General features: G+C 42.6%; 2 protein-coding genes across 2 annotated transcripts in view; one reads left to right on the forward strand and one right to left on the reverse strand.

Annotated features, from left to right (window-relative positions):
• Positions 1-2,750, reverse strand: part of Gcm2 (glial cells missing transcription factor 2) — a 6,784-nt gene extending 4,034 nt beyond the window's left edge. The window contains exon 1 of the mRNA XM_057788159.1: positions 2,661-2,750. Coding sequence (XP_057644142.1) covers positions 2,661-2,750 — 90 coding nt within the window. The remainder of the gene's footprint in view (positions 1-2,660) is intronic.
• A 3,638-nt stretch (positions 2,751-6,388) lies between these two features.
• Sycp2l (synaptonemal complex protein 2 like) lies at positions 6,389-58,689 on the forward strand. The gene is made up of 30 exons (XM_057787072.1): positions 6,389-6,397; positions 7,786-7,854; positions 9,094-9,231; positions 9,319-9,438; positions 11,404-11,508; positions 11,942-11,966; positions 13,722-13,807; positions 13,923-14,011; positions 20,256-20,290; positions 21,274-21,416; positions 23,825-23,877; positions 24,799-24,844; positions 26,351-26,443; positions 26,540-26,600; positions 27,943-28,093; positions 29,622-29,710; positions 30,138-30,262; positions 31,923-31,977; positions 32,063-32,144; positions 35,977-36,025; positions 38,964-39,108; positions 39,635-39,684; positions 41,526-41,652; positions 50,977-51,051; positions 52,224-52,327; positions 53,479-53,570; positions 55,780-55,879; positions 55,978-56,036; positions 57,515-57,577; positions 58,642-58,689. The coding sequence occupies exons 1-29, from the start codon at positions 6,389-6,391 to the stop codon at positions 57,537-57,539; spliced, it is 2,400 nt and encodes a 799-aa protein (XP_057643055.1). The 3' UTR covers positions 57,540-57,577; positions 58,642-58,689.
• The last annotated feature ends 7,348 nt before the right edge of the window (positions 58,690-66,037 follow it).

Genomic DNA, 66,037 nt, shown 5'->3' on the forward strand with positions numbered 1-66,037 from the left:
GGGCACCAGACCCCATTACAGATGGTTGTGAGCCACCATGTGGTTGCTGGGAATTGAACTCAGGACCTTTGGAAGAGCAGGCAGTGCTCTTAACCTCTGAGCCATCTCTCCAGCCCTACTTGCCAAAACTTGAGCAACATGGAATTGCCATCCTCCTCAACAAAGAACCACAGTTTGGGGTAATGTGTCATATCTAAGGATGTAGTTTATCAATTTAGCAACTGTGTCTGATGGCCTTTGCCTCATGCTTTATTTAAAATATGATAAATGTCTTTTTTTTTTTTTGAGGCAAGCTATCATATAGCCCAGGCTGGCCTCACTATATAGCTGAAGATAACCTTGAACTCTTGATCCTCCTGCTTTCAAGTCTTGAGTGTGTTAGGCTTATGGGTGTGGCTGTGTGCCACCACCCCCTTGACTTTCTTTATGCACTGGAAGATAAAAGTACATTTTAACTACTAAATTTCACATCTCAGCAAATGTCAAAATATAAGATAAATATTCTGTTTATTGAAAAGCTATTCTTTGGATCTACAGACAGCTCATTTTTTCCTGGACAGCAGTTAATATTTAAACTCTTGACCCAAACCTCCAAGACAGAGGAAATGCTTCAAGTTCATCTCTTCTAGGAGAAATGAACACAGAGCACAGTGTAAAGAAAACCAAAAGACAAGGCAGGAATGACTGGCTGCACATATTTTCTCCTCATGCATTGAACTGAATGCAACTTGGGGACATTTTTCTCCTTGCACAATCTCAGGTGATATAGAGCAAGGCAAAATTAAAATATTTACAACTCCTGGCTGTTCTAAAGCTTTCAACTCTTTGCCTCCGTTCTGTATTTGAAAGATTGATTTTATGCTTGTTTCTAACTGTGTGTGTGTGTCTGTGTGCATGTGCGTGTGTACCTGGAATTAGGTTTCATTTCCTCTAATATGTCGACAGCAGTTTTTCTCTCTCTCTTACACACACACACACACACACACACTATACAGGATGACCTGAAGGAAATCTGAGGTTGTTATCTAATTTCATTGCTTGAGGACAGAACAGCAGCCTGAGACTTAAGAAAAATTCAAGGTCTCTCTCAAGGTCACAAAACCAGTTTTGCTCACTCACCCAGTTAGTCAGAAGGGCTAGAATGATAAGTTTCTCGTGTGTGTGTGTGTGTGTGTGTGTGTGTAAGAGGGGGGTTGTTTTGTTATTACCGTTTATGCCCCAGTTTGCCTGTCCATCCTCACATGTTCCATATACCCCTAATGAAGAACCAGATTCTCTGGACCCATGCGATGACATAGCAGGTAAAGGACTTGCCTTGCAAACATGAGCGTCCCAATTAAAATTTGAATCTTATGAAAGAAAGTGCTTACTCATGAAAGTCATCCTCTGACCTCCACACACACATGCATCATGGCGTGAACATGCTTACGTGTGCACGTACATGATGTGCACAATAAAATTCCCCGCAAAATAAAAATAATTCCTCTTCACCAGGACATCTACACATCTTTGAGGTCATGTCCTTATTGCATCATTTGGATCTGATTCATTTTCAAAATGCAAGATTACATTGTTTCCTACGGAGATTTACGGTGACGCAAGACAACAGCAATGGGACACGCGTACTGCGGTCTGTTTTCAGAGCAGTTGGCCTGTGAAACGCTAAAGAGCGCAAGTTGAACACAATTAAGTCAAACTCTTCACACATATGCACATAGAAATAATGCTGAATTCTACCAGAGGCTCCACAGCTTGCCCACACACCTCTCTTTTCTGGGTATCACAGCATAGAGGTCAAATAAACACCAAGTCTCAAACCCTGAACTTGGACTATAATGGAATCCACCTTCACAAATGCTAGGAAACCAAATCCTCTCTGGCCCCTAAATGCGCCTGTACACCCATGAACACCACACACACACACAATTGCAGGACTGACTTGAAAGTCATTAGTTTTAACCAAACACAAGTTGCCGAGTTCATTTTCTGAACTTGGCTCTGATAATAAAAACAAATTTACCCTGAGGGAATGATCACTTAACAAAGTGAGTGTGGGACCGAGGTGGCTTCACGGGGGGGGGGGGGGCGAGTACTTTCAGTAAATTATTCCAGTCTTGTTTCTGATTACAGTCACCTCCCAGTGTTTAAATTGGTCATGTGAGAATCAGCGGTACTTAACATTTGCTGAGATTTCTCCAGAACTCTCTCTCTTGAACTTTGAATAAGCAAATAGGAGTGGATTTTTGTTGTTTTGTTTTGAAATGAGGTTTGTTAAGTAGCCCAGGTTGGCCTTGAATTTGCAGCAATCTTCCTGCTTCAGCCTCCAAGAAAAAGAGACTCCATTTCTGCCTTGGCTCAGAGAATGGAGGTAGTTTGGAGAGTCTGGCCTGACCACTTAGGAACATAGATCTGTATTTCTGCTGCTTTTGTTTAGAGTTTCAGAGAGGCGTGAGTAAATTGCTCTAAGTAGAAACATTTCTAAACTGAATTCTGCTTTCTGTAGAGTCCAGCTTCCCTGCATATCTGAAGACCTTGTGTATGTGTGTGATCTGAAGACTCTCAGAAGTCTGTGTGTGGTCTCATCATGAATTAACTTGCAGTTTTCCTTCTGGCTGGATAGTGTCTGTCACATTTTACCCAAAGCACAGTGTCTCCCTCACCTGTGGCATCTGTGGATCGTTGATGTCCCACGTGAGTTTCATCCCGTAGGAAAGCAAAGAGTCTGCGTCCTGAGTGGTGTCTGCTGGCATCTGCAGGGACCTCCAGGGCTCTCCAGCCAGGATCCTGAAAGAGAAATAAAAGCCAGGAGTACGCAGGGTGACTCCTTCCCCAAAATGAGAAGTAGGTTGGGGGGGGGGGGGGATGAGAGGAGGAGGAGGAGGAATAGAAGGAGGAGGGAGGAGAAAGGTAGGAGGGGGGGGCAGAGAAAGACAGATGGGGGGGAGAAACAGAGAGACGAGAGAGAGAGAGAGAGAGAGAGAGAGAGAGAGAGAGAGAGAGAGAGAGAGAGAGAGAGAGAGAGCGCCGAACCCTCGTGGTGCCCTGTCCTTGGTTATGGTGCTGAAATGTCTTCCTCTGAAGGCTAGCATCTTTAAACAGGTTTATATCCGACCCACCCGGTCGCTCTGCCTCTACCGGACAACCTCTCCAGCACCTGAAGCCCCAGCAGCCAGCAGCAAGTTTCTCCGTCTAGCCAGAGCTAAGAATTCCCGAGCGAAGGGAAACTGGAGCTAAGGAGGTGGCCGAGTGGAGCAAGTAGGACGGTTTCATTTTTGCTGCAAACCATCAGCAACTGCTTGTTAACCACTCTGCTACTTCTGGAGCGGGCTTGGATTGAGGTTCTGAAAGCAAAGGATTCCAACAAAGTCTCCCCAGAGCTCTGAGCAGTGGGAAAAGTAAGGGAGCCTGGAGAGGGAGCAGCGGCACCTGCAGCCTAGGGGTCAGCCTCCTTGGAGCTCTGGGTTCTTGCAAAAGTTGCTGTTCCCAAGTCTGCGTTGAGGCTTGGTTAGAGAGTAAGTTTAGCATTCCAGTGAGTTCTCAAGTCTAGGCACACGTCAGGCTGGGACAGTCCCGATGGCCAGTAAAAGTACTGGGAAGTGAATCTGGAGGCTGGGGTCACGTGAATGTAGGATAGATGGGGAGGGCGGGAAGAGAGTCAACTCTGCAGCTGGAGCTCTGAGCCCCTCTCCTCTCTCCCGGTCAGCATTCATAGTTAAAGAGAGAGACCAGGGGTGTGGGAGCTCTCAATTGTCACCCATAAGAACACCCATGTTAAACAGACTGTATTGTCACTGTCATTACTGTCCCCAGGAAATCATCTTTATCCTCCGTGACTTTGGAGAACCAGAACACCGTTGTCTAGAAAGCTGAAGGCTCCCCCAACTGAGGCGACTTTTCTCTTTCATTTGTCTCTTTTTGATAGATCTGGCACCCGGGACACTCAACATAAAAAAACAAAAACAAAAACACAAGCCAGTCTCTCTCTCTCTCTCTCTCTCTCTCTCTCTCTCTCTCTCTCTCTCTCTCTCTCTCTCTCTTTCTCTCTCTCTCTCCTTTCTCCTTCCCTCTCTTCCTCTCTTTGGCCACTGCTGCTGTGCGGGATCCCGACCAGGAGCAAAGGTGGACTTCCAGGATCATCTCTCCTCCCCCGGCTTGCTTTGCAGCCCGCACGCTTCCGTTGTCGTGCGCACCAAAACAAATGAAAACGTAAGTAAGTAAATAAGTAGATAAGTAGATAAGTAAATAAATAAATAAATAATAAAATTGAGAGACCAGATCCCACAGGTCGTTGTTAGAGGAGGTATTCCTACCTCAGGTGCTCACTGGCATCTCAGACCCAGCAGCGCGGCGTGAGTCCCACTTCGCTTGGGCAGTGCCAGGCAAGCGCCTCCTGCGGGAGCAATCCCAGATTCTGTGCAAACACCAAAAGGGCTGGTGCGTTTTACCGCCGACGTTTCTGCGCAATAACCTCAGGAAATAGGGATCTCCAGGGCCTCTACCTCCCAGTCAAGAGCTTATTCAGTAGAAAGTCAGGCTTCACCACAGCCTACCCATGGGTCAGGACCAGGAGTGAGAGAAGCGGGGAAGCTGCCCGCTGGGAGCATTTCCCGAGCTTTCTTCCTCCAGCTCGAAGCTGGAATCTTATTTTAAATACAAAAGGCCCTATCAGACGTGATTTGTCAATCTTCAGAACGTCTCACCGAAGTTCTTTTCTAAAAGTCACCCTTTTTCTAAAAGTCTAAAAGGGACCTTACTGAAGTGTAGCTGGGGACAGCAATGTGTCCTCACTTTTCACTGGGACCTCATGTTACAGACGGTGGAGGTCCAAGCTACTTCTGCCATTCAGTTGCTTTATTTGTTGGCTTGTCTTTCAAAATTAAGTTTAAACTATTGATTGTTTTAAAACAATTTTAAACCTTAAAATTAAATGTGACAGCTTAAGACAGTTTATGTTTTTGAATATATTAAAAATAACTTCAAAAGCGGCCATTTAACACGACCGCTGAAAACGTATAAATATAAATTTCTGGCCACGTGGTTAGAATGTTCCTTCTCTCTATGCTTTTGGAAGATTCCTAGAGCCGATCCTTTAAAAACATAAATGATGGGCCCACGAGTCAGCTTAATGGGTAAAAGTACTCGCTGAACAAGCCTAAAGGTCTGAGTTGGACCCTGCAGAAGAGGAGGGAACAGACTCCTGGAGGTTGGTGCTCTGTCCTCCACTGCACAAATAAAACATGTAAACTTATATGTTAAAGGCAAACTAATTTGTTTGGGGGGGGGAGGGAGGAAACAACCCTCCTCCAACGTCCAGCCCAGGGTGATGGTGCAATCCTGTAATGCCAGTAGCTGAGAGAAAGATGCAAGAGGATCAAAGGTTCGAGGCCATAACAGGTTTCTGAGACCTGGTCTCAGAAAACAAAAGGAAACAGCAAGAAGGCATTTAGTTTGTGAAGAATTCAAACACATGTTTCAGGTGACCCTATAATTGTGTGGGGGTAAAATATGTTAGTAAAAGAAGCTAATCAAAGTGAAAATATAAATAAATTATGGTGTATTGATGTTTCTCATTGCTCTAATTTCTCCCAAACTCTGAAAATGATATTTCCTGTCTAATGTTAAAAATTAATTTTTATTCTCTGAATACATTTCAGTTGCATTTCGATCACATGATGCTTTCTTCCCCACGTCGGTATTTGCACTGCTGTAAGATATTCTGCCTTCCTGTTTGCCGCATTCTTGACCGCTATTTAATATGCAAGAATCTGTTATTCAAGGAAGGAGCAAGCCTCTGAATTCGCAAGGTTTAGGTTAAAATAGGTAAAAATAACTGCAGTGTATTGATATCACATTTTCTGGGAGCTGATCTGTTCAGTACTGGTTAGATAAACTGACATGCTTGCGGTTTATACAGGGATTTAAACGGGGATTATAGATACACGTGTTTTTTGTTCATGTAGGCAAACGTCTTCTGTAGTTTGTGGGTACAGATGGAGCTCCGGATCAGTCTAGAGTGCAGAATGAGACCCTGAAACTAAACCAAACCCAAGTACCCACAGCTTGGTTAGATCCCAGAGGGCAGTAAACGTCACTGGTGTCAGGCACAGGGTGCGAGTTCAGAACTTCCGCAGGTGTGCGCCCAAGTCCGCAGCCCGACCCTGTTGTTCTAGGTACACGTGCTTTTTAGAATCACAGACACCGGAGGCTTGTAGAGTTCAGGAGCAGGTTCATCAAATTGGAGTTCCCGGAGCAGACTGAGTTCCAAGAGTCATCTGCGACTATTTCTCGCTTTGCTCACAGTGGGAATCTCGGACTAGCTGAGGCGGGAGCAGTGCTGTGCAGCAGGGCGAGTAGACACTCCGGAGGCAGTGTCGCTTGAGACCTCGAGATGCCAGAGGTGAGTGACATTTGGGGGAGCCCAGCCTCCTTTCCAGGGTCCCAGGGCTGAGGGAGCATTGTGCTCCCTGGCACGCGGGCTAGGCAGCTCCCATGGGCGCAGAGGCCCAGCACTTTTCGTTTGGCGGTTCGGATAAGTTGGGGGAAGGGGCGGGGGGTGACGTGTACCAGGGTACCCTGGGGCGCATTAACCTCTTGGGTTTGCTTGTCGCTGACTGGCAGCGTTCAGGAAGAGGGGGAAACAACAGGGATCCTGATTCCGGGCTCAAAAAGCCACTGTGGAGGGAGAATGGAGGACTGGAACCACGCAGCTCTTTTGCGAGAACTATGGAGCGCTTTTCGCTTCTACAGACCTCTTTATCTCTTTCCCGGTCCCGGTAACCCAGCCACCAGCAAGAAAAGGATAGTCCTGGCAACAGATAGGGTCTTAATTTCCCTCGAGCGCCCGCTTTTCAGCTCTCGATTTCCTGCCATTGACTGTGAAAAACTTCAGTCTTCTAGATGGACACCGGACTTTGATTTCTCCTATTTATACATAACGATGGTGACAAAGCTGCAAAATACACTTGACATTCATTGGGGATTTTGGTTAAATTCCTAGAAATAAGTGTTATTCTAAAGTAGATTTTTTTTGTGTGTGAGACAGGGTTTCATTTGCCCAGCTGTTGTAGATTTTCCGTGTAGCTGAGGATAATTTTGAACTCTTGATCAACCCCCCTCACCCTCCCCCCCCCCCCCCCCCCCCGCCTCAAAGTGCTAGGATTACAGGCCGTACCACCGTAGCCAACCCCAGGGTTTAGCAGAGATTTATCTTGTGTACCCTGTACTTTCCCATGAAATTGTCAGGGGCAAACGAAGAGTCGGGGGGCTGTGTGTAAAAGCAGAACCATTGACCAGGCAACACCCCTTGATGAAAATGTACTTCATGCTTGGAAACCTCTTCTGTGTGCTGTGGCTGTTTGAACCTTGAAATTTCACTATATAAGTCCAAATGTTAAACTTTATGTCATAACTATAACGACATTTTGAATCTAATTCCTTATTATGACTTGTAATATGAATTTTGAATGTGGATTTGAATTTAAACATGAATTTTTTAACTTATAGACCATTTCTAATTTATGGTGCTCTCTATAAAAGTTTGTTTATCCTGTATGAACATTTATTCAGGTATTTTTTCTCATGAGATGGCGCTTTGTTTACATAGACCATGTCAAAGGAGATAACATTAAAAAAAACACTATCTTATTTAAACCTATGACTAGTATTATATACAAACAACAAACTCTGTTAAAAAAAGCAACATAAACTTTTCTTATGTTTATTTTTAGAACTTTAAATGTGTTTTGACTTTTATTTTTTTAAAGACTAACTTTTCATTGCACACAGGAAAATGAAAACCCTCTGCAGTCTGTTAAGGAGGACACTGGAACTGGCAAAACCCAAGGTGCTTTCTGGGTAACGATAAGGCTTATTTTCTATTCTATATGTGTTATAGTTGGGAGTTCTGGGTGGCTCCTCAGCACTATTTATTGTTCATTTAGCCTGGAGCAGAGAAACCTTGGCTTTCTCTACTGTGGTATGACATTGAAACCATGCCTGTGGGACTTCACTCAAATTATCCCTCCAGAACCCCACGGTAAATATTCTGTGTTTAGCACCTATTCCAGGCAGAAGCAGCCAGCTATGAACAAAACAAATTCCATGCCTATCCTTAGGGAACTTAGAAACCTAATAGGAGCAGGGTTGTAGGGCAAGAAAGCATCTGAACTGCTTCATTTAAGTTGGTCCTGGAAGCCCTGCTTTTAAGTTGGTTCTTAACCTGCTTCTGGGGCAGGAAAGGGACAGTGGTAAGGATCTGGAGTCCGGATATAACTGTGTGAAAAGACCTGAGGCAAGGAAGACCTTGCTTTATTCTAGATATTAGTTTTCCTTTTCTTTCCTCTGTTGTTTTTCTGACCCTTGGTGGGTGAGCCTAGACTTGGATGTTCTGGTTTAGACTCTGCAGCATTACCAAGCGCTTTCACCTGTTTTCCTGTAGTCGAAGCACAGCTTTCCTCAAGTCCATAGTTCTTCAGCTCAAACAGGGTCCATAGGGAGTCTGAGCTCTAAGAAACCCAGAGGAGGTGCAGTTGCAGCAGGAGCCCCACAAGCCCCGCACCTGCAGCCGCTGCAGGAGTCCTCCAGCCCTGCATCTAGAACTTTTGTCTGATGCTAATGAAGGCTCTGACATTTTGATAAGTGACTATCAGTAGACTATTTTACTATTTTGTAGTTACCACCTCTAGACCTTTTGTCTAAAGCTAATGAAAACTGACATCTTGAGTGATTGTCAACAGACATTTTGCTATTTTGTAAGTCAAGACTGATCTCTTTATTGTATTTTTGCTCTGTTATTTCACAGCGAATTAGAATCATTATTTGCAGTGATAGTGTTGCTACAGAGGGTATTTCCCACACTAGATAAATGTTCTACCACTAGACCATATCCCCAGCTGCAAAATTAAAATGATTCATTTCTTTGGTGGTGCTGCACCTTGAACCCAGCTCCCTGCCTGTGCTAGGAGAAAGCTCTACCACTGAGCTACACTCCCAACTCTCAGAGAACTTTTGTTGAGTACACCATTATTTTGGATTATCAATATAAAGCCCATGTGCTTTGGGAAACTAGTAATCCACAAACCATCTCTTTCCCAGCTTCAGTCTCTTGTTACTGATGCGGTCCATGGCAAAGGGTTTCACGTAATAGAAGAATATCTGCAGCAGAAAGAGAGCTATGTGCCTCAAAAATATAACCACCTCTTCCTGCACCATCTTGACAGATCAATAAATGAGGCAAGTGGCTTGGTTTGTCTGGGGACTGAAACCCCAATGCAGACGGGGAAGCATTCTGATTTGAAGTCGCTGTGTTCTGATGCCCAGGAACTGGATACAAAGGAGTTCCAGAATTGTTCCCTGCTGCTGAAATGTATCCAGAGATTCCTTAAAGACGATGGGGCCCAAAAGGAACCCTTGTTAATTCAGCAAGGACTGATCCCAAAGATAAGTGCACTTCACAGTTAGGAGACAATTTAGAGAATCAGTGTGAGGAACTGAGGGTGCTGCCCAAGAGTGGGAAGGAGCACCTGCCTAAGGTGTGCCAGGGTCTGGGTGGAGGCGGAGTGAGTAAAATAAAAAGTAGTATGCTGGGGTCATGGTGATGCATGATTTTAATCCCAGCACTTGGAGGCAGAAGGAGGAGGAGGAACTTTGAGTTCAAGGCCAGCCTGGTCTACAGAGTGAGTTCAGGACAGCCAGGGCTATACAGAGAAACCCTTTCTCAAACAAACAAAGCAAAACAAACCCAAAACAAAAAGCTAGTATAAACTTAATTAGATAGTTTGCTATGTTTTCTTCCTTTGAAATCAAATTGGAAGAAAAAAAATAGAGCCCATCCTTGTTGCTTCTGTCCCATGCATTCAAATTGTGTGGAGCATTTCAGTTATCCTTGTATCTGAAGTTCTGGGGCTTGAATCCAGACTCTGCATATGCTAGGAAAATGCTCTACTATTGAGCCAAGGCTTCACTTCCCAGGCAGAGAACTTGAGGACATATGGAATCACGCAGTTGTGTAATTAATGACTGTTATTCTTGACAAGCCTGTGTGGTGATGGCATTGTGCTAGGGTGTCACGGTCCCCCTGGTCCAGCAAGGAAGACGCGCAACACCGGAGCTCTTCTTGCTAAGCAGTTTATTCAGGACCTTGTTAACAATTGTAAAATCTTTCTCTCTTTCTCTCTTTCACTCTCTCTCCCTCTCTCTCTTCCTCTCTTTTCCTCTCTCCTAGGGCAAACCTCTCCCAGCCCTTAAGTAGGCATGGGCTACCAATCCTGGATTGCCAGGTGGGCACTGCTCATAGGTCCACGCATATGCAAGCAGCTGACAATCATTGCATGATAATAGCATAAGTCAGGCCTAGTTGATATTAGGAGTTGATTATCACAGAGAGCACTCGCTTTTGGGATCGCGGAGGGCGGGAGCCAGCACCATTAGGTGCGACTCCACGCAGCTCTCTACACATAGCCATCAGGTGCGACTCCACGCAGCTCTCTACACATAGCCATCAGGTGCGACTCCACGCAGCTCTCTACACATAGCCATCAGGTGTGACTCCACAAGGCTCTCTACACTAGGGGAGAGGGAACAGGGTTGGCTTAAACCAGGCTGGTCTCAAACTTACTATGAGGATGAACTTGAACTTCTGCTCTCCCTGCCTCCAGCTCCTGAGCTGGGTATAAAATATAAAATGCAAGACTTTCTGCATGACACAACTAAGTTATTTCTCAAGCTCCTCTTTGGTTTTAAAATTGTGTCTGTGTGCAGGTACCTGTGGTATTCAGAGGTACCAAAACTCGAGCTAGAGTTCATAGGTGGTTTTGAACTGCCGGACATGGGTGATGGAAACGAGCTCCGGTCATCTGCAAGAGTAGTTGCTCTTCTAATCGCTGAGCCATCTCCACAGCTGTCTGTATATCTATAACTACATATTTCTATGGGAGAGATGCTTGCTTATAGCCCCAGGCTAGCCTCAAACTTATGGCATTCTTCCTGCCTCAGCCTCCCAAGTGCTGGGCTCTTTGTGTGCTCAGCTCAGCTGGTAATGGCATGATTGGGATAATTTTAGAGACTTGGGGAAGATGAGGTGAGCAGGGAGCTAGTCTCTAACTATTTGAGTAGACTCCCTGAATATGATCAAACAAAGTTCATCAAAAACTTTCTGTTGATCTCAACATATCTCACTCTTCATTCAAGTGTCCCATTCTTACTGCTGTGTGTGACCTTCCTTATAGTAATTCTGGACCATATGCATCCTTTCTGACTTGCTCTTGGTGGATGGGAAGCCTATCTGATGTGAGAGAGAAGGTTTTCAGGCTGCTTTTTCTCTAGCAGGAGATTATCTTGTAAATCTTGGGGAGTAGGTGGTACTCACCTGGACCATGTGGTTCCATCAGCCTCTCTTCTGTGCACATGGTTTCCTGGTTTGAAACGGTAACAGGATTTCTGACAACAAAAGACATGGCCTCAGATGTACTGCTGATGAAGGCGTTGGGAGACTTCCTTGACACTGCACTGGTAAGGACAGAAGCGCTTTGAGGGGTGATGCCAACAGTGAGGGGCAGGAATCGAAGTGATTGTAAAACTTCCTTCTGTTTTAAGTTTGGATTTAAAAAAGAAATCTTTTGAGAAGTTGGCTTTTTATAAGATGTGATTTTAAAAAAAACTGCCACATTTATGACTAAGTCATTGTTTGAAAGTAACACATTAAAATATTCAACCAATGACATAGGAAACTTGAGTATTCATTTATTTTATATATTCAAACATGTTATTTGTTTGAATGTAGGGAATATGCTCATTTTAATGAAGTAACTGATTCTATCAGCCTTCTAATGGATGGTTTCCTTGTGTCTCTGTGTTCAGTTTCCGTCAGTTAGTATCCATGCATTTGTGTAGGAATGTGTGATGCTTTGGAATAACGAGCTGTACTTTTCCTTCCTTTTTTCAGATCATTTCCAGGCACAGCAGGAAAGGTATGTATATGAGCAGTTACTAATTGGCTGGTTTTCATCAAGAAATATTTTGGCACTGATGGTTTAAGTGACAGCAAGGGTGAAATTTAAACACATCTGGATTGACCAACCACTTGACATAGTCCCAAGTTGTTAGAAAGAGTTGGCCTGTTGCCTTTTGCTTTCGTCCTCTCTGCTTCCCACGTGACTTCTTCTGCACTGGCTGTGTCCCTACCACTGAGACCCACCACCTACCCAGGCTGACCTTGAACTGTCTCTCAGGCCAGCCTCAGACTTGTATCTTCTCGCCTCATCTCTCTGAGGAACTGGGAATTTAGGGCTAAGTCGCCAGGCCTAGCTTTGTTATTTTTGAAAACTTAAATTCTATGTGTGTGTGTGCATGTGCGCGTGTGTCTGTGTGTGTATGTGAATGAATGAATATATCTCTATGTAAGTGTGGGTTCCTACAGAGGCCAGAGGTGACAGATTTCTCTGAAGCTAGAATTATAGGTGGTTTGAACAAACACAAAATTGCTGTGGATGCTGGGAACCAGGCAGTGGTGGCTCACACCTTTAATCCCTAGAATTTGGAAGTCACATATCTTTAATCCCAGCACTAAGGAGGTGGAGACAGGAAGAGATATGACTGGGTGGAGAGAGGAACATAAGGCGGGAGGAGACAGGAGCTCATTGCATTCAGTTTAGGATTCGTAGAGTCAGGATCTTGCCTATTTAAGAACTAGTGGCTGGCTGCTCTGCTGCTCTGATCTGCCAGCTCTCCCGCCCTAATATCTGACTCTGGGTTTGTATTTAATAAGGCTAATTAGGATTGTAATACATTTTCTCTAGCTCCTCTCAAAATGAAAGCACTCCGCTTGGCATTTTTGCTAGTTAGTAGGATACGTACAGACAGGTACAGAGTGTTGCTGGCCAGTTGGGCTTTGTTAGAACTTTTGACTCTAATCTGGTGGGCACCGGACCTGACTGAGCTTCTGCTTGCCTCAGTTTATCTACTCATGCTAGTGTGGCCTGTTTGAACTGAAGACAGCATTTTTATACTTCCCTGTTTTATCTCCTACAATTTATGGATTATACTATGGTAAATGGTATATACTTTGTGATAAATAACTTACATATTGAGATGATACAACTGAACCTACTAAAATTATACTCTGACTTGGCATTATTTTTTTTGTTGTGTTCACTATTATTTCCACTTCTACCTTAATATAAATCCCAAACTGTAAAAGTTGCTCGTTTAGTTATATACAAAATAGTATTTCTCATTCTGTTTTTTTTCCTGATACATAAATAGCTGTGGAAATCTCTGTGTTATATTAATAAAGACCAACTTATTTAAAATTTCCTGCTTCCGAGTTATAGACCTTATGGCATTTTAATTTGTATGTTATATACAATATTTATATACATCGTATAAACCATGTAAACAGCACAACCCACATGCTGGCACTTAGAACATTGCCCATCGTGGACAGAAAGTGCCTTAGTTCAGGTTCCAGCACTGACAGTGATGCTACCCACACTTTGCTGGGGCTGCTGTTACAGTCCTTTGTGGGTATTATGTAAACAAGTGTCTTGTAACCTGGGGGCTACCGTGACTGTAGCTGACTGACTGTAACCTGCCCCTTGCCTAGACTGTCATTCCGGCATTAGATACTGCTCCCAGCTTGTACGCTTGTACTTCTTCCTGCTGCATAGGAGTCGGCTCTGACTCCTTCCAGCGCCCATTTGATGCTTTCACAATTGCGCTTTCAGGGACAATCCAGATGCTGGATTCCTTCATACTTAGTTTAGGACGGCTGGTGGCGGACGGCACCGTGGAGCTCTCCATTCATCAGGAGGTGAGTCGTCACTAAACGGAGAGTTAAGAGTTGCTCTGGGAAACTCAGAGAAGGCATGCGCGACTTTTCATTTGTTTCTTTACCGTGCATGAATCGTCCTTCCAATTCTGAACAGGTGCTGAGTACTCTGAACTGCATTTTGGACGCTGCACCCCGGGAAGAGAGAAGAAAGCTCTCTTCAGCAGAAGGCACGTGCAGTCTTATGTAAGTGACCTCACACTCAGGTGCTGGTATAAGCCCCAAATCTCTGTGCTATTCTTTATCCTCTGCACGCCCACCTACGCCATTCCTTCCTTCAGCGCGTGCCTTGTGAGTTCACCCATTATTGGGCTGGAAGGGACTGAAGACCAAGGGACAGACTGTGCCAGGCTCTGCTCTTAACTGTACAGGTTTTCTTTTTTGTTTGTTGTTTTGCCTTTGGCAATGAATCTGTAAGCCAAAATGTCTTCTCAGCTGGTTACGTAACTGTGAACTCCATTGTTGACTTAGGGTAGAATGTCAAGGGGTGTGTGTGTGTGTGTGTAGGTAGGTATGTACATGTGTGTGGAGCTCACTGACCCTGGTATTTCTTAAATAAGCTTGTCTGGCTGGCTGAGCCCCAGAAACTCTCCTCCTCCCCAGGTTGCAAGGTTTTTGGGTTAATAATAGAATAATTCTTTGTGACTTTTTCAGGAACCCATATTGTTATTTTATCCACCTCCCTCTGCTCCTGTATTTTGCTTCCTTCCCTAAGGAGCCCTCTTTCCTCTGTTAGACCACTCCTCCCCTTTCTCCTCCCTTCGCCTGTATTTCCCTCTCTTCCCTTTCCTATTCCCCTTACGGTATTTATCAGATCACTTGTGCTCTGCTAATCCCCTCTATTGCTCCACAACTCCCTACTCTGGTAATTGTTCCATTTTACTTTCTGGTTTCTGTAGCTACTCCAGGCAGTGTGAGGAACGAGGAGCTTCCAATAGGAGCGGTCATTGAGTGTCTGTCTTTCTGGGTTACCTCATATGATCGCTCATAATTCCACTGGTTTGCCTGCAAAGTTCGTGATTTCATTTTTACTTACCATTGAATAGTATTCCATAATGTACAGATACCACATTTTTCTTATCTTTCTTTGGTTGTGGGGCATTTAGGTTGCTTCCATTTCCTAGCTATTGTGACTAGAGAAGCTATGAACATGGCTGACCAAAAATCTGTGAAGTACAATATTGAGTCCTTTGGGCCTCTGCCAAAGAGTGGTATAGCTGGGTCATATGGTTGATCTAGTTTAAGCTTTTAGGTTTCTCTACACTGATTTCCATGTTGGCTGCACGAGTTTGCAAGCCTGCCCACAATGAATGTGAGTTCAGTTTTTACCACACCCCTCCACCCTTTGTTGTCAGCTCTGCTACTGACCTTTAGCATTCAGACTGTGAAAGACGAAATCTTAAAATCATTTTGATTTGCGTTTTCCTAGTTGTTATAGATGATGAACATGTTTTGAGGTATTTCTTAGCCATTCTTCTTTTGAGAATTCAGAATGAAATTCAGGTTATTCATTTATTTTTACTTTTTGTTTGTTTGATTTTTGTTTGTTCTTTGTGTATTTTGGATTTTAACCTCTCTTCCATTCTGTGGACTTTTTCTTTGCCTGGTTGACTGTTTTATAAGCGGTGCAGAAGCTTCTCAGTTTCATGAAGCCACACTTGTCCATTGTTAGTCTTAACTCATGCATATATAGAAAGGACTTCCTGAACAGGACTGTCACACCTGTATCATGGAGGGTTCTACCTATGTTTCCTCTTAGCAGGTTCAGTGTCTCACATTTAGGTCTTTGACCCCTTTAGAGTTAGTTTTTGTGCAAGATGATAAATACAGGGCCAATTTTATTCTTCTTCATATGGATATCCAGTTTTCCCAGCACCATTCATTGAAAACAATTTCCTTTTTTCTCACTTATGTTTTTAGCATCTTTGTTAAGTATTGTCTAAAGTGACAGGTGAGTTACTAGCTATTTTGTTCCATTGGTCTACAGGGCTCTTTCTGTGCTAGCATCATGTTGCTTTTATTGCTTTACCTCTGTAGCATAGCTTAAGATCTGAAATTGTAGTCCTTCCAGCAGTGTTCTTTGTACTCGGGATTGTTTTGGCTACCTGGGATCTTTAATGGTTTCATTTTAGGATAGTTTCCCCCCTATTTCTGTGACGAATGAAATAAGGATTCTGATTGGGATTGCATTGGATATGTAAATAGCTCTTGGTAGAACGGTCATTTCCACATTGTTAATTCTAGCAATCCTTAAGCATGGGATGCCCTCCCATTTTCTAGTCTCTTTATTTCCTTCCTCAGAGGTCTACAGTTTCACTGGAGAGATCCTTCACTTCCTTGGCTCAGTTTATTTCAAGATATTTTCTTTGAGGCTATTGTGAACGGGAGTGTGCTCACGATCTCCTTCCTGTATGTTTATTGTTGGCATATAGAAAAGCTATTAATTTGTGCAAATTGGTCCTGTATTTTGCTATATTTCTGAATTTTCATATGATCTCTAAAAGTTTTGGGATAGAGCATTTGGAATCTCTCATTGCCATCTGCAAATATGGATAGTTTGATTTCTTTCTCTATTTGCACCCCTTCAATTTCCTTCTCTTGCCTTGTTGCTTTAACTAGTACTTTGACTAGTTGAAAAGGAGTGGGGATAGCAGGCATCCCTGTCTTGTTCCTGACTTCGGTTGGATTGTTTCAACCTTTCCTTCATTTAGGATAATGCTGGCTGTGGGTTTCTCATATAGAGCCTTTATTATGTTTAGGTATGTTTCTTCTAACCCTATGTTCTCTAGGACTTTAATCCTGAAGGCATGTTGAATTTTGTCAGAGGCTCTTTGTGTTATCTATTGATACAATCATGTGATTTTTGTCTCTAGCTCCATTTGTGTGGGTTATTACATTTATTGACTTGTGTATGTTGAACCAGCCATGCATTTCAAAGATAGAACTTGTTCACAGTATATTCTCTTTTTGATATATGTCTGTATCCTCATTGCAAGTATTTTATTGGTTATTTTTGAATCTATCTTCATTAGGAATGTTGGCCTGTAGTTTTCCTTGTGTGTGTCTACTTTATTTTGGTATTAGAGAGATACTGACTTTGTAGAAGGAGTCTGTATGTTCTTCTGTTTCAATTGTCTCAAATAGTTGAAAAAGGACTGGTTATAGATCTTTGAATGTCTTTATAATTCTGCTGTAAGTTCATGTAGCCATGGACCTTTTTTTCTGGAAGGCTTTTTATTGCTGTTTCAAACTCATATGGATCTGTCTAGATTATTGATTCCTTCTTGATTTAGTATTGATGGTTTGGCTGAATCTAGAAAAACGTTTGTTTCTTTTATTTTTTCAGCTTAACAAAGTAAATTTAAAAAACATTCCCCTATAATATTATAAATTTCTTTGGTGTCTGTTGTAATGTCTCTCTGTTCATTTCTGATTCTGTGAATAGAGTTCTCTTTTGGTAGTTGGACCAAAGGTCTGTCAATCTTGTTTATCTTCTCCAAGCGCCAGCTCTTAGATTTGTTGATTGTTTTTGTATTATTTTCTTTGTTTCTTTTTTAATGATTTCTGCTCTGATTTTTATTATTGCTGTAGTCTGAATTTAGATTTTTTTCTCCCCCCTCCACTTTTCAAGTTACATAATTAAGTCACTTATTCGTGTTTTTTCTAATATTTTAATGTTGGCACTTAGAGATATGTTTTCCTCATCATATCTTTCTAGGTGTTCCAGAGGTTTCGCTGTGCTGTTTTTATTTAGTTGCAGGAAGTTATCTTCTTCTTTCACCCATTCATTGTTTAGATGAGGGAGAAGAAAGTCTGTTTTTTTCATAGTGTTCCACGTTTCCTATGTGTTCCTTTTCTGTGTTAAAAAAATTAATTCCCCTTGTTTATTTCATCTGGCTCCTCTATTTTACCTTTGAGATCCAATATTCTGTCTTCTGCTCGAGTCGTTCTAGCTGTAAGGCTTTCCTTTGGGTTTTCTAGGTGGGCTCTTGTTCATTCATTCATTCATTCATTCATTTATTTATTTATTTTCAATTCCATCTTCATTTCATCTTGAGTCCACTTCAGTACTTCTATCTCCTGACTGAATTCTCTCTCAAGTCATGGGTTGTCTTGCTCATTTCCGTCAGCCTTATGTTTGTGTTTCCTTGGGCATCGCTCAGGCATTTCTCATCCTTAAGTTCTTCCTCTTGGATTTTATGGAGCTGTTCCTTTGTGTCTTCTTTAAACTCCTGACCTGATTTCATCTAGGCAGTTCTGCCTGCAAACGTTTCTATACGACTGGTGGGCTCTGGAGAGAAGATGCTGGTTTGATCTTTTATGTTGCTGGTATTCCAGAGATGAGATCTGGGCATGTGTCATTCCTTTGTTAGTTCTGAGCTTATTATGGATGGGGCTGATTGGAGGAGAAGGTGTGTGGGTGAGGGTGGAGCGACTTGTATGGGATGAGGCCAGGTGGGCAGAGGGGACTGGGCTGGTATACAGACTGGGCTTCCTGTTCCAAGCCCAGACAGGTTTGGGGTAGATGTCTGAGTGGAAAAGTTACATATGACATTGGAGAGCTCCGTGGCTTGACGGATTCATAGCCAGGCCACTGGCCCAAGTCTGTAGCTCTTTTGTAAGGAAGGCAGGCAAGGCCCCTAGGCTAGTGGGTTGTGGGACCTATGCTAACTCTGGTGCATTGTGAAAAAGGCATGGATAAGAAGGTCGGGGTACCCACCAGGCTAGAACATGGAAGAGGACATGAGATGTTTGAGTAAAGAGTAAGGTGGTAGAGACAGTGCAAAGGGTCCTGCATGGGTGGATATAGGTAAGGGAGCTCTCAGTTGGCTGCATGTTAGAGGGGGTGGGACTATGAACAGCTGGGAGTGTCATACCCCATAGAAGCCTAGAGTTTGATTGCTGTTCAAACTTGAAAAGGATGGCCATACTAGGTCACATCACTAGCTGTGGGACCCTAGCTAGGTATGGTGAATTTTAGGAAAACTATAGGGTGGTGAGGGCAACTTACCAGGCTAGACCCTAGAGGAGAACGTGGATGTCTGTGGGTTTTTTTTTTTTTTTTTGAGACAGGGTTTCTCTGTGGTTTTGGCGCTTGTCCTGGAACTAGCTCTTGTAGACCAGGCCGGTCTTGAACTCACAGAGATCCGCCTGCCTCTGCCTCCCGAGTGCTGGGATTAAAGGCGTGTGCCACCACCGCCCGACTTTTTTTTTCTTAATGTGGCTTCTGTAGCTAGAACTCGAGGCCCTATGCTTGTGAGGTGTGCTCTTCACTGCTTAAGCTTTCTCCCAACCCCACAAGACATCTTTATTCTTTAAAATGAGTATTTTGCCAAGTGTGGTGGTGTACCCCTGACATCCCAGTCACTCAGACCGAGACAGGATCATCAGGGTAAGGCTGGCTTGGGCTTAAACAGTAAAATGGTCTCAAAGCACCAAGGGCTGTGGATGCAGCTGAATGATGCACCTACTTAGCATGTACAAAGCCTTAGGCTGAGCCTCAGTACCACCCGGCCCTGCTCCAGTCATACACAAAGAGTGTCAGATACTAAGGAAAACCGTGTGTTTTAGTGTTTGGTGGACACACTAGAGTGGATGGATACACACTAGCACACTGGAGAAGAATCTAAGATTACAGTGTAACAGAAATGTAAAATGTATTCCCTTTCATTATGTTTCAAAATTAAGTTAGTTGAGTATTGCATCAATTTTGTCATAGGAGAAGCACAGGACCACAGGTCTAAGCCCCATCAAGTTCAAGCTGTATGTATGATGAGTACTCCCGTGGGCTGCTGATTGGTGAAAGGGAACAACTAAAAGTAGCTCATGCCTGTAGAGGCTGAGGCAGGGGGATTGCTCTGAGTTCAAGGTTAGACCCCCGTTGTGTGGGGGGGAAACTTTCCTACCCCAATTCCAAAAAACCCTAAGAAACCTCAAATTTTAGAAGCAGATCATACAATGGACCCTCAGATATTAGGAAGCTAAATTTACTTCATGAAAGAGAAAATGGAATCTCAAAAATACAGTAACTTCTAGCTTCTTCGAAAATGTGTATCAGGGGATTGGAGGAATGGCTCAGTAGTTAGAGTTCTGACTCTTCTTCCAGAGGACCAGGGTTCAGTTCCCACCACCCACATGGTGGCTCACAACTGTCTGTAACTCCAGTTCAATGGTATCCCACACCATCGCATAGACATGCATACAGGGAACCAATACATATAAAATAAAATAATTATTTAATAAAACTTTAAAAGTACATATTGGTCATCAATATATGAACTTGAAGAAAATTTCCATTGAAAGGTATTTATATGCACATTGTGGAAATTCTGATATTGATTTCAAAAAAATGTATCTTAGTTTTAGTTAAGATAAGGCTTTACCTCTTGATGTTTATCTCAGTAAAATGTAGTTTATGTAAATGTTTCAGGAAAGAATTGGCAAGGACAATCTTGACCGTGGGAGGTAAGAAGTGTTTAAAAATTTAAATGCCTAGAATATTGGACACTAGAGGATGTATGATGATTAAATTCCATTTGAAGATAAAAAATTAAGATTTTGCTTTTACTTCTGAGAGATTTTGGCCTACTGGGAAATCATAATAACTAATGGAAATCCCTCCATGCCCATGTCCCCTTTTCCTTTGACTCAGAGGTTTTTTTTTTCCATTCTCAAACATAATTTTTATCTGCATGAGTTACATGATTGTTTTATAGATTTAAAGACAGTATGTGACTGCTACCATGTCAGTCCATCTGATTACATCCCTCTTTTCACCTTTATGTCATTCGAGGATGGGGCTATGGATGCAGCTTAGCTGCTAGAGCGCTTGCCTACATGCACAAAGCTCTGGGTTTGAGCCCTAACTCCCCATAAGCCAGTGTGGTGGCATGTCTGTACTCACAGTGTCTGGGAAGTGCGCAGGGTGGGGGGAATCAGGAGTTCATGGTGATCCTTGACTGCATAGTGAATTTGAGTCCATCCTGAGCTACAGTAGGACTTAAAAAAAAAAAGAACTATTTGACATTTGAGTATGTAGTCTAATTGCAGTAGACTTTAACTTTACTGTAACTTTAATGAGATTATTTTTTGCTATAGAACTATTTTAAGGCTATTTGATCTGACTTGATATTTTAACATGCCTTAAATATAAAACCTAAATATATATATTTACACTATTAGGGATTGAGCTCAGCACCTTGTACATATTATATAAGCAACCATTCTACCACTGAACAGTAGTCCCAGTGCTTAGAAATGGTATTTTAAAGATGTTCTCCATATGAAACCTATTCATATTTCCCCCTAGCCATCCTTGAGTATACTTTGGATGGTCATAATGACTCTGAATACACTTCACTGAATGCCTTAGCATTAGACCAAGTGACTTATTTTCTGTCACTTTGTGCCCAGAATTTACCTATGTCTACTGTGTTTTTACTCTCTAGATTATAACCAGCAGGTTGCTCTATCGGAGGCATTGTGTAGAATGACCATCGGAACACTGAGGAATGAGCTTGCTCTTCAGTGGTTTGATGATGCAGTCCTGGCTGAAGCTTTCAAAGAAATTAAGAACCGGGATTTTGAGACGGTGAGAATTCTGGTCCTAAGAGTCTCTGTTTGTAGTGAGGATGCTCTCAGCACTTTCCTGAGTTTTATGCTTAGGGGAAGATTTAATTTTCTTAAGAATGAAAAGAAATTCATTGTGTGCATTTATGTGTGAAGGAATATGTGTGTGAGGGCAAGCACTGTTGGAAGCCAGAAGATGGAGTTTCAGGCAGTTGTGAACCATCTGACTGAGGCACTGGGGACCACAATAAAATGATCTGCAAAAGCAATACATGTTCTTAATCACCGAGTCATCTTCCCAGTCCCTCACTGTTTAAATTATAATCAGATTGCAATCCTTAACTTTCTGTTCCCCCATATCAGAGAAATAATTTGAAGGTGGCATAAAAAAATATTCAGGGACCACATGGGAAGATGAGTTTCCTTAGAAGGAACAGATCAGAGACAAACTGTATTTGATGGGTCCAGGCAAGGAAAACAATTAGGAGCAGGTGGAGATCTTAAATGGCCCTTGAAGAGTAGGGATACAATTGGAGAAGAAAGAGCAAAGAATTGGAGCCTTGAAGAGAGAAGCTCTGTCTGCGGCAGGTGACTGGCACCGGCGTTTGTGGTAAGGATCATAGGGTGGTTATGCTGGGTGCCATCGAGCAGCTGCAGTTTGTCTTGTGAAGTCTTAGCTTACTGTGATTGTTCCTAAAGGAGCACAAAATAGCTTTCAACTTTGTTGTGTATCTAATACATTTTCTCCTACAATTGCTAATATATTTTCTTTATTCTTTTCAAAATATCTTTAAATTAGGGTTAGAGTCTCAGCAAAAAGTAAAATTCATCTCAAGTGTTCATTTTAATGAAGCCTTCTAATCAAAACCCCTGTTGCAATCAGGATTATTCCATGATTCACATTGTACTAAATTTGAACCTTTGTATTGTGTATCTTAGAGTCTAAGACTGGCAATATGCACAGAAGATATTTAGCCAGATGTGGTATGTTCTAAATGAGAAGGTTATGATTCCAGCCTCTTTTGGCCAACTTGAGTTTAAATTCTACCTCAAATTATAGTTCCACCTGCCTCACTTAGGTGATATTTGCATAGATATAGACAAGGTCATGGACTAGCGATGTCTTAGAATTTTATCTGTGAAGTGGGAATAAATTCCACTGTAAACGAGGAGTTTCTTAGCATTACTATTGCTGTGATGAAACACTGACCAAAAGCAAAGCAACTTGGACAGGAAAGAAAGGGTTTATTTGTCTTACATGTCCTGAATCAGAGCCCATTGAGGGGAGCCAAGGCGGGAACTCAAACTAGGCAGGAATCTGGAGGTAGAAGCTGATGCAGAGGCCATGGAAGGCTGCTGCTTACTGGCTTGTTCTCAAGGCTTGCTCAGTTAACCGTTTTATAGCACCTAGTACCACTAGCCCAGGGGGTGGTACCACCAAAAAGTGGCCTGGGTTATTCCACATCAATCACTTAACAAGAAAATGCCATACAAGTTTGCCTCTAAAATATTTGGGAGACGTGGGAAGATAAATATAGGATTTCTTTAGAGGAAACTTATCCAGGAGACAAACTGAAAATTTGATGGGTCTCACGGAAGCAATTTCTCAACTGAGGGTCCCTTGTCTAAGATGACTTCAGCTTGTATCAACTTAATATAAAACTAGCCAGTGCAAGCAGAGAAATCAAGAGTGCCAGGGATGATGTGGCCACGCAGATTGCTCCCTTATCTGCCTCTGCAAATGGTGAAAATAGAGGAATTACCTTGATTTCAAAATCATCTCTCCAACTACCTCGCAGCCCATCAGCTTCTCTTTTGAACTGATTTTAGAAGAAAGCCTTATGCTGCTCGTGTCTATTTAGGGCCAAATATAGCTCTGAAGTGTGAGAAACAGTCCACTACTACAGCCAGTCTCTGGAAACAAAAGTGAAGATAAATCTGGACCCGTGTCTCGTTGTCCTTAGAATGTCAGGGCAATGTATTCAGTGCCTTGGTGACTGTTGCTTAGGAGAATCCTAGAGGTAGTTCTTGTTCTTAGAGTATGTGGCATAGATGACCTACACAGGAGAGGCACGGGAACTATGCACACATGAGTTCACCCAAAGTTAATATGGTTATGCTAGACAGGTATTAAGAAAGCATGTGCTAGATCAGCTAGTCAAATCCTGGACTCGAATTCAACAGGGAGATCTATTTTTCTTGCTCATTTTCTTTTGCCCAAATGAGTCTATCATGTCCTTGACTTTGGAGACCTGGGTATTCTTCATCTGAGCAGGCAATGCTGGGGGTACAAGGAAGTGCGCCTACAGCTGTCTCCTTGAGCACAAAGCCTTGCTAATGTAAGCGAATCTTTGTGAAGATTTAGGGTTGCTTAGGAAAGTAGTCAAGATAGTGTGCTTTTGAATTAAAGGCTTGTATTGCTTATTTTAGGACTGTCGCCAGTTTCTCAATTTCCTGAACAACCGACTTGGAGATGAGAGAAGGTAACGTGTATCTTGGGATTATGTTATTGGCTAGCTGCAATCCAATACTGATTTTTTTTTAAATGTCTGGAATCTTTTTAATTTTAAGAGCATATAGGATCAACATTTTACTGATAGAACTAAGTGCTTAATTGGTTAGAAATTTAGGAAGAGCCTGGTGTAGTGGTTCACATTATAATCCTAGCACACAGGAGGCTGAAGTGAGTGGGGTTTTCTTGTTAGCTTTTTTCTCCAATTTGTTTATGTGCATGAGCATTTTACTTCTGTGTATGTATAGGAGATGTGTGCCTGGAGGGCATCGAATCTCCTGGAGTTGGAGTTATAGACAGTTGTGAGCCACAGGGTGGGTGTTGGGAACTGAGCTCAGGTCCTCTGTAAGAGCAGCAAGTGCTCTCAACCATTGAGCCATTTCTCTAATCCTAAGACTTCCTGGATTTTTTGAAGAATAGTTTTGAAAAGACTAAAGGTGTTTGAAGATAGGCATATCACAGACAGGTAAGTCTTTGAGACATATTTGCTAAGTTTACTCTATTCTTTAGGATTTGGACGAAGTAAATTTTTCTGAAATGAATGCTAATAACCCTGACTTTATTTATTTATTTATTTGGTTGTTTTTTTGTTTTTTTAAGACAGGGTTTCTCAGTGTAGCTTTGGAGCCTGTCCTGGAACTAGCTCTTGTAGACTAGGCTGGCCTCGAACTCACAGAGATCCGCCTGCCTCTGCCTCCCAAGTGCTGGGATTAAAGGCGTGCGCCACTACCGCCCGGCTCATAACCCTGACTTATAAACCATCTGCAGGAGAGTTGAAATCTCCTCAGAGTGGTTCTCTGCTTGCAGAGTTGCAGCCCTCTCGTGTCCTGTGTAGATGATACTTAATAGTTGTGCAGGTCATTTTGAGTTTTAATTGTGAGGTGTTTTGCAGGGTCTACTCATTCCCATGTGTGGCTGCTTTTGCTGATGAGCAGGAGGTAGGCCTGTCTGCCTGTCTGTCTGTCTACGTCTTCTCTTTAGAGTCTTAAGGGTAGTGTGAACGAAACACTATTAAGTGTTCATGGTTAGCTCAGACCCGTTGCCAGTACTTTAAAGGGCCATTTGTGTGTGTGTGTGTACACGTGTGTACTCAATACACAGGTGCATGTATGTTCATGTGTACATGTGAATACACGTAGAGGCCAGAATAACTCTGGGTGTCATTCCTCAGGTCCTGGGCACATAGGGGCTTTTAAAAGAGAATGCTAGTTTCTCTTAGTGGCCTGACCTTGAAACTGATCTGACCATGTCATAACCAGGATGCATTTTTCAGAAAGCTTAAGGGGTTTGCGTTTACACCAGGAGGAAGGATTTTCAGTGTCTGGGAATATCAGACCCGTGTTTCATTTTAGTGGATGATACTTGAGGCTTAACACCTAAGGTTGTCATTTGTCTTCTACACACTTGCATATCTATACACTTGCATATCTACACCACTCCCACCCACATAAACACATATGTACATAAGGGGAAAAGTCCAATGGCCATGGTGATGACTCGTTGGATAAAGAAACTTGTGCCAAGCTCTAGACCCGAGTTCAGTCCCTGAATTATGCATGGTAGGAGCAAACTGGCTCCTGCAAGCTGTCCTCTGACCTCCACATATATGCCACAACATGCACGCATGCACATGCAAACACACAATACGATGGGAAAGAAACTTAAACTACCGCACACCTGTCTTCATGCAAGGCACAGGTAAAACACAATTATACTTAGGCTAGTGTGTAAAATTCCCTTCAGGAGATGAGTGTCAGTTCGTTTGCTGTATAAACAAGTCCGTTCCCCAAGGTAACTCATTCTGGACATGCAAACATTCCAAAAGCGGAACTACTCTGGTCTAGGTATTTCAGATGAGCGGTGCTCACCCTACACTCCCTGACATTGTCTAGAAAGCATCTGGGGGAGGATTAGAGGCATTGCTAGTGAAGCCTCTGGACAGACGCCTGTGGGGAGTCGGTCAGAGAAAACATCTACTCTTTCTAGAACACCACATTGCCTGAATCCTAGATTTTTATTCTATGTATTTATTTTGTGATGATAAAAATAAAAGTAATTTGAGCTTGAGTGTTAGCTGATCTCTCACTGATGGTCAGCTGGGCACCAAATTGACAGTCATTGCTCACAGTATCTTTTTTGCTAGAAGTTTCCATCTCTCTTCAGGGTGGTTTACTACCATTTTAGCACAAAACAGGTTCCCCCTACCTCCATGAATTCACCAAGAAAAAAAATAGTGTGGGTAGAGACATGTAACACATTTACGTATCTATAAAATATTGAGGACAATAGAGCTTCCCAGGAAGGGAGTGTGAGACAGACCTGCTTTCTGATTCGCAGACGGTTCTGATAATAGGAACTGCAGTAGTTCTGCTCCAGCGTGTTCCTAATTTAAATTGCACCCTTTGACATGAGATTCCTGTGTAACTTCTGAAATTCTCCCACAGTTGAGAAAACCAGCAGATGAAAAACTAGAGGAATTTTGGATTGATTTCAATCTAGGAAGCCGGAGTGTGACATTTTACATAGATAATGAAGAGGTAAGGGACTCATTCATTCCCCAGGAGCCCTAAGTGGTAAGGAATTCTTCGTATAAATACTATGATGCAGTCACGATTTTTACTCTTTTTCTCAAGAGTGCTTTGTGGGAGCCAGTACACCTTCCAAAGGAAGCAGTGCTCAGGTTCAGCGTAACAGGTAAGATGATGCTGTAAACGTCTTCCCTCGGAACTTCCAGAACCACTTCTGTCACTGTTATATCATTCAGTTAATCCTAGAGCAGATTTTGATCCCATTCTTATTTGGCATCTTCTTTTCTAATTCTTTATTTTTAAAAGATTTCTTATTTATATGTTTGTGTCTGTCTGTGTCCAGGAACATGTGCATGTGTACGGGTGCCCACAGAGACCAGAAGAGGGTGTCAGATCTTCTGGAGATGGAGTTAAGAGGTTAGAGGTGTTTGTGAGCCACCTGATGTGGGTGCCGGGGAACTGAACTAGGGTCCTTTGGAAGAATAGAGTGAGCTTTTCACCTCTGAGTCATCTTTCCAGACTCAGAAGAGAGGCTTCCTCAAGTGGGAACTGAACCCAGCCCAAGGAGATCAGAATGCCAAATCCTATGCACCAGACCATCAGAGAGTGTTTGAAATTTTCTACTAACCTTATTAAATCAGAGCATGGAGTAGTCTTAATTTACAATTTAACTGACTCTTTGAAAGGTATTAACACATAATTAATATAAAATGGTTGTGTTATTGCATTTCATTTTTTTTCTATTGTATATACTTATCTGTGTTAAATCTTTACAGTCTGATGTAGGTGCTTCACTAGCAGGTCATGGTGGTTTGTATGAGCCATCGGCTTCAAGTGGGCTGTCATCTTGATAGCCCAGGTGGAGGCTGGTCAGTCTCTCTTTTGACTCTGGTAGGCAGGAGGCTCTTGGGTTTGCCTACTCTTTCATGAGCTTCCTGCTCTTTCGTGACCTTTCATGACCTTTCTGTTCTCTAATTCTACCTAGTTTGGACTTGTCATGTTTTTTTTTTTTTTTCCTAGAGACTGAATTTTAGGCTTAAGTTATTTTCAGTCTTGAAATTGACTGCTTATTTTCCAGTAGGATCGTGAAGGGGCTGGCCTGAGACCCGGACATATGCGCGGGTGCTTCCATTTCTTCTCTTTAAGAGGTGTCTACTGAAATGGATATTGGCATATTGAAAACTGAATTTTAAGATTATGTGGAATTTCAGAGAGATAGAGAATTTTGCTTAGTATTTTTTAAGCTAAAATACCTGTTGTATAACAAAAATTCTCTCATAAGAACATTGAATAGTGTCATTCAAAATGGCATTTATTTCTTTACCAATAAAACAATATCAAATAATCAGACTCTAAGTCACATGTTTTGTGTATATGTAGATAAAAGTTTTGAAGTCATTTCTACTTAATATGACTTCATCTTCTCATTGCAGAAAATTCTGGACAGCTGACAATAGCTTTCATCATATTGACGTACCTGATATAACACATCTTTTTTTTTTTGTTAGAAAATGACAGGATGAAGATGTTCATCATTTACCTGAAGGAGCCAATTATTATCAGCAAGAAAGAAGCAAAGACAATAGAAATCCACTTCAACGGGCAACTTGACATATCACAAGCTTCACTTCGAGCTTTGGGAGGGAACAAACAGGTGGCAGCTCTCTTTCTTTTCTCTCTTTCTCTCTCTCTCATTCACTGTGTTTGATTTTTTGAAAAAGAGTTTCTCTATGTTGCCCTAGCTACCCTGGAACTCACCGTGTAGATCAGGCTGGCCTTGAACTCATGGAGATCTACTTGCCTCTCTGCCTCCCGAGTGCTGGGGTTAAAGGCCTGTGCCGCCATGCCCAGCCTCGTTCCCTTTGATTATTTGAAAATGTGTTTTCGCATCTCTTCGATCTCCGTGTTGGGCTTAGATGTATTCTTTGGTCAAGAAGAAGACTTGAGAGTTTTGGGTTCTAATCCCAACTCTTCTTCTTGTGGCACTGTCTTAAATATGTAGGACCCAAGAGTTCTTCCTGCCTTCACATGCATGGTTGCATCTCCCGTGGACAGTGTTGCAGCTTGTCTGAGGCGTTCTCACGTCCTTACCACACGCCTGAGGAGAACTGCCAGGCTGCTTGACCCTTCCTCCTGGCCCTGGGGGAATTCAACAGGGGTTTCCCCACTCTGTACTGGACTTTTCTGATAGAAATGCCTGCACCTGCCCTGGGATTCTGTGGTCTCCATCTTTACCCCACTTCTTCCTAAGCACACGCAAGGGTGTTTTTCCATCTCGGAAGTGGGCAAGGTGAAGAAACTTGTGACCAAAGACAGACAGTAACAGACAGAAGGACTGAATGGGAAGGCCAGAGGACGGGCAAACAAAATGAGGGAGGGAATCTCGGACGGCTTCCTTTTGCTTCGAGTTATATATTAGAGCATCTTATTATAGCAGTAAACTGCTCTGCAGATATAGTTTCCAAAGCTCTCCAGAAGGGCAGTGAGGTGAAAGGCAATACCCACTTGGGAAAAAGCCTTTTCTATGTTGTTACACCACAAATTAGCCTGGTGTTCTAAGTTTGCCTTTGCTAGTGAGGACCATCAAAACCACACACATTTCCCCATTTCTCAGTGTAAATAAGATGGTTTTGCTGTAGAGAACCGGAGTCTGCATGGGACAGAGTCACAATTCCTGGAGTCCCGGTGAGGAAATGGAGGCTGGGAGGACCATGTGGGTCCTCTCTGCAGGGAGAGAGCCATATCTCTGAGGGAAGCATGGATTAAGTCACCCCAGAGCTTAGGACAACTTGAGCCAGAAGAACAGAGGGAGGTCTTGCAGCCCAGGAGGCAGCGGTCTTCAAGTTCTGCCTATGTGCCCAGGCCTGGCTCCTGAAGACCGCGCTCTCAGAACTGCACCGGGGAGATATTTGAAGAGTGCATTCAATGGCAAATGACTGATGTGTTGAGACCATGAGAGTGACAAGAACAGAGCAACAGAGAGCCAGAGCTGGTCCTAGAAGGCAGTGGTTGAAGGATGGGTGGGTGTGGAGGACAGTAAGCCAGAAAGAGCAATGTACAAAAGAAGATGGCAGATACTCAGCTCCTTAATTTATCAACAGGCTGTGTGTGTGGGGGGGGGGGGAGGGGCTAAGCTTTAAAACTTTGTCCCCCTAAGATTACTTTGGAAAGTTATGTGACCTTGGCTTTCATTTCAGACTCCTGTTTTGATACAAGTTTCCCCTGGCCTTGAAAAAGAAGATGGTGAGATTCCTAGCAGCCCCAAACAAGAAGCAGGTATGCCGAGAGAATTCTGACTCTTTCCCCGAGGAAGCATGAGGCTGCCTTCCTTGGAAGAGGTCCTCACACCCTGAGGTCACGTGGCAGCTTCCCATGAAGAGAAGCTCCGACTCCATCTGCCAATGTTCTCTTTGGGGACACAGCTGGAAATGACCAAGAAGAAAGGGTGCTGGGGGTGGCGGGAGGTGGGACTCTGCAGGGCCCTGCCTACTGGCACAAAGCCTCTACTCTTGAATTTCCATGTCAAGGGCTTTAGCTTTGGATTTTGAGATTCGAGGCACAACTTCATTACTTTTGAGGCACTACTAGCTCTTACCACAAGGTGGCAATATACCAGAGCCGCGCTTGCCTGGCGAGTAAGGGCAGAGTGCCAGCTTGGCCCATGGAAGGTTATCGTTTAAATGTTTTTTCTTATCGAATATAGAGCACGCAGAAGAATCCACAGCCCTGCCAGGGTTCATGGATGATGAAGATGACCGTTGCATCATTACTCGCAGCTTGAATGTTCAATCAGAGCTTGCTGTGAGTAAAGGGAGCTGGGAAAAGAAGGTGGGGAAGTTGTGGTCCACAGGATAGAGAAGCACTTCCTTTCTTGAATGAGAGCCCGTTTTCTCTTCAGTAGCTGTCTGCCATTCATCTGTCTGCCTCCCTTTTCATATTGCGTTCATCCCTCCTGCTGATGTAGTCTCCCTGTTCACTGAACATGGCTGTCTCATGAAATGCCTGCCTGGACAGGTCTCTGCCTTGTCCCCTCATTTGGGATCTGGAGGAAAATGTCTGCAGATTAATGGAGGGAGGAGCCTCGTGCTGAGGGTCAGATGTGGTTTCCCTCTCTAGCTGGGGGCACGTGGACATGTTGATTCATACTGGTCTTCCTGGGGCTTGGTATCCATCAATCAAGGTGTCCTAGTCAGGGTTTCTATTGCTGTGATGAAACACCACGACCAAAGCAACTAGAGGAAAGGTTTTATTTGGTTTACACATCCATAGCACTGTTTATCATTGAAGGAACTCAGGGCAGGAACTCAAACAGGGCAGGAACCTGGAAGTAGGAGCTGATGCAGAGGCCATGGAGGAGTGCTGCTTACTGGCTTGCTCCTCATGTCTTGCTCAGCCTGCTTTCTTATAGAACTCAGGACCCCCAGCCCAGGGATGGCACCACCCACAATGGGCTGAGCCCTCCCCCATCAATCACTAATTAAGAAAATGCCCTACAGGCTTGCCTGTTGCCCGATCTTATGGAGGCATTATCTCAGTTGAGGGTCCCTCCCTCTCAGATGATTCTAGATTATGCCAAGTTGACATAAAACTAGCCAGCGCAGAAGGTGACATCTAGTTCGTAGGTCCGGCCTTCTTAGGATTTAAAAATGGGCACTAAGTTATAGATTGGCTAGGGCAAGAAGGGTTGGTGTGTTGTTGCACAGTAGGCTGATTGGGTCATAATGAGGCTGGAAGAAAGGATTTGGGGTGTTTTCTCTATAGGGAAATAACAAATGTCTGAGGGCATACACGTGTTTAGCTTGACTTGTCAAGCTTTTCACAATGAAGACAAGGAGCAAATTCTTACATGGTACATCTTATGTGTCCAGTTTCATGTGCAAATTTAAAAATTAAACAGTATTACACAACACCCTCGTGGCTTATTTAAGCATTTATTCCTTGTTTCCTTACGTGAACACATAGTACAGAGGTGTGGCTGGGAATGATGCCAGGATTCTCATGTTTAACAGCCAGAGATTAGAGAGATTAGTCTTTCAAACTGTCACTTTTTGTTTTGTTGTTTTGGTTTTCGAGACAGGGTTTCTCTGTAGCTCTGGAGCCTGTCCTAGAACTCCCTGTGTAGACCAGCTGGCCTTGAACTCAGCCTGTCTCTGCCTCCCAAGTGCTAGGATTAAAGGCATGTGCCACCACTGCCTGGCAAATTGTCACCTCTTAAAGTCACCATTTAGGTGTCTTGGGATGGTGAACCCCTTGCCTCTAGTGTGAAGTTCCTGGAGACACCCTGTAGTCCTTCCTCCATACCTGTGACATACCGTGATCATCTTTGATAGTGGCAAGTCCTTGCTTGTCATTTGGAAGTGAACATTTAGGAACAACAGAGTCACTGGGAGCCAAGTTGTGCTCAGCTGTTTTTCAGAGGTGGAGTGGGTCCCAAAGGCTGAAGACTGAGCTTCCCTGATACCATAGTACTTCTTTTTTCTTGTTGCAGACACATTCAGAAGACAGTTCACCTGAAACACTAAAACCACAGGACCCCAAGCAAGGTATAGAGAGTCTTCTCCACCATCACTGATCTGTTTAAAGGTTTGCCCAAGATGCTTAAAGTCATTTTTAACTTTTGGTCCTTAGAAATTACTTCAAAACATGAGCATTCTTCACACGTGCAGGAATCACCAGTTCAAACCCAGGCTTCTCAATCAGATGATGCGAAGTAAGTGGCTGTCATTTTTAACATATTTATTTTGTTCTCGAATTGTCCTAGTAACCATCCACAGAGATGCTTCCGAGCCTGTCTGTATCTGTATGTAGTAAGTGGCATGCGTATGGAGACATTGTGATGCATCCATCCGTGTGTCAGCTCAGGTTTATGGGAGAAAGGGTGGGTTTCTTCCATACAAGTACCAACTGTGTAATGATTAACGAATAGTTCTTGACATATTCATCTTAAACATTCATCATCTCTGTGTAGTGAGAGCAGTCAGCAGCCTCTTGTTATTTCGAAATGGAAAGAGTATTACTGACTGTAGCTCCCCTTATGTGATGCCAACACCAGGACCATTCCTCACGTCTAGATGCAATTATGGACCAATTGCACGCCATGACACCCTCTCACCTAGATCCTGGTGACCACCATTTTATGTCCCCCTTTATAGGTTGGACTGTGCGGATCTCACATGACAATGATGTCATGCACTTCTTGTTCTTGTCTTTGTCCATCTGGTTTATTTCACTTAGCAGTGTTACCCCTGTTGAGAATTTCAGGATTTTATTCTTGATGACTGATATGTGTTCTAGCATATATATGTGCCATATTTTCCTTATCTGTTCATCTCTTGGTGAACATTTAGGCTGATTCTCCACCTTGGCTCTTGTAAAACTACAGACTACACAGATGATGCTCATATGAGTACCACATGCTAGCAGTTTAGAGTTTTCCATTTTCCCCTAACCAATGCCATCTAAACTCCGCGTGAAGTTTTTTGTAGAATGATCTGGACTGTGTTGGCCAACTCTCTTGTCCTTCAGGCCCCTGCAAGCAGACCTTCAGCAATGTGCTTTCTGCTGAATTTTAGATTAAACACAAGATCAGTGTACAAAACTCAGGCTTCTGATTGAAACACAAAGCAGACTATATGTAACAGCATATGATATAATTTTTAATTTTATAAATTAATTTTCAGGGTACTATTAGGTCACAGCCATTAAAGGACTATTCAGAGCACAGTGAGAGATCTAAGTGGGTGGAGAGATACTGTGATTAACAGAAGGACACTATTAGCAAGATGTCAATTCTCTTCAAATTGGTCTACATATTTAATATAACCTCCAGTTTTAATATCAAATTAGTGAGCCATTTCTCTATTCCTTGTGGAAACTTAAAAATCTTGGGGCAATTAAAAAGGTTTTCACAAAGGAGCAAAGTGACAGGGCTTCCACACTATCTGCTCTCCAGATTTACTAGAAGCTTTCTTAACCAATGGTGAGAGGATGGTGTTGCCATAAAGATATGGAAATAAAATAGCAGGGGGCCAAGGCAGGGTTTGCAGGTATATGAATTGTTGGCATATGATGAATATGCAGAGGTTATTCAGTGAAGACAGAAATGGCTATAAAAAACGTGAAAACAACAATATATTTATGCAAGAAAATAAATGACCTCCAAATTTTTTCACTGTGTAAAATTTAACTAAATGTGAGTCATAACCTTATATATAAAACTTACTTGGTCTGGGTGGTGGTGGTGCACGCTGTTAATCCCAGCACGCGAGATGCAGAGCAAAGCAGATTTCTGTAGGTCTGAGGCCAGCCTGGCCTATGGAGCAAGTTCCAGGACAGGCACCAAAAGCTACACAGAGAATCCCTGTTCCAAAAACCCAAAAATCCAACCAACCAACCAGCAAAAATCCCAAACAACAACAATAACAACAACAAAAAAAACAAAACAAAAACTAACTTGGAACAAATATGTGACTTTTTCATGGGACAGTTTTGAAGATACCAAACAAAAAACAGCCTATAAAAAAATGAACTTGTTGTAGAATATTATTTTAAGGTGTGTTACTTTTGTTTATGCTGTGGAACATTTGTTTAACGACGTAAAGATGTGTTATTTTTGTTTATGTGGCATTTGTTTAACTCTGTGAAGCTGTGCTTTTTTGCCTGTCTAAAACACCTGATGGTCTAATAAAGAACCGAACCGCCAATAATGAGGCAGGAGCAAGGACAGGTGGAGCTGGCAGGCAGAGAGGATAAACAGGAGAATTGTGGAAGAAGAGTAGGAACAATATAGAAAAAGGAGGAGGATGCCAGGGGCCAGCCACCCAGCCCCCAGCCAGTCACAGAGTAAGAGCAAAGATATACAGCAGTAAGAAAAGGAAACAGCCCAGAAGCAAAAGGTAGTCAGGATAATTTAAGAAAAGCTGGCTAGCAACAAGCCAAGCTAAGGCCAGGCACTTATAAGAGAAAGTCTCCATGTGTGTAATTTATTTGGGAGCTGAGTGGTAGGCCCCCAAAGACAAGAAAAAAAAGGGGAAAAGTAAAAAACAACAACATGAACTGATAAACTAGACTTCATCAAGATAAAGCAAGCCCACGCCATCACTGAAAAACATTATTAGAAAAGACCAGCCATAGCCTTGTTGGAAACATGCATAAACATTTGCATCTGGCCTTGAGTTAAAATTTTCAGGGGAAAAGATGCAAACCAATGAAAACACAGGCAAAAGATTTAAACATGTCCTGAAGGAAACACAGAGGTGGCAGGTGATCGCGAGAACTACTCAGTGCCGCTGGTTACGAGGGGAACGTGCGTCAGAGGACGGCAAGATGCATTACCCGTCGTCAGGATAGCTAATCTTAGACCTGCTGTCTGTATTTCATGACAGTGTGCAGAAGGCAGGACTCTCGAGCCTGCGGGGAGTTTTAACGTGTTGAGCATATACCTACGCTCTGGCCCGTTTGTTCAGTCTTGTGTATTTGCCAATGTCTGTCAGCATACGACCACAAAGACTATGTGTCATGGCAGCTTTGTTTAGGACAACCATCAAATGAAACCATTCAGATGCTCCTCAGTGGGTGACTAGATGAACATGTTTTGGTAAAGATAAGTATCCCCCATCCATATACCTGGGAAAAGTTGTTTTGGGGGCTTAGACTTTGGAATGTTTGTGTATATGCAGTGATATATCTTAGGAGTGAGACTAAAATTCATTTGTCCTTTCCATGCCTGATGCCATGGGACGATTTTGTACTGTGTTTGAGTGCACCTGCACGTCACTGACCCATCGCACAAGGGCAAGTGTGGAGTTTTCCGCGGGTGTCACCTTATTTGAACTCAGGATGTTTTGGACGTTGGCATTTGAAGTTTTCTGATTTGGAACAGTCAACTTGCATATCAAAGTCAGATTTCGCAATTCCTTTGGATATAAACCTAAAAGCGAGACTGGAAGCTCTTGGAGTAGCTCTGTCTCTATTTCTGTTGCATTGTATTATTTCCATAGACACTGCCACCAACAGTCCACACAAGTCCCAGTCACCCCTCAACAGCTTATGTTAGTAGCCTGGATATCTGACAAGAGGTTACTTACTGTTATGTATAGACAAGAAACTTATGGAATTTAATAATAATAATAAAAAAACCTCATTGAAAAACAGGCAACATCTCTCCACAGAAGACACATGAGTGGCCAACTGATACTCAGCATTGCCCAAACTCCAGAGCCAGCTTTTGTTTAAAGCACCCAGGCAGGTCTGGGGTGGAACCAGCCTTGGGAGAGCCCAGTGCTGGCAGGCCACTTGCCAATCCAGTCCTGCCCCTTCTTCTCTTTATGTCTGAGAGATGAAGGACTCCACAAAGGTTCCTTTTCTGTGGAATAGCAGTATCCCCTTCCAGAGAGTCTCTGGAAACAGGTTGTGAGATACATTCATCTGCAGAACTGAGGACGTCCCACAGAGTGCATTCACGATCAAGAAGCTGAACCTTTGCAGGGAGGAGGGCGAAGCGGGTGGTATCTGTCCTGTTAACTTAATATGCTTTATTTTAGGGACAATTCTGCCTTCAAGAGGGACAGAGAACAAGACAGGAGGATGCCGGTAACGTAGGAATTTCTATTTCAAGGCAGCCCTTCTCAGATGTCTGTCATTTGCATGCTATCTTCAAACTTGCTGCAACGCCTTGTTGTCTACAGTTTCCTCAGGTTCACTATACAAGAGATGACTGCAATTTCAAACGTAAAATCAAAGTCATTTCTAATTGCGGGTAGACTCCCAGACAAATAACAATAGGAAATAAGTAAATGTGTCTACCAATCGATTTGTATTGCTATTTTTCTGTTGTTCATCATGTGCTATAGGCTTTATGAGCTATTAACTGTGAAAAGGCCAATCTGCAACAGCCTCATCTAGTTAGACAGATGAACGAGATCAATCAGCAAACTTAGAAGAGGGGCAAATTTCATGTTCAGATCTTTTTGCTGGGAACTAGATCATGGAAGATTTAGGACCAAATCCCTTCAGTCCGCGTTTTATACAGTAGCATGCATCCATGAACCTTCACAAAGGAGGCCCCTTGCACCTTGGTAGATGAGAGATGATAGGTTCTTTCTCTGGCTGTGGCCCAAACAGGCACGTTGGGCAGAAATGGGCATTTCTCTGGTGACTTACATGGAAAGCCAAAGTGACCTATCGAAAGGGCAGCTGTAGAGTTCTGCTTTGGCTCCCTGACCCTGTTAAGTTGAACTGGATCTGAAGCCGAAAGTGTTCTTGCTTTAAAAAAGAAAAAGGCTAATAAGAGGACACACTGTACACCCGAGACTTACCTTTAGTGGATTTTGATCTGTTAAAGAACGGAAATGGACCAGGTGTGGTGGCTCACACCTGTGATCCTAGCATATGGGAGGCTGAGGCAGGAGGATTTCTACGAGTTCAAGGCCAGCTTGGACTACAGAGTGAGGTGACAAGACTCTTGTCTTCTTGGAGTGTTATCACAAGCACTGAGCGTCTCCTCCCTCTCCTCACACACCTCCATTCCTGGTCCGTGTCCCAACAGTTCATGGCTTCAGAAACTTTGGTCTGTCATGGCTTGGCTTTGTTGACTTGGGCCTGTAGTGGCATGGTAAGTCCTGGCAAGAGCGCACATGGGAGGAGGTCTTCTCACCTCCTAGTAACTTGGAAGCAAGATAGGGAAATGGCAAGGGTGCAATGCCCCTCCCCCACAGGCACCTGCACTGATTCACTCCTTAGCCAGACCCTACTTCTCATAGGCTGCACCCTTCTTGACAGTGCCCAGCGAGGGGAGCAAACTTTCAGCACAGGAGACCTTGGGGAAATGTTTGGGATTCAAACTGTATCAATTACCAACCCCCAATACTTTCTTTTGTGTAATCAAACTTAAGAACCACTTTTTTTGTAAACATTTCTCATGTTTTTTGGCAAATAATTTCCAGTACCCTTTGTTGTAAAATCCAAGCTAGGTCAACCTTGCTGAGTGACTTTTTAAATTGGAGGCTTTAAATGAAGGGTTGCTGTTTTTTTTGTGAGCCACTGGGTTGAAGAGTTCTCGATGAATGCTGGTAGTGTGTGTGTGTGTATGCATGCATGCATGCGTGCATGTGTGTGTAGGGGATTGTCTTTCAAATTTTTTTTTCCTTAAATGAAGAGTAAGATGTAAATAAGACTGCCTGCCTGTTCCTTTTAGGACCTACCTTCTCTGTAATCAGTGTGTCTATAATGAGATCATCGGTCAGAGGAGCTATAGTCAATGTGCACAGTTGAGACTGGTCAGCATTTCAAAAGTGGACAATCGGGCCGTGGTTAATAGCGTGGTTAAAAGAGAGGACAGTCAAAATAAGCCAGGCACAAAAAGAATTCTACTACATGTGAATCTAAAATAGCTGAATGCACAGAAGCAGAGAGGAAAATGGTGGCTACTAGGAGTTGGGAGAGTGGGGGAGGTGGTGGACAGAAAATGTCACTTAGGAGTTTCAAAAGATGTATGGGATATGCAATGACTGTAGGCAATAGTGTTTTACACATGGAAATTACTATGAAAGTAGTGTTAAGGTGTTTCTATTAAAATATGCAGGGGAAGTAACACATGTACTCATTAGATTGGTTTAACTGTTTCATAATGTACAGGTATACAAGAACGTTTATATACAATAAGTATATGCAATATTTGTCAATTTAAAAAGAAGTGAGAAATGGCCTTCATTGCAAAATGCTAAACTGATGAACATTTTGAAAGATGAATTTGTTTTGTGAAACACGAATTCAAGCTCACCATCACCCACCTTCTATGGTATGGTCATGGTAGTACAGCCAGGGCCGAGACTAATTCACATTTCAGATGGATCTGTGTCTAGCAGCTTGTCGAATTTCTTGTTCACCCCCTAGAACTCTGGTAGCTGCTCATACATTTCTAACCGCCGACAGTCTAGGCTTAACTTCAATATGCTTTACAGTGGTATTCCTGTTTGCTTTCAGTTCTTGTAAAACAAAACAAAACAACAAAAAGTTTGTTTAGCAAAGACATCCCCTGCCTCCTTTTGCCTCATTGTTGGTAAAACTCAGGGCTATACACGCTAGAAAAGCACTTGGCCATGGAGCCACAACCCAGTCCCTGGGGGAGAGTTCTCACTCTTTAAAGTGTCAACCTGTCTTGAAGTAGTGCTGTTGGTGCAATGTGGGCACGCAGCTGCTTTGGGACAGCCACCAATCTCTTTCCAGTTCCAAATACTTGACTAGAGAGAATTGGTTGTCCTTTGCCACAGCCCCTCTTGTGGGAATTGACTCATAGAACAAGTTCATTCTCTTCCCCCTGGCTTCAGCACCTCATTGTTTTGAGAGAGAACCTAGGCTCATACCATGAGGTGATTCTCCCAAGACAAACCATAGTGTTTAGTGTGTGTGTTGGGGGAGATCACATGTTTAATTGTATGTAGATGGTGCGTGTGATGATATGTTTAATTGCATGCCATGTGGTACTAGTGCCCACTTTTGGAATTCTCATTTGTCTTCTGTTTTGGAAAAGTTTAATTACAGGAAACATCACTTTTTTGAGAGTAATGAAGATTCAAGTTCAAGTGCCAGCGAACGCTCTTGGACCCAGAATTACAAACGGAAATCCCTAAGAACATATTCCCAGAGAAGGAAGCCAAGAGTCAGGTCTCTAAGGAGTAAGCTAGTTTGCTTATGTTCTTTTGGGGCCACTTCTCAGTTAAGTCAATGGGTATTTATGCTTCAGTACGTGATGGGGGTGGAAGGTACCAGGGAAACATGTGGCCTTAGGGACATCCTTCCCTGTATTACCTACAAAGGCAGAATGTTTGCTCATGAAACTGAATGTGGGGTCAGCCTCCAGTTGAAATATGAGGTAAAGTGGTGGGCAATCTGGCCGGAGGAATCTGGCATAAGCTGGAACCACCTTCTGGAAGAAGTGGGTGGGTCTTGAGCTAACTCTTGGGAAAGAACAGGACTTGAAGAACAGAGACGTGGAGTCATTGACTCAGTGAAACCAAAGCAGGAGGGTGATGGCCAGGGCAGGGGTGGAGATGAACGAGGCCGAATGCCTAGAAAAAGCTCCAGATCGCCTCCATTAGCGGAAACTCATAGTGTACCCATGTGTGATTGTGTGTGTGTGTGTGTGTGTGTGTGTGTGTGATAAGGAAACACGCTCATTGTGTGCTCACTTTCACTTTTCAGTCCTACCGCTTTCCCCCATCAGTAGTGGCAGAGCTCGTGAGAAAGATCAGGTAAGAGCACTCATTGCTTGGCCTGGGTCCTTGCGGGTCCACCCATATCTTTATTCAGGACTGTGAGACTAACAAACCAGCGGCCTCCTGGTGTGTCGTCTGCTGACGTAAAGATCATGGATGTCTAAATATTTGGTATGAGTCTCAGGTAGATATAAGGTTTATTTTGGCCATCCTGAATGCTACTAATGGGTCTTTATTTAAACACCTCTGTTGTCCTGAATTCCCACCAATGCATGCTCTTAAATTTCCATTTCAAAATGAGCGTGTTGATTCTTCTTTAGTTTTCAAATTTAAAAAATAATAATTTTAAAATCACATTCAAAGATTTTTTTGATTATTTCAGCATTTGTACCTGAAGTTTACAAGGTTGAAACACCTTCAGGTTCATATAAATTTTATCCATAAAGGTATAAAATTTCCAGGTTCTCTTCCTTTATTCTTGTTTTATATCAAAGGACTTAGGAATATGGACACCAGTGCCCTGAAAAGGAGGTGGCTAAATGACTTCCTTTTCTTTAGCAGCTTTTTGTTTCTTGGCAAATCTCTCTCTCTCACACACACACACACGTACGTCACTGGTTTATCATAGTTTAATAAGGAGTAGCTGCTGGGATTCTGAGGGTACCCTACCTGTTTTTGCAGAAATAGAATGGATGCCATTAGCACTTTAGCCCCAGCTCTGGCTGCTTTATTCTTTAGCAAGAAATCGGCTAAAGCTATAAGTCAGGATTAGTGCACTTGTCCCTTAATGTCTGAGGCAATTGGTTCCGGTACCCTGCTTGGATACCAAAATCTGCAGATGATCATATGCTTCCTAAAATAGTATGGTATTTACATATGACCTGTGTGTCCCTCCTGTAGACTTGAACTCACCATTTAGATGGCTTAAAAGACCCAATGCAATGGAACACTGTGCACTTAGTTGCTGTGCTGTATTATTCAAAGAGAAATAACCAGAAAATGGTTTGTATATATTTGGTATAGTCATATATTATTTTCTTGAATATTTTTTGATCCAAAGTTCAATGAATTCGTGGAAGGAAAAAAAAGTGGATATGAGCGACCATCTTCAACTTTTTATTGAATAGTTCGGCCTAGAATAAGGAGTTATTAATGGCAAATGGGCCAAAAGAAGATATCCAAATAAATACAACTTTGATTTTAATTAAGCCCAAAGAAGCACCATAGACTCAAACCTAATATATTAAAACTGTAAAACGAGCAAGAATTCTATATTGGTTTTTCACTGAGGGTGTCCGGCTGATTTTCCATTCTCTGTGTTGAATTACAAGGAAGTAATTTGAGGCAAGAGCTAGAAAATATTTTATGTTAAGTGGAAGAGAAGTATTGTATTCTTTAAACCGTAGATTCGCCTTTGGCAGCCTGCCATCTCTGCCTCGCTAGTCAGAAAACTGCCTTAGACTGGAAACGAATGGGCCAACTGGGTATTTATTTCTAAGAACTGGCAGTGAGCTACAGCTTGTCAACCCCCACATAAGGTCAACAGAGTGACCAGGATGACTTGGTAGGTACTGGACCCTGCCCCAAGTTTCTGATTGAGTAATTTGTAGGTAAGAGTTGAAGATGTGTATTTTTGTTTAGTTCCTCTGTTGCTGGTCATCTGGCCTGGACCACACTTTTAGGACCACGAGGCTAAAATTATCACTTAAGAATTTACTTCAGTGTTCTTCCAGTTTGGGGATGTTAGGATTTTAGTATTTATTGTTGGTTAATGCAGCAAATAATACTCAGTATCCTTAAAGGATATTGAAATATCTTGAGAGTTTTTTTTGTTAGTGTTTTGAATATTAGCATTTAACAAGTCTATTATATTTTAGGTTACACTAACACCAGTATGGAAAGGCATCTCCAGGCAAAATGATACCATTCTTCCACCATCTTCTCAGACACAACTACAAGGTAGTTCTGAGCTTTTAACGCTTGTGGCATCTACACCGAAAACAGGTACTTGATTTTCAATTATTTTATATTATAAAAATTCTATTTGGGGATAATGGTCTAAAACAAACTAGTTTTTGACTGTAAAATTGGATGTGTGTTTGCGGGGGGCGTGCATGTGTGTGACAGCATCCATGTGGAGGTCAGAGGACACCTTGTGACTGGTTCTCTCCTTTCATGTGGGCTCTGGGGACTGAAATCAAGTCCTGTTTCGTCAGACAGAAAGTGCCTTCATCCATTAAACTCTGTCCCTGGCTCAGTCTGTGAACAAGGGACAGCGCTTACTGTTTCCATTAGCTGAGGGTGGAGGACACAGAGTTTTAACTTTGTTTTGATACTTGAGCTCTGCTTGTACAAGAGAATCTGGGACCCCTCTTCAAGACAGGGACACTCGTGGCGACCAGCAGAAAGGATCACTAAACGTTTAAAAGGACTGAGTGTAAATAATTTTGCTTCTTAACCCTTGTTTCTGTTTCAACGGTTTGACTCTACAATCACAGAACAAAGGCAGCCACAGATAAGAAGCAACAACCAAAGTTCCCAATGGGGAAAGGCACGGGACTTAATGGACTCGTGGTTGAATTGTACCTAGCATTAAACAAGCATAACAAGTTGTTTACAGGAAATTCAGGGTCGGGGGTCCACAGCCCCCAACAGAAGCTAAATTAGTGTCTAGATGTTCCCCCCCCCCAAATTTTATTATAACCTAAATGCATTTCAATCAAGAGTGTAAAAAAGCCAAACCCATAATGGACAGATGGAAATAAAATAATAAAATTAGAGCAGAAATAACCAAAATAGGAGCAAAAAAGTAAGGAAGTGAAAGTTATATTTTAAAAAGATAAGACACCTACATTATCAACAGCAGGTGACTCACATATAGTTGGTGATGACGTGGGTATTGTAACCAATAGCACAGAAATACACAGATTATTACAGATAACTCCAAAAAACTATATCAACAGAGTAGAGGCTTAAAAGAAATGGACAAATCTCTGGGCACACATTCTCCCAAAACTGATCCATGAGCACATAAACTAACCTAAGAAGCAATGGGATTGGAGCACCAGTAAACAGTCTCCCATCAGATAAAAGCACCGGAACTGGATAACTATACTGCTGAATTTCTACCAAATCTTAGAGAATAATGAAAATCCTCAAATTATTCCATAGAGATAAACATAGAAAACATTTCTAATTCCTTAAAAACAATCGGTGCACGCGCACACACACTATGTGGTGCCAGTCCTTATCTTCTCATTCTTTTGACACAGGGTTTCTTGACTGCTGCATACACTGGGCTAGCTGGCCCATGAGTTTCTGAGAGTCTCCTGCCTGCTTCTGTCATCTCTCTTCCCCATGGCCATGATGGGGTTACAGATGTTTCTGCTATTCCATCTGCCTTTTATGTGATGTGTAGGAATCTAGATTTGGGTCTCCAAGCTTGCATAGCACGCACTGTAACTCAGTGAGTCACCATCTTGACCTGTTACCCAAATGTGATCAGGACACAACAACAAACTATAGCGCAGAATCCCTGGTGATTATATATGAATTCCTGACAATACAGTATCAAATCAAATTAATTACATATATCAAAAAGATATTTTCACCATTATAAAGTTGGATTCACAGCCAAACATTAGACAGAACTTGGAGACAACAGCAGAAGAGGAAAAAGAAGGACTGTGGGAGTCAGGGGTCAAGGACACCACAAGAAAACCCACCGAATCAACTAACCTGGGCTCATGGGGGTTCACAGAGACTGAATCGATAATCGAGAGCCTGTATAGGCCTGCGCTGGTTCCTCTGTATATATGTTGTGGGACAGGGTTTCTCTGTGTAGCTTTTGAGTCTGTCCTGAAACTCACTCTGTAGACCAGGCTGGCCTCAAACATACAAAATTCACCTGCCTCTGCCTCCCAAATGCTGGGATTAAAGGTGTATGCCACCACCGCCTTGTACCTTGGACTTCTTGTGGTAGCAGATGTGGTCTCTGACTCTTTTGACTGTTTTAGGGCCCTTTTCCTTCCACTTGGTTGCCTCATCCAGCCTTAATGTAAAGGAGGTGCCTAGTCTTATTGCAACTTGACATGTCATGTTTGGTTGTTATCCCTGGGAAGCCTGCCCTTTACTGAAAAAAAAAAAATGGTTGGCGGGGGGGGAGGGGGAAGGAGATTGAAGAAAGGGCCTGGGAGGAGAGGAAGGTGGGAAAACTGCAGTCAAGATGTAATAAATGAGGGAAGAATTAAAAAATACACTATTAAAAATTAAAGTTGGTTTCATCCTAGGGATGCAAAATGCGAGAATGATTCAGGGGGAGAAGGGTACACAATGGAATTAAATACTAAGGAAAGGAGTATTGAGCCTATACTGAGTGGCAGGGACTATAGATCAGTGAACGAGCATTGAATGATGTGTGTGGGGTTGGTCTTAACACAAAAACAAAACAAATCTAACTGTAACAAGAAATCAACCTACCCAGTTATGACAACCTATTTTTAAAATACTGTTGGCAAGGATGTAGACAACGAGAACTCTCATATGCTAAAGTAGTGTAGCTCTTACGGTGACCAGTCTGAGGCTCCTTACAAAACAGAATAGACCTAACATATGGTGCAACTGGCCCACTTCTCTGAATGCCCTCAAAGGGAATGAAATCCGTGCACCAGAGAGGGAAACCTCCAGGATGGGGCTTAAATATGAGCTTAAACATGAGCTAAAATATGGAATTATCCCAGGTACTCCTGCTCAGAAAGATGCACAGGTAGCAAAAAATATAGCTTTTGTATGAAATGTTTTATTAAGTCATAGAGAGGAATGGCATCTTGCCTTTTGCATCAAAATGGATGGAACCTGGAGGATTTGTATGAAATAAGCTGGTCCTTTCTTGTTTGTAGAAGTTAAATTCCTCTTGGCAGTAGAAGCTGGACCACTGGAAGTTGAGGAGGGTGTGTGGCGTTGGGGGAAGGTTGACAAAGGATGGTTGGCTTTAATCAATGCATACTATTTTGATGTATAGAAACATCACACTCTATTAATTTGCATAATTTGTGTTAATTTTAAAATCAGTTATGTCCTCTATGCTAGAAGAGACTTACCTGAAACAAGATTCAAGAAAATGATCCCATTTATCAGGAAAAAAAAATAATAGGCAAGAAAGTGAAAGTTCTGTATGTTGAAGAAGAAAAAGAAAAGATACTAACAAAAGTATTTGAAGAAGGTATGAATACATGGAAGGCTTTCTCATCTCCTGGACTGGAAGAATTGATGCTTTAAGAATATCACAGCATACAACAGAATTTGCAGTCTATGTGAAGCCTTTGTCAACATTCTAAATACAGTCTTCACTGAAATAGAAAAAGCTGAAAGATTGTACAAGACCCTGGAAAATCTCAAACTGCCACAGCAATCTTGGGAAGGAAGAGAGTGCAGATTCTCATGGCAAAACTCCCGCATTTCAATTCCTATCACAGAGGTATAGAAAGTAAAGTTGATGCAAAAAGATACAGGCCAGTTGGATCAAATACAAACACCATACATATGGTCAGCTAATCTTTGCCAAGAATGCTAAGCTAAATGATAGGGAAAGAAAAGTAATGAGTGCTCTAAGGAAAACTGGATATCTGCATGCAAAAGAGTAGAGTAAGACTTCAAAAAAAACCCCTCAAAATGGATTAAATGTAGCATTAGAAACTATTGCAGCATGACTCACAGTAACCAAGTTGTGGAACTAACTTAGGTGTCTATCAACAGAGGAAAGGATAAAGGAAATGTGGTAAGGGCTACAGAAATGGCTCACTGGATGCTCTTCCAGAGATCCCGGGCTCAATTCTTAGCGGCCACATTGGGCCTCACAACCATCTACAATTGGAGTTCCATGGGATCTAATGCCCTCTTCTGGTGTGCAGGCATACACGCAGACAGAACATCCATATGTGTGAAGTCTTTTTAAAAAGAAAGATGTGGTATATACACAAAGGGCTTTGATCATGTACCATGTCATTTTCGGGATAATTGCTGAAATGGAGCGAATCAGATTAAACGGTGCATCTGTGACAAGTCAAATGGTATTTTTGTTTTATGTGTCTGGCTGTCTTAACTGCTTGTATGTATGTGTGCCATATATGTACCTGATCCCCATGGAGGCCAGAGGGAGGGTATCAGAATCCTTGGAACTGGAGTAAAAGATGGTTGTGAGTTGCCACATGGGTGCTGGGAATCAAACTGGGGATCTCTGAAAGAGAAGCCAGTACCCTTAATCCCCAAATCATCTCTTCAGTCCCTAAATGTCCTTATCGGTGGGTCCTAGACTTTATAGATACGTTAAGTCATAGAAACATATGACATGAAAGTAGAAGGAAAGTTGTCTGTAGAGCAGAGGGGACTAATAGGCAAGTGGGTATTGGGGCAATGCGCTCAAAGAGTAAGACATCCGTGCGTGAAATGGCTGACGGGACCCACATAAAACAAGGGAACTGTGATGTTCTTGAAACAAAGCATAGGGAAACTGCTCCTTGACGTTGGTCTTGGCAATGACTTTTTTAGATATGACACAGAAGCAGACACAGAAGTCAATAAGACTGCATCAACAGGAAAGTGATTGTAGGGCCGGGGAATGTCTGACCACTTACAGAGAAGGCATTTGTATATAACTGGTCAATTGTTGATATTCAAAACCCGTAAGGAACTTGCAGTTCTGATGTGAAAAAAATTAAAAATGAATGAAATACCCAAATGCCCACCAAATCTATAAAAATGTGCTCAATGTCATTAACCCAAACCCATAGTAAGAGAGTAACAACTTAAATGTTTACTAGTGAACGGGTGGTTGACAAAAATGTGGTGTGTGTATGATTCTATCCCGTGTTCTATAGAAAAGGAAGTCTTGCCTTTGTGGAAAAGATGAATCTAAAGAATGTTTCACTACATGGAATGAGGCAAATGGAGAGATGCTGTTGTGTGATCCTTACCTATGTGTGGAATCTAAAAATTTCAAAACCCTAAGAAGCAGAAAATAAAATGTTTACCATGTGGGTGGAGAATTGGAGATGTCAAAGCACGCAAATCTTACATCTTCAGATGAACAATTTCTGTAGGTGGCAAATGATGTGTTAGATTAATTTGTAGTGATTAATGGTGTATTAATCAGCAAGTGATGTATGGGTGTATCAAGTCACCACACACAGGAAAGAGTAACCCAATCAAGGAGGCAACTTAAGTCAGAAGAGAGAGAAGCAAGGTTGGGTAGAACCCTTGTCCATGTTCTTAGGGGCAGATGGGCAATCACTGAGGCAACTGGTCAAACCGAGGCGAATGACTATTCATTTTATGTAAGGGCATACAAGCCCAATGAGTATACGTGCCCCAAGAGACGCAAAACTTTTGTCTTTAGGACTGTTCCTCGTCTTTTAATGATGAGATCTGGTAGAGCAGCCCCAGAATGCTACTTGCCTTAATTTCTTATTCTATCTACTGAACTTGGAATTGTTTTCTCTAATATTCAGAACTTGGAACTCCTCATCCATTGGGCAGTTTCTTTTCCTTAGAGCACCCAGAAGTTGAAGAAAATGTCCCTCAGGTACAGCTTATTATTCTTTCAGTTTTCTAGAATTAAAATCACCCTTGCATAAAACCATTGCTTATTGTGTTGACATGACACTACAGTACCACTTTTTTATTTTACAAGTATGTACGTGTACCAATTGTATATGTCTGTATTTTGTGTTCTAGATTGTGAGCCAAGAATTGTTCATGGAAAACAGCATCAAACACAAGCTGGAAAATTCAGAATACGGAGGTGGTTGAGTAATTCTTTTTTTTTTTTTTTAACAGAAAAAAAAGTGAAATTAGTCTGGGCCATTTTTAGATTGCATCAGATAAAACTCATCTTGCACGTGTTCCTTTCATCTGTGTTTTACAAAGGGATATTCTTTGATTTCATGATCTAATTCCTCTAATTTACCTTCAGGTCCCAACATTTTCTCTTCTGCTTTCTAACCAATCAGGATTTACTCTGAAATTTCTGATTGGGTAATTGAATTTTTCAGTTCCAGCTTCATAGCATCTTGGATTCTCTTCAGTATTTCTATCTTTTTATTGTAGCCACTTTTTGAATTCTTAGTTGTCTTTATCATCTCATTCAGCATGCTTGTATTTTCTTGGGTTTTAAGCAGGCGTTTCTCCTCTCCCCTAGAAGTTCATTGTGTGTTCTTATCCTCTTTAAACTCCCTGAATTCTTTGGTCATGTTGTTTGTTGTTTACATTTTATGTCATTGGGCTCATCTAGGTAATTCTCCTTAGCAAAGATGTCCATAGTTCTTGGTTCTGGGAGTGTAAATGGAGACTGTGCTTTCATTTTCTGGTCACCCAGACCCAAACAATCACACAGAAACTATATTAATGACAACCCTGTTTGACTGATGGCTCAGACGTATTTTTAAATAGCTCTTATATCTTAAATTAACCAATTTCCATTAATCTGCATATCACCACAAGGTTGTGGCTTACAGGTAAGGTTCTGGCATCTTTCTCCTTTGGCAGCTACGTGGTGTCTCTCTGACTCAACTTTCTCCCTGCATTCAGTTTAGTTTTTCCACCTACCTATATTCTGCCCTGCCATAGGCCAAAGCAGCTTCTTTATTAACCATTGTTAACAAAACATATTCACATTCACAGCATACAGAGGGGGATTCCACATCAAGGGAGAGTCATGTCCTGGCCTCTCATAGTTTGTGTTTTGTGATGTGACCTGGGCACGTGGATTTATTTGACTGATTGTACATCTGACCAGCCTCTATTGAGTGGAAGTTTTGGCTATTGTCCAAGACTGGTTGCCTTCAGATCTGGTCTGAAGAGTTTTCAGGTCAATCCTTCGGGTGTTTTGCCTTGAGTTTTGGCAGGAGAGATTGGGTTGATTCTAGTTCACTGGTAACCAAAAAGCAAGAGAATGTCACTCCAAGCTTGGTCTGAGCATAGAAACCAGATCTACTTACTGGTAGACTATGCGTGTGGTGGCTCTTTCTGGTGAGTAGGGGGGACATGCCTGCCTGTTATGACAGTAGGGGCTACTAATGCTCAGCCTGGAAGTAGGCATCCGATGGACTCACCCTGCTGCTTCCTTCCTGTGCAACTCCAGATGGTCCTGTGTGGGGGTCTGGGGAATTTGCCTGGCAAACTTCCCCTGCTGTGAGATTCCCAATGGGCTGGAGCAGAGAGGAGAGGTGGTCTGGCAAAGTCACCCAGCTGGTTTGTACTCCTGCACCGTTTTAGATGGGCTGAGAGTTGTGTGGGGTCTACCATGTTTTCTTTAGTTAATTCATCTGTTGACGAACACGTAGGCTCATGCTATAACTTGGCTGTTTTGAATGGTGCTTCAAATGGATGACCAGGTGTCTCAGTAGTATGCAGACTTAGGGTCCATCGGATATAGGCCCAGGAACGGTGTGGCTGTGTTGTGTGGTCGTTCTGTTCTTAGTGTTTTGAGGACTCTTCCTACTGCTGCCCACAGTGGTTGCACTAAATATGTTCTCAACAACACTGGTCAATAATGCCACCCCATCCTTACAGTATCTGTTGTTCTCTTAATGACTGAAGTGAGATCGAATTTCAGTGTGTTTTTTATTTGCATTTCTCTGGTGACTAGAACTGTTACATGTTTTTTAATATGTTTACTGACCATTTATGCTTAATTTTTGAAAACCATCTGCCTAATTTTTTTATCGGCCTAATTTCTTTGTTAATTTATCGACTGTATTATTTGTATATGTTTTGGAGTTCTTTATTATTATTTCTAAACACTTGCCCCCTGCTGGATATATAGCTGGAAAAGAGATTCTTTCATTCTAAAGGTCTCTTCATTCTTTAATTGTCCCCCTTGCTATGCAAAGGCTTTCAGGTTTTGTGCAATTTCATTCTTTGATTCTTACAGTGATTTTGTAAGCAATTGGAGTCCTTTTAGAAAGTTCTCATCTATACCTAGTTCTCAAAGTGCTTTTCCTGTGTTTTTTATCCCCTAGTTTTAGAGTTTCAGATCTTATAGTGACATCTTTCATACAATTCAAGTTGACTTTTTATAGAAAGTAAGGGTTAAGGATCTAGTCTCGCCCTCATATGTGTGCCTAACCCCCAGCACCAATTGTTGAAGAGGTACTAAAAGCTATCTACAGATTCAGTGCAGGTTCTATCACACTTTAGGTGACACTCTCCATAGAAGTGTGTATGTGTGTGTGTGACCTTAAAGTTTAAAAGACCTAAATCACCAAAGCATCCCAAACAGGAGGAGAAAAACTGAAGGTATCACCGTACCTGACTGCAAATAATTCCACACAGTAACAAAAACAATATGGTACTGACAGAAAAACACAGAGGTCAGTGGAAGGAATGGAGGATTCACAAATGAAGCCACAGCTACAAGCGTCTGGAAATAGTCTTGCTGTCCACTCTTCTGGCTTTATTGAGAATACTATGTTTAGCGAGTCTGTCTGGACCTTGTGAAGCGGAGAATTCCTAAATGTGCCTGAGCTCATCAGAGGGATGTCTGTGACCAGACATCAGTAGACACCAGTGCTTTGATGCGTTGGCGGTGCTTGGTCCTCCAGCCCCATCATAAGCAATTAGTAACGAGGAGGAAATGAGGCTCATTTGTGCTGTATTGTGTTAGATATTAATTGGCAAAGAGAGGTCCACAGCCAGCGATAGTGCAATAAATAAATGACTGCAGGGGTACCCACCCCCAAATGGGACAGCCACAACACAACTCCGACACCCAAGACTCAGGGACATCACACAAGTGGAGGTGGGAATGTGGAGGGGGGCTTGAGGACTGGGACTAACGCTGTGTAGCAGTTTCTTCTGCACAGGACAGGGATGTCATACCCATGAACTTGTGGCAACATGGCTGCCCACACCATACCAATTGACATACCATGATAGATGCAGGAAAACCTCACAAGGCCCACCCTAGGTGAAGAGCTACTGGACCTCAATGGCCGCTGAGGGAGAGAGAAATAATTTTTTTTTCTTTCAGGGATAAGACCTTAATCCCAAGGAGTCAGCCCTAAATGCATGAACACAAATGCAGTACTAACTAAATTCTGTCGGAAGTTCTCATGTATGTGTGTGTCTGTAGAGGCTATGAGTGTAAGAGGGGTAGATTGGGGTATGCAGGAAGAATTGGTTGGGAGGAGGGTTGCAGAAAGACCCAAATCAGCATAAAGCAGTGTAGATGCAGTGGGCGCATATATAAACCCCTGGAAGAAAAGAAGACAAGATACATCAACACGAGAAATACGCACACAAGAGTTTCAACGCAGTGCTGTTCATGTTTAGAGATGCCAGATGGAAGTATTGCTGCCCCGAAGCAATCAAGATTAGAAGATGCTCCAGGATCCCCCGCTGTGACAGGTGACTCCATGCACCCAACCAGCACCTAAGGGAGGGATGACGGATGTATCTGTTCTTAATGTACCAACGTGAATTACAAAAGCTACATTCTAAGATCACCAGGGCTACTACAGCCTGCATGCTAAGCATTTTGTTCTTTCTGAGATGAACAAATTGTTCCACAAATTGTAGATAAAAGCAAGCACCCTCCCATTCTAGCATTTTGAGGTCTGTACCGTAGCTCCTCTCTACCATCTGCAGGGACTAATATTAGAGACTTCTGTCTAGTCGATAGTTATTACATTTGTGTGCATACATAGTTCATAAAGAGAGTGACCTGGCATGTGTATGTGAACTTGGCCAGCTTTCTGGATGAGTAGTACTATGTGTTGAAATGAAGGGCTTCAAAAAGATAAACTGGGAAGCCCAGAGGCATAAGGTTATGATTTGAGACAACCTGCATTCTATTCCTGGAGCCGCTGGTGTGGACTTGCAGAAGTCACATGGTGTCCATGTTTCATGCGAATCCTAGAAGCACCTACTATGGTTTTTGTAAGGAATGAATGAGTTGGGGAATGCAAATCCTTAAGAGACCTCTTATATGCGTAGGTTAAGTCTGGTACCCAGAAACTCTGTTAGGTCACCCCCATTGGCGTGACCTGCTCTAGCCTCTGTTATTTATGGACACACCTACGCATGCTGTAGTGCATGTGTGGGGGTCAGAGGACAACTTTCGGTGCCAGTTTTGTCCTTACACCATTTGGGATCCAAGGATTGAACTCTGCATCAGGTGAGGTGACAAGTGTCCTCACCCACTGAGCCATTTCACTGTCCCCCCGTTGTGTATTCTTACAACTTCCTGTGATACCCAAGCCTGTTTGCGGACACAGCATGACCTGAGCTGACTTAAGGTGCTGAGGAGGTTAGGATGGAATGAACATTTGAAAGAGGGTGGGATTTGGTGGGAGGTAGCATGAGGTGCTTGTCTGACTCATTCAGTATGAGCTCGCTAGTGTGGTCCTGGTCAGGGTCAGCCATGTTCCAGAATCAGATCCCAATAGCTAGTTGGGGGGTGTGTATGGTTTATGTCTGTGCTTCTGAAAAAGTGGTCCATCCTCTGGCCCAGCAGGTAGACCAAGAATGTCTACCTGAGCATTTTTTGTTATCTTTAATATTTTATTTTTGTTTATCAGATATTTCTACTCCATCCCAAGAAGATGTGCCAGAGAGCGCAAATAGCTCTGCTTTGAAAACAGCCCTTGAGAACTTCACTAGAGACATGAAAAGAAAATTTGAGGTATCTGTCCACTAAATCAGGAAGTAAAAAGTGAGCCAGAAAAACACTGTATGGCCTCACCAATATATGTAATATCTACAAAACTTGAATGAGAAGGCCAAGTATTGGAAGGTGGTTAACAGGAACTGGGGTGGGGGATGGGCAGACACTGGTCAGCAGGTGCAAACGGACTGAGCCATCTCTCCAGTTCCACGTTTTCAGTTTGTCAACTGCATCACCGATAAAGCTGGGCAAAAAGGCGATAGAAAGAAACTTGGTTCACTCTGGATTTAGCGGGCCAAGCTCCTTTCATTCTTCAGTGCAATCTCCTTCACATATGAAGGTCTCCTGGGTGGGAGGCAGGGGCACTCATCTTGGCTGTGGTCCTGATTTTTCTCGCCATTCTGCACTGTAATTTGTATTGATAAGACTACTCCCTGTCCATTCTCTCCAGTGGGACCAAATGTTCTTGGCTTGGTTTCACTGGTGGCATTCCCAGAAGGCAGTGATTTGGCCACAGGGACAAATTAAGGAGGGGACTGTGTGCGGGAGAGCAGACTCGAAGACACGGGAGGGGAATGTGGGAGGGTGTCTGGTAACAGCAGGTCTTTGAGGCCCTGGGTGTAAAAGCCACCGCGGCTTTGTCTGTGAGATGCATATCACAGCAATTTTAGGCTCCTGTGACCTTATCCTATGTGAAAGTCCCCAATGATGTCTATATTAGCACATTTGAGAAAAATATCATCCCCAGCCAATATCTCTCTAATAATTTAGGAAACCTCTAGAATTCCAGAATCCTGCCAATGTATAATGGGCATATTATATATAATTGTACCAGTAGTGTGGATATAGTGTTTTATCAATAGTATGAATATAGTACATATACAGTATGAATATAGTGTATCAATAGTGTGAATATAGTATATATGTAGTATAAATAGAGTATTGTATCAATAGTATGAATATAGGGTTTTCTAGTTTCTCAAGTTCTTTATCACACCAAATGCCTGGAATGTACACAGGGTGATGCCGTACTGAGTCTCTTGGTAGGAATGTTTCCTTCGAGCATCACTGTGTGCTGCTGGTGCCTTGCTAACACAGTAAACACTCAACTTATGCACCATGTTTACCCAAATACCATTAGTCTGTTCTTTTGTGTGTTATGGCGTTAGCTCAAGCAGAAAGAAATTCCACTTTCTTCAGAGAAGGCGAAGGACATGCCAGGCTGCCTCGTCAGACTTTGGAACCAGATATACACGCACAGGTAAATACTGGATTGAAAAGCAGAGCTGTGGGAGTGAGGCAGCATTTATCTTGGGACCATTATGTGTGTGTGTGGGGGGGGGGGTAAGGAAGTACAGTGTGAGGGGGAGGTGAGAAGAGAGCTGAACTCAGCATTCTCCTCCGGCCTCCTCATGATCTACCAGTGACCAGTCCTAAAGCAGGCGTCTTTGAAAATAGTAGTCTACTTGTGAAGACAGTGCAGGCCCGGGGAGCCATGCAAAACAGACTGAAGTGTGCTATGTCCATCCCACCGACCGTCACCCAACCAAGGGAAGAAACTCATGTTTTTTAGTTAAAATATAGTCACACCACTCTCTCCCTTCCCTTTCCATTCCTGAGCCTCTCTCAAATACCTCCCTTCCAACTCCTTTCATGTCACCCCTCTCTCAAAAGGATAGCCTCCTTTTCTTGGATTATTATTGTTACATGCATGTGTGTGTACACACCCACCCACCCACCAACCCACCAATACACGGGCTAAACATGAATGAACCTTGAAAACATTATCCTCAGAGACAGACACCGGGTCCTAGAGGGTGATTATTGGATGGCTCCACTTGAATGAGAGGCACCTACTGAAATGAGGAATTCTAGAGACAGCAGACTCCAGAGAGGCAGACTTTTATGTTTCTCATGACAAGAACACTTTGTAAATGTGTAACGGTGAGGCTGCGAGCACCATGAATGAGCCTAGCACTTTGAATTGCCCTCTTAAACATGATTAGAAGGGTAAATTTTATGTTATGCTGTGTTAAGACGATATAATACATATAACACCCTTATGACTGAGTCAGTAGGGTGTGCCACTATGCCTGATTTCAGAGAAGTGAAGAAGGGCTTTTGTGTAATTAGAGTCCGCTTAGAACAACCACTATGGAAGCAGTTTTTAGTAGGATCTGGGAACAAAGATATGAGTGGAAAGGGGAAGAAGAATTTAGAGATTGCTCCATGTTGGAGCGAGTGCTTGAGATGGGGGGAGGAGAGGGGATATTTGCTTAACTGAAATAGAAACATTCTTGGGATTAAAATGCATTATTTGAGTAAGAATTTATAATTTTTTCCAAGTTCTTGTATACATGCAATGGCCAGGCAAAGCCATGGAGGACCCTGGTTTTGACGAGTTCCTGTTGTATTTTAAGGACCTTACCATCAGCCATATATCCACTCAGCTAACAAACACTGAACACTAATGCCAGGTGCTCACTCCATGCTTAGTGTGCGAGGGCCAACTGCGAGGGCCAGCTATGAAGTAACTTTCTGATTATTAACAGAGACCTTAGGTAGCCAGGCATGGTGGCCCATGCCTGTAATTCCAGCACTTCAGAGGCTGAGGCAGTTTTCGGTCAGAGGCTGCCACAGTTTTCGGTCAGTCTGGGATATGCAATGAGTTTTAGATCAGGCTGAGATCGTGCAGTGAGACCCTGTTGCAATAAAACTAGGCCCCATGTGCACAGGTGTACACATTTTGACTCATGGTTTTGGAGGATTCAATCTGTGATGAACTGGCCCTGTTTCTTGGGTCCTGTGTTAGAGGAAGGAAGGTATCATGGCAAGAATGGATAGGAGAGAAAACTGTTCAACTGACAGGAAATAAAAATAAAAGAGTCCCACACCTCAGACTCCTTTGAGGATGTTCATAATGATCTCAGACCTCCCAGTAGGCCCTACCTCTGTCACTTTCTAGTAATGTTCCCTTGGAACAAAGATTTTTAATATTCTACATCCAAATAAACAGAAAACCACAGGAGATCTGTTTATCTGGAGCATCCGGCCTAAAGGAAAAGAGACAGCATGCCAACAGATGAGCCATTTCAACAGTAGTTAGACACAGAATGGTGACTGTTGGAAATGGGTGCCGGAACCTACCTGACCACGGCTCTCACAGCAGCGCAAGGCCAGACAGAGGAAAGCAAGCAGACAGTAGAAGGGGAGGGATGGCATCCGGTCTCCTTCCTAGAACCATCTCTCCTATACTGTGATGACATCGTGGCTCCCTCTGGGCGCTGCCAGGGGCTCGGGAGAGTTCACCGAGTCTCTGGGATCAGGGATCACTGAACATGGAAAGGTGGGAAGAGAAGAAAGGTGCCATTACGCTTTAAGGCAAGACTATCTGATGAATGTGTTCTCATGGGGCTATTCTGTCATACCCAATTGCTCCCACTGAAGGCTGTTGCTTTCACGTTTGGCAGACTGAACAAGCTGGAGAGGTTTCACAGTTCGGTTCTTCAGGAGCTGAGCAACTTGGAGGAGAATCTTCAGGGTCTCAAAGGCCTCGAAGAGGATGCTCTGGCAAGTTCCTTGTTTGTCCTGTCTCTGGGAAGAAAGAGAACATTTTCTAGGAAAAAGAAGCACTGAGTGTTTAGCTAAAAATCTTTATTCCATTTTAGGAGTTCTGGGAGAAACAGTCGGCTGACTTGGAGTCATTCTGTGATCAGCAAGAGCTGAGGTACCTTGAAAACTAGTCTTTCTAGAAGTATCTTTTTGTTGCTGTTTGTTAGAAACTGTAAGGTTTCAATATGGAGCCTGGAGGTCTTAGAACTCACTATGTATTCCAAGCTGGCCTGAAACTCACAGAGATCTTCCAACTCTGTCTCCTGGGTGCTGAGATTAAAAGTATAAACCATCACATCTGGCTCATTATGGTATTTCAAACATGTAACAATTTTATTTGTTGTGTGTGTATTATGATGAAGGATGTAGCTTGCATGTCAGCACACACATTTAGGAACAATTTTGTGGGGTTTCTTATCTCACCTTTAAATGCGCTCCCTGGCTCAAACTCAGGCTTGTATAGCAAGCATCCCGATCCACTGGACCATCTTGTGGCCCCAATACGACATTTTCATGTACATACAGAACACACTTAGCTCAGATTTACTCCTGTCACTTCCTCTTGTCCACCCTCTGTGCCTGCTGGTCCCCTCCTTCTCAGGAACTAGTTTCCATGTCTTTGTACAGGAACACAGATAAGGGGTTGTTTGCAGGAGCATGGACAGCTGGTATGGTGCCACACCACTGTCTCCATTTTGTATTTGCTTTTGAGCCCTGCTATGGGAAACCACTGCATGGTGGTGCGGCTGCAATAATGGGAAAAACAACGTGTTAATGTTACTTCAGAGTTTTGGCTTCCCAGGACCTCAGGTTCCTTATGGGCTCCTCAACCCACAGTTTGAGAGCAGCTCTGCATTAAGTCTCAGAGAAGTCTTCGAAAACAGGAAAGGCTCGTTTATTTCAATTATCCCCAACTCCCAGTTTAAGCAACCCACTCTTCAGTTAGCATTGTTAGATAGTAATTATTGTTTACATTTATCTCCCTTTGATTCAGGCCTCTGGGGGAATTTAGAATGTCTTAGGGACATTCTATCCACATGTACAGCCTTAAGCTTTTGGTTTTAATCTCTTTTCTTTCTAAGGTAGGAAAAGACTGTTCCCTGGCTTGCAAATGGCAGATGAGAATGCTGTTTTTAGTTCACTCTGAGTGATGGCTGGGCTCACTGCTCTCGGCTGAGTGCTCAATGTTTAATATCCCTGCAAGAGGTTAGGGAACTCAGTCAACATCACACAGGTATCCAGTGAGCGCCCCCGTCAGGTGTTCATCTCAATAATAGCATTATCTGTTTTCCTGGAGATTTACCAAGGACACCCTCAACCTCTAGCCTTGGAGTTAAGGGCTTGAGTGGTGATGAGTGCCATAAAAGTATGAGCTAGTGGTACTGATAGAGACAATTCCTAAAATAGACCGAAGTGGAAATATAAATGAATCTTTTCTGTTGATAAAAGATAGTAATTGGGTTGACACAAACCCTCTCCGGCATTGTCATGTAACAATCTACAGAGTAAGCCTGTGGTACATATGTAGATATACATTCTTGTTTTTAACGTGCCTGATATGACTATAATAAGTGATGAATCAATTTCTTCCAGGTTTAACTCAGCTCAGCCTTTATGAGGATAGCCAAAGCCTGGCTTTATGACTGTACCCCTCAGGTAGGTACAGACATTGGCATTGTTCAGTCTTTGTGAACTAAGCCCTGAAAAACCCTGATGCTTTTAACTTCCTTTCTGTTCTGAGCTTCCTCCAGCCCTACACTCAGGGCCTTGGGTCAGTCATTCAGTTTTTAGAGTTCTACCTGCCCCAGTCTATCAAACACTGCACTAAACACGGAGATGCGGTGGCTGATTAGCATGCAGATACATTCCTGCCAAATCAAAGTCCTAAACCAGTGAGATGGCTCAGTAGGTAAAGGCATTTGCTACTGAGCCTGAAAACCTGAATTCAATCTCTGGAACCCACATGGTGGAAAAGAGACTCCTGGAAATTGTTCCCCAACCTCTGCACATGTTACACACGCATGCGCGTACACACACACACAGACACACACATGCTGGCACACAGGCTCATGTTCACATTCGTATGCATGCAAACACACACATATTTGCTGGCATGCAGGCTCGTATTCACACTCGTATGTGTGCATACACACATACACACACCAAAAAAAATCAAAACAATAACATGTTATTAGAGAGATGACTCAATGGTTAGGAGCTTTGCTGCTTTCCAGAAGTCAGTTCCCAGCACCCACATGGAGACTCACAAACATCCCCAATCTCAGGATCTGATTCCCTCTTCTAGACTATTTAAACACTGCATGCATATGGTGTGCAGACATGTTACATGCAGGCAAAAACCCACACATAAAATATCACACAATAATTCCATCTACAAAATAACCTTATGTTTGGGTAAGTACATTGAATCTGGTAAGTCACAGCATTAGGAATATATTCATTTATAGTTTATCTTGCCTAAGTATGCCGAGTGGTTTCCTCATCTGGTTTCTAATCTCTGCTTTCTTACTAACAGTTAAGCATAGAACTAACTGAAGGGCTGTGTTTAAGACTGTGAGCTCCCAGGATGTCAGAGTCACGGACACGGCTCTCAAAAAGGAAAGGAGTGATGGTCTTGTTGACTGTGAGTTCTAAGGGCCCAAGAGGTGTGATGGTTGTGCCTTGACCAATCACTGTTTCTCCATTTCCTTTTCCACCAGGACAATAGCCTGAGGAGGGAGCTGGAGTCTGTGGTGCCTTGGCCCAGGAGCCTTCCTTCCCAGCTATGCTCGGCTCAACCAGCCACCATCAGCTGCTGAGCCAGGGCAGGAGAGGGAGGGATGGGGCGGGTTCACAGTTCCTACTGCGTTATCCATTTGTTCACAGAAACTAAGCCTTTTATTCAGACGTGGCCTAATAATAGAAAAATCCAAGATGTTCAGCAATTTCAAGTGGTTTACTTTTCATGTAATTTAAGAGGAGCAAACTTTATTTTAACTGGAGAAATGCCTTCGAGTTTTGCGGGAACCAGACCTTTAGCAGGAGCATCTGCAGAGAGATTATTTCATAAACCCCTTTAAGGGAAAAATAACCTGAAACCAGAACGCGATGGGATCACTTTGACATGAAATTGTAAGGGGGACAGCTTTGCCCTTCAGGCATTTCTGCTTCTCCAGTTCTCTACTCCAGGCATGCTCAGTAGAGGAGACATATTCCCCCTGAGGCCACTGCTAAATTCTCCCATGAAGTTTGTGTGCAGAGGGCTGCATGGACACCGGGGCACCTAAATCTATTTTAGAGAAGTTAAAGCAAAGCCCATTTCATCTAAGGCCACTCACGAAGTCAGATGAGTTGTGGCTGAACCAGTCGGGACTGTGTATTGAGCGGTATGTTCTCAATAAAATTTAGTTATGCTATTGGTTGCATATTAATTAATTTGCAGTTTTTTTCTAATACAAACATATGTGATCCTAATTGAATTGTCGAGGTTTTTTTCTTTATAACTTTTAATGAAGTGTGCTTTAGTGCACTGCCATAAGGTTTTGCTTATAAGAGCACATGTATTTTTTAAACTTAATTAATTAATTTTACAAGCTGGCTGCAGTTTCCCCTCCCTCCTCTCCTCCTAGTTCCCCTCACCTTCCCTCTGTCCCCCCCTCCAACCCCTCCTCCTGTCATTTCTGTTTAGGAATAGGCAAAGTCACAAGGAAAGAGGTCATTTTTACTGGTAATCAAGAATGACTTACTGTGGGAGAGGTACTATTTGAAATACATTTTTCAGGATAAGGATGGTTTTCTTAGGGCAAAGAAAGAGAGAGAAATATGGCTATATGAACCGTGGCAGGAAAACCAAAAATTTGTTCGAGGCCGTGGAAGTACAAAGTATTCTGGGGAACCAAGTTTGTCTAGGCCCACACTAACCTTCCTTTATCCACATGACTGGAAGGTCTGATTCTGAGGATGAGAACTTTTGGCAGGGATTGATGAAGCTAACGCAGTGGCTCAGGAAGACTAGGATGTATCCGTGGAGTCCAGGCTACTGAAAGAGGCTGCTGCCGTGGCAGAGGCTCTAACTACAGCTTACCGAGTATATTAGCTACGTTGCATTGTTGTGAGCGTAGTAGGTTACAGGAAAGCAAGGTTAACCTCAGCTATTGTTTAGAGGATTCAGTCCAGGATGGGGGAGCATGGTGGGCCTCATGGGAGGGGGCCGAGCGACAGAGCTTCCCTTCTCATTTCACATGAGAGCACAGAGAACATCGAGAAACAAGGGGCAAGCTGAGTCCTTCACAGGCCCAGCTGGAGTGGCTCACTTCTATCCGTAGGGCCCCATCTTCCCAGGCCCAGACTGCTGTCTTTTGACTGCAAAAATGAAACCATGAATATTAGTCTCATGGAAAGGTGTGTAGAATTTCCTGTCATCTTGACTTTATATCATTTGGTGTATTCTGTACCTCTTTTGCTTAACTTTTATTCAAGAGTGGTTCATTCTTCCCTGGATGTGTTTGTCTTTCTCTTCAGTAAAAAATTTTTTTTCAAGTATCTTTAGTAGAGCTGGAGTAGTGGCCATAAATTCCTTCAGCCTATATTTTTAATGGAGAGTTTTCTTCCAATTATGACTGATAGCGTTGCTGGATATAGCAGTCTGTGTTGGCAGTTGTTGTCTTTTGAAACTTGAAAGGCACTGTTCCAAGTATCTCCCTGCTCCTACATCATCCCAGGTATCTCCCAGTTCTACAAGGTTTCCAGTATATATACTTACATAGAGTTAGCAGTTCATAGACGATAGCAATGGTACCAAGCATGTGTTTCTTAGGGCTAACAAGATGGATAAAGACTGACAAAGTAGGCACCAGGTGTCTTACTCCTGTCTCAGAGTGGGCACGGCTGTGAAACTCCCCTGTGGATGCCAGGAGGATTAGTTAAGAATGACGCTATAAAATCAGGGCAGAATTCTAAGAGGAGAAAAAAGTGGGTTCTGTGTACTAACTACATTTCTTAAGTGTGAGCAGTTAAGTTAGAAGTTTGTGATCAATAATTGTAGAGGAAAATGCAGAAGTGCTGTTGTACTTTCTAAGCACTTCCTCTTTCTTCCCAGGCAACTGGGAACAGTGTTGTGGTTACCATGGTAACCGGCCTAGGTTGCAGCATTGGGCCGGGACGATGCTTGATTTGTATGGGCATTTTGCTAACTGAATTAAAGGGAATATTTTTGGAGCCTGCTGCTTCCAAACCCTGGTAGGATGCCTGCTGGCACCCAGGTGGGAAAGACTTCCTTTCTCTGGGGCTGTTTTAGTGACCCAAGTTTTTTTCCTGTATTTTTTAGGGGTAAAGGGATGAACAGTTAATTTCCTAGACTAAGACCTTGTGTCAAATGAAAGATGAAGGTAAGTATAGGATAGTAATAGCTTGTTAGGGTAAAGCAAAGGTCAGGAGGCTGCATTCTCCTGAGTTGGCTGTTGGAGATTTTAGGGCCATCCAGACCTGCTTATCAGTAAGGGCAGACATGCTGTCTCTCCTGCTCAGTGCCTGACTTCTGAGGTTCCTTACATGGTCGATTAGTAGGGGTCCCTTTCTTGTTGGAAGTCCTGTCAATAAGGATACTTGTGGGGGACTAGGTTTATGTAGATTTGACTATGAGGACAAAGGTTTGGCTGAGTGATTGCTTTCAAGCCAGGGCCCCACAATGCGGGAGAAGATCATCCAGTTTCAGTACAGGAAAAGTCAGGTTTAAAGAATGATTTATTGGCTGCTGGGATATTTCAGGATGACTCCCATTGTGGAAGGGGGGAAAGCCATGGATGGCTTCACAAGGTCTCTACAGAACTGACAGCCACTATTCAAAGACAGGTGTTCCCAAAGCTCTGCAAATCGGGGTCCCTGGTGGATTTGTTTGTATGTACAGATTATACGCCTGTGGGTTTGTCTATGGACCTGTAAGCTATACTTTTATTGTATAATGCTTGCGGCTCACATCATTGCATCATCCCAAGAGCCTCCCTGCTCCTGCATCATCCCGAAAGCCTTCCAGACCACTGCAGCCTTCCCTAGTTTCTGCTGAGAGTCTCTGGTTACTAGCCTAGGCCTGTCTCTGCTATGTGGCTGTCTGTTTCTCTCTAGCCACTGTTTCTATATCTTTGTTTTCAGTAGTGGATTAATTATGACATAATGAGAGGAAGTTCTTTGTTGGTCTTATCTGTGTTCTAAATGCCTCCACTATCTACAAAGGCACCTTTTTTTTTTCCTAATTTAAAGAAATTTCTTCTGTGGCTTCATTAAAATGTTTGCTATTCCTTTAGAGGGGAATTCGTTTTCATGATGTGGTTGTTGTAGAGTATCCTGTGTGTCATACAAGTCCTGTCCACACCTCTTGACAATTCATCCCCGTCTTTATTTGGAATGTCCAACTTCCTCACCTTGTCTTCAAGGCTATCTCTTTTATCCTTCCCTTGATCTATCCTATTGGTGAAGCTTTACACAAATTTTTTTCAAATTATTTTTATTGAGCTATATTTTTTTCTCTGCTTCCCTCCCTTCCTCTCCCCTCCCCTCCCCTCCCCTCCCCTCCCCTCCCCTTCTATCCTCTCTCATGATCCCTATGCTCCCAATTTACTCAGGAGATCTTGTCTTTTTCTACTTCCCATGTGGATTAGATCCATGTATGTCTCTCTTAGGGTCCTCTTTGTTGTCTAGGTTTTCTAGGATTGTAAATTTTAGGCTGGGTTTTCTTTATGTCTAAAGTTTGCTTATGAGTGAGTACATATTATATTTGTCTTTCTGAATTAAGGTGACCTCACTCAATATGATGTTTTCTAGATATGTCCATCCATTTGCCTGAAAATTTCAAGATGTCATCATTTTTTTCTTCTGAGTAGTACTCCATGGTGTAAATGTACCTCATTTCCCTTATCTATTCTTCGGTCAAGGGGCATTTAGGTCATTTCCAGGTTCTGGCCATGACAATCAATGCTGCTATGAACATAGTTGACCACATGTCCTTGTGGTGTGACTGAGCATCCTTTGGGTATATACCAAATAGTGGTATTGCTGGGTCTTGAGGTATGTTGTTTCCTAATTTTTTGAGAAATCATCATACTATTACCCAAAGGGGCTGTACCAGTTTGCACTCCCACCAGCAATGGAGGAGTGTTCTCTTTACCCCACATCCTCTCCAGCGTAAGTTGTCATGTGTTTTTTTATCTTGATCATTCCTATAGGTATAAGATGGAATATCAGAGTTGTTTTGATTTTCATTTCTCTTGATGGCTAAGGATGTTGAGCATTTCCTTAAGTGTCTTTCAGCCATTTTAGATTCATCTATTGAGAGTTCTCTGTTTAGGTCTGTACCCCATTTTTCAATTGGATTATTTTTCTGATGACCATTTTCTTGAGTTCTTTGTATATTTTAGAGATCAGTCCTCTGTCTGATGTGGGGTTGGTGAAGATCTTTTCCCATTCTGTAGACTACCGTTTTGTCTTGTTGACCGTGTCCTTTGCTTTTCAGAATCTTTTCAGTTTCAGGAGGTCCCATTTATTAATTGTTTCTCTCAGTGTCTGTGCTGCTGGGGTTATATTTAGGAAGTGGTCTCCTGTGCCAATGCATTCAAGTGTACTTCCCACTTTCTCTTCTATGAGGTTCAGTGTGTTTGGTTTTATGTTGAGGTCTTTTATCCATTTGGACTTGAGTTTTGTGCATGACAATAGATATGGATCTACTTTTGTTCTTCTACATGTTGATATCCAGTTATGCCAGCACCATTGTTAAATGCTTTTTTTCAATTTTATATTTTTTTGCTTCTTTGTCAAAAATCAGATGTTTGTAGGTGTGTGGATTAATATCTGGGTCTTCCATACTGTTCCATTGGTCCTTCTGTCTGTTTTTATACCAATACCAGGGTGTTTTCAGTACTGTAGCTCTGTAATAAAATCTGAAGTCAGGGATTATGATGCCTCCAAAAGTTCCTTTATTGCACAGAACTGTTTTGGCTATCCTAGGCTTTTTTACTTTTCCATATGGAGTTGAGTACCATTCTTTCGAGGTCTGTGAAGAATTTTGCTGATATTTTGATGGGCATTGCATTGAATCTGTAGATTGGTTTTGGTAAGATTGCCATTTTTACTATGCTAATTCTACCTACCCAATAACATAAGAGATTTTTTCCACTTTCTGGTGTCTTTCTTCAATTTCTTTCTTCAAAGATTTAAAGTTCTTATCATACAAGTCTTCCACTTGTTTGGTTAGAGTTACTTTGAGATATTTTATGTTATTTGTGGCTATTGTGAAAGGTGATGTTTCTCTGATTTCTTTCTCATCCCATCTATCATCTGTGTAAAGGAGGGCTACTGATTTTTTTGAGTTAACCTTGTATCCTGCTACATTACTGAAAGTGTTTATGAGTTGTAGAAGTTCCTTGGTAGAATTTTTGAGGTCACTTATGTAAACTATCATATCATCAGCAAATAGTGAGAATTTGACTTCTTTTCTGATTCATATCTCCTTTTGTTGTCTTATTGCTCTAGTTAGAATCTCAAGTACTATTTTGAATAGATACAGAGAGATGGGCAGCCTTATCTTGTTCCTGATTTCAGCAGGATCACTTTTGAGTTTCTCTCCATTTAGTTTGATGTTGGCTGTTGGCTTGCTGTATATTGCCTTTATTATGTTTAGGTATGTTCCTTGTATGCCTGCTTTCTCCAAGATCATTATCATGAAGGGATGTTGTATATTTACACAAAATTTTTATTTGACTTTTTCTATTTTGGTTTGGTTCCCAGCTTCCTTTTGAGTTTCTCTTTCACAACGTACACTAGCTTTCCTATTTCAGTGTTGAGTTTTCCTGGGGTACTTTTAAGAGCTTTTCTTTTTATTACATGAATATATTTATAATCCTTTAAGTTCTTTTTCTGGAATCCCATCTAACTCATTAGCATTGGAGGCTATTTCTGTAGGATTAATTTCAGAAGGAGTTGGATTTCCTTGATTTTTCTTTATTCTTTGTCTTCATGAAGGGAACCAGGTCATTTGTTGAATTTATTATGTTTTATTTAACTGATTTTTATTCTTTCAGGGCAAGTATTTAAACTGTTGCTAGTGCCCTAGGTTATCGTTATCCCTGGAGGGATGGTAGGAAGGGGCAATGGATCTTGGGGGCCTACTAAACTCACCTGGGCAATGGGTGGCACTAGAGCCTCTTAGGTACTCTGTTCTTACTGGAGTGATGGGAGGCACTGAAGCGTCCTGGACACATTAACCTCACAGGGTTATTGGGATGGCTGTGCTCTTCCAGGCAGTATATGTGGCAGGGTCTGAAGTCCTGAAGCTACACTGACAGCACTGGGGGCAACGGTTTGGACTTAAGCTTTCTAGATACACTGTGCTCATCAGAGCGCTTGAGGCTGCAACCTCTCGGACACACCTCATTGCATTGACACATGGGGTAGAGACAATCTTGGGCAGGCAGGACTTGAGACACACAGATGTACAGCCCTCACCTAGGTGACAGGTGGGGCTCAGCCTTCTCAGGCACGGAGTCTCCTCGGAAGAATGGGCAAGTGAATGGGTGGCCCTATGTAACCGTATTACTGAAGTCTCAGTCCTCCATGGGAGATGGCATCCCATCTATGTGGCTAACTCCTTAGCCACATAGATGGAAGTCCTGGAAATCTTGTGAAATAATAGTTCTTGTTAATTGAAATTCTTCAACCACCAAAACTAAGTTTGGCATTAATTACTTTTGAAAAGTCGTCTTGATGTAAACCATTTCTAAAATTTTTATAACAAATGCTCTCTTCCAGAATTCATCTGGATTCTTCTATAGCTCTAGTCCAGTTCGTAACATTATACAGCATAGATTTGAGAAAATATTTTACTGAATATGAAATTTCAGAGTTAATCCAGAAGTCTCAGGGTTAATCCAAAAATCTAAGCCTAAACTAGGTTTGAAAAAAGTAAAGGCTTTGGTATGACTTGGACATACAATATCTCCCATAGGTTAATGTGTTTGAGTAGTGGGTTTTCAGCTCAAGGCATGGTTATAGGAGGTTATGGAACTTTTAAGAGTTTGTACTTTGAACTGTGAGGTAGTGGTGTATGCTTTTAATCCCAACACTAGAGAG

The sequence above is a fragment of the Chionomys nivalis genome, chromosome 13 (assembly GCF_950005125.1).
Source record: "Chionomys nivalis chromosome 13, mChiNiv1.1, whole genome shotgun sequence".
NCBI classification, from domain to species: Eukaryota; Metazoa; Chordata; class Mammalia; order Rodentia; family Cricetidae; genus Chionomys; species Chionomys nivalis.

Bases quoted from the DNA above. Each gene is read 5' to 3' on its own strand.
- Sycp2l (XM_057787072.1), top strand. The intron at 21,417-23,824 runs GTGAGAATTCTG...TGCTTATTTTAG, and splicing joins AGAACCGGGATTTTGAGACG to GACTGTCGCCAGTTTCTCAA. The intron at 31,978-32,062 runs GTATAGAGAGTC...TTTGGTCCTTAG, and splicing joins ACCACAGGACCCCAAGCAAG to AAATTACTTCAAAACATGAG.